General features: G+C 42.4%; 1 protein-coding gene across 1 annotated transcript; it reads left to right on the top strand.

The window, feature by feature from the left end:
- Nucleotides 1-13,842: 13,842 nt before the first annotated feature.
- On the top strand, nt 13,843-66,959 carry LOC134565810 (BPI fold-containing family B member 2-like). Its single transcript, XM_063425466.1, has 16 exons — nt 13,843-13,964; nt 19,030-19,148; nt 24,976-25,066; nt 26,083-26,187; nt 26,987-27,133; nt 42,594-42,639; nt 43,351-43,411; nt 44,239-44,330; nt 56,760-56,945; nt 57,028-57,081; nt 59,633-59,806; nt 59,898-59,968; nt 63,219-63,264; nt 65,717-65,780; nt 65,881-65,957; nt 66,675-66,959. The coding sequence occupies exons 2-16, from the start codon at nt 19,037-19,039 to the stop codon at nt 66,714-66,716; spliced, it is 1,368 nt and encodes a 455-aa protein (XP_063281536.1). The 5' UTR covers nt 13,843-13,964; nt 19,030-19,036; the 3' UTR covers nt 66,717-66,959.
- Nucleotides 66,960-72,089: the final 5,130 nt, after the last annotated feature.

Here is a 72,089-nt window from a genome sequence, read left to right as displayed (position 1 = left end):
TAGGAAAGAATGATTTATGGGTAAAATGGGAAGGGCTTGTATTGAAGCCACTGCGATTGGCTACTGTATAATATATTTTACAGTCTTCCACAAGGTCCCCTAGGGGAGTGTCTACCTTGTGGAGACCTGCATAAATACCGGGCAGGTAGCCCCCATTAAACACATTACTGCTTGACCTTCAAGACGGAGCTTTGTCTCGTTTGTGGAGGGATTTACTATTGGGACAGCGTTTTCGTTTATTTCTAGCTGTGGAAGGATTTCGGATGGATTGCTGATCGGGAGTTGCCGCATTCGTATGCTCCGTTCGGGAGTTTTATGATCGGTCGGACTAAAATTGCATTTCTGGAGAAAGGGGATTGTCGACTAAACGGCGGCTTCATTCACCTGGCGGGGAGTGTTGTAACAATTGGTGGCAGCGGTGGGATGAATCCCACCGCCCTGAAGGCCAGCTACACACCCCAGATTGGAAATGCAATATGAGGAATTAAGGCGTGCTACCCTTAAAGACATTTTGGAGCGCAGAGGACGATCAGCAAGTAATCTCAAGAAAAGGGAGATTATCGCTATATTGTTGGAGATGGATGCAGCACAGGGAATGGAAAGAGCTAATGTGCCTGTCCTGCTGGATTTAACACCCGAGGAGATATCGTTTAACCGGGCAGTCCAGATAAGGCTGGCACACTTTGGCCCCAACCCTGCAGCGGATATTGTGGTGCAAGTACAAGCCGCAGTGACAGCACAACAGGCGCTCCAGAGGAGAGGAGCTGCAGCAGCAGAGGTATCCCATAATAATAATGGAAGGAAAAAGGTACCATTTGCTGCTTTTAGAAATTTTATTGAGACTGAGGGAGAGATAGACGGGTTCCTGGCGGACTTTGAAAGACAGTGTGCGTTACACCAGGTGCCCGCAGAAGAATGGGTTACTATCCTCTCTGGGAAATTATCCGGCCGGGCCAGTGAGGCTTTTCGGGCCATCCCAGAGGAGGAAATCAATAGCTACCGGGCAGTAAAAGATGCCCTTTTGGCCCGATACGCTGTTACTCCTGAGGCGTACCGGAGGCGATTCCGGGACACTAACAAACAGTCTGGTGATTCCTATGTGGAATGGGCATGCAGGGTACACCGCACGGCAGCCCACTGGATGGCAGGGTGTCAAGCGGTAACTGGGGAAGAGGTGCTGCAAGTATTCCTGCTAGAACACTGCTTTGACAGGTTACCTGCAGGAGTTCGAGAGTGGGTCAGGGACCGCAAACCCGCTACCTTTCATGAAGCTGCTCGTCTGGCCGACGAATACACTGATGCACGAAAGCTAGACCAGGCGGCAGCCAAGGTCCCTGCCCGAGTAGAGTACAAACCGGCAGCACCTCCAACCACCAATGTATATCATCCCCCAGCACAACGTACCCCCACTATGCCGCCAGCAACCAACTATGGGCAGTCAGCCCGATTCAACGCCCGGGATTACTCACAACAAATCCGATGCTATGGATGCAAGTAACTGGGGCATAAAAGGCCAGAGTGCCCATTAAACAATGCCAACCAAGCACAGTCCTGGAGAAGACCAGCCGGCGGAGCCCAGCAGCCACCTCAGCCTTCTGCTCACTGCCTCGAGCAGGAGGAGTTTTGGGGTATCCTACATGAGGCAGACCCAGTACAAGCAGCCCAGCAGGACAACCGCCGACAGCACAGACAGACCGTTAAGCTGAATGGTAAAGTGGTCACTGGTCTGAGAGACACCGGAGCTACTATGACCCTGCTCCAAAAGAACCTTGTTTCCGAACAACAGCATACTGGAGACACTGTGGCAGTAAGGGTGGCAGGAGGCGCCGTGTTCCGTCTGCCTGTTGCCCGGGTTCATTTGGACTGGGGAGTGGGATCCGGACATGTGAATGTGGGAGTTATGAAGGATTTGCCTGCTGATGTTTTACTGGGAAATGATTTGGCCCCTTTGGTTTCTGCATATGCTCCCATGGGACCTGCCGAGGCCAACCCAGTGACTACCCGTGCTCAGATCCGTGCTGCTGGAACCAGCCCACCTGCTGCTGAGACCCAGGTAAGAACCGATTCCCCGACTGACACCCCAGGGCAGACGTTAGTTAGCTGGGATTCCCCAGAGGAGTTCGGGAGGGAAACCCAGACAGATCCATCCCTCCAGAGATATAGGGGTAGAGCAGATACTGGAGAGGAAGGAACAGATGGAGAGCGGTATGAGTGGGTGGGGGACAGGTTATACCGGATCCCTAAGCCGTCCCAGAAGAGTGTTGCCCCTCCGCTGAATCGACAGCTGGTAGTGCCCGCAAAATACCGGCAGGAGATTCTGCGGATAGGGCATGATGTTCCGCTAGCCGGACATCTAGGTTCCCGCCACACAGCCCATAGGATTATGCAGAACTTTTTTTGGCCAGGGTTTAACCAGGCTGTGCGGATATATTGTAGCACGTGTGACACATGTCAACCGGTAGGTAAGCGGGGGGACCACCCAAGAGCTAGGCTTATGTCAATGCCTATTATTGGGGAGCCCTTTGCCCGCATAGCTGTTGATATTGTGGGTCCACTGGCCAGGGCGAGTCCATCCGGTAAGAAATACATTCTCACCGTGGTGGACTATGCCACTCGCTATCCAGAGGCATTAGCGCTGTCTAACATAGAGGCAGAGACAGTTGCTGATGCCCTGGTTAGGATTTTTACCAGGGTTGGGTTCCCTAAAGAGATCCTCTCGGACCAGGGAACCCGATTTACCGCTGTGCTCACCCAGCAGCTGTGGAGGGTATGCGGCATTAAACCGATACTTAGTTCCCCATACCATCCACAGACTAACGGTCTCTGCGAGCGATTTAATGGCACCCTCAAACAGATGCTGAGGACCTTTTCTGACACTTGCAGAGACTGGGAGCGATTCCTGCCTCATCTGTTGTTTGCTTACAGAGAGGTGCCCCAGGAATCTACTGGGTTCTCCCCCTTTGAGTTGCTTTATGGGAGAAGGGTCCGCGGACCACTAGATCTCATTCGAGGCCACTGGGAGGGGGAGACAGAGCAGGAAGGGACCCCCATAGTACCGTATGTTCTGGAACTCCGGGACCGCATGGAGAAACTGTCTCTGATGGTAAGAGAACCTCCAGGTGGCCCAGGGGAGACAGAGGGAATGGTACGATCGGGGTGCCCGGCAGCGAGTCTTCCAGGTTGGGCAGAAGGTGTTAGTGCTCAAACCTGTGAAGGCGAACAAGATGCAGGCATCTTGGCAGGGCCCATATAAGGTGTTAGCTCAGGTGTGTGATACTACCTACCTTATAGCCAGCTGTTCAGATGACAGGATCCAGCGATCCTTTCATGTGAACATGCTAAAGGAGTATCAAGAACGACCTGAGGATGTAGCGGCAGTATGTGCCCCCGCTGCAGACGATACCGAAAGTTTACCATTACCCGACTTGTTAGCAAGAGATTCCCAGACTGACATGACTAGCCTCGTACAGCTAGGGGACAGGTTAAGCCCCACAGAGAAAGAACAGGCAAGACAGCTTCTGTGGGAGAAGCAGGCGACGTTCTCCCAAGAGCCCGGCTACACTACCCTAGCTGTACATAAGGTAGAGACTCCTGGACAGAACCCCCTGCGACAGCCCCCTTACTGTATCCCTGAAGCAGTCCGAGAAGGAATGCGGAAGGAGATACAGGAGATGACCCAGCTTGGGGTCATCAAACACTCCGATAGCCCTTGGGCCTCCCCTGTAGTCCTGGTGCCCAAGAAGGATGGGACCACCCGGTTCTGTGTGGACTACAGGAGGCTCAACGAGCGGACCACCACTGACGCTTACCCGATGCCCCGGGTAGACAAATTGTTAGATCGCATTGCCAGGGGACGCTATCTGACCACCATAGACCCGTGTAAAGGCTACTGGCAGATTCCCCTGGCCAAGGACGCTATCCCCAAGTCGGCCTTCATCACCCCATTTGGCTTATACCAATTTAAGGTCATGCCATTTGGGATGAAGAATGCCCCAGCTACCTTCCAACGTATGGTGGACAGGCTCCTTGATGGATTCCAGGAATTTGCTTGTGCATACCTGGATGATATTGCGATCTACAGTGGGTCCTGGGAGGAACACCTGGTGCATGTAGGGGTAGTACTGGATAAAATTCGGGCCGCCGGCCTGACATTGAAACCAGAGAAGTGTCATCTAGGCATGGCTGAAGTGCAATACTTGGGTCACAGAGTAGGGTGTGGGAGCCAGAGATCGGAGCCAGCTAAGATAGAGGCAGTAGCGAACTGGCCCACACCTATCACTAAGACCCAAGTATTAGTCTTCCTAGGGACAGCAGGGTACTACAGACGCTTTGTACCCGACTACAGCTCTATCGCTAAGCCCCTGACTGACCTGACTAAGAAAAACCTCCCTAAGCAGGTCCTGTGGTCTCCAGCTTGTGAAGCTGCGTTTCGAGCACTTAAGCAGGCTCTAGTGAATGCCCCTGTCCTGGCTGCCCCCGTTCCTAACAAACGTTTTCTCGTCCATACAGATGCTTCCATGTATGGACTGGGGGCTGTGCTAAGCCAGGTCAGGGAAGATGGAGGAGAGCACCCTGTCACATATCTCAGTAGAAAGCTGTTACCCCGAGAAGTGAGTTATGCGGCAGTGGAGAAGGAATGCTTGGCCCTGGTCTGGGCATTGAAAAAGTTAAGTCCTTATTTGTATGGACAGGAATTTTCCCTTGTGACGGACCACAATCCCCTTGTCTGGCTTAACCGGGTCTCAGGAGACAATGGTAGACTGCTGCGGTGGAGTTTAGCCTTGCAACCGTATAACTTCACCATCAGCTACCAACCCGGTAAGCAGAATGGGAATGCAGATGGATTGTCGCGGCAAACCGACGTTCTTGCTACCTCCTAGTCCGGTCATCCCCAAGTTGACCCGCTAAAGGGCCAAGCCGGGTCTGCCGGAGTGTCCCACAAGGGGGGAGCCGTGTGACGAACCCTTCTGCATAGACCTGTATTGCTGGTTCGTCTATTTGCCTTGAGTTCGTGGATTTCCTGTCCGTATGCCCCTGTTCGTATGTTTTCCCTAAGTACCGATTGAAACTACCGAACCAACGGCCACCCAGGAGAGGAGTGTGCGGCTTGTTAACACCTTGACCACAATTAGAACGTTGTGGTTAACCGCAAACACCTCTCCATTCCATTCATACGGGTGGTCGTCGTTCGCATGCCGACCACGAGGCGGCGGCCATTTTGGACACGAGGCGAATCAGCGGTGTTCGGTGCAAAACCTATGGATCTAAAAACGGACACTTTATCTACCGAACACCGCTGGAAACGGCCGCCCCCCTTCTATTTCATTGAGGCGTACGAACACCGGTCAGTTCGGGAGTTTTCTACATTTCGTATGGACTTACCCAGATAGCCGTCCCATGGAGTCATTCGTATAACCGAAGGACTTATGAGAGACTTTGACTCCATGGCGATTGGACTGTGTACATCGGACCTGAGCGCTATTCGGTAGGAATATGCCCTCAGATCCAGGCTATCTGGGGATACGTTACACGAACACTATACATTCGGTACTTCTGATTTTATGTATTTTATTGTATTTTTCGTATTGTATTTTAAAATGGCGATGGTCCCTATCCTCGGAGTTAATTAGGTTTCTCCCTAATTATCTCCGGGATAGGAAAGAATGATTTATGGGTAAAATGGGAAGGGCTTGTATTGAAGCCACTGCGATTGGCTACTGTATAATATATTTTACAGTCTTCCACAAGGTCCCCTAGGGGAGTGTCTACCTTGTGGAGACCTGCATAAATACCGGGCAGGTAGCCCCCATTAAACACATTACTGCTCGACCTTCAAGACGGAGCTTTGTCTCGTTTGTGGAGGGATTTACTATTGGGACAGCGTTTTTGTTTATTTCTAGCTGTGGAAGGATTTCGGATGGATTGCTGATTCGTATGCTCCGTTCGGGAGTTTTATGATCGGTCGGACTAAAATTGCATTTCTGGAGAAAGGGGATTGCCGACTAAACGGCGGCTTCATTCACCTGGCGGGGAGTGTCGAAACAACTACTGACAGTGCCAAACTCGAATCAACACAAATTGCACTTGAAAAATAGATAGGAATAAAGCTCGGACTCGTAGTCAACTGCTCAAAACACATTGGGCTAGTCTTTCCGAAGTTTTTAATTTAAATGCATGGGAAGTCCCAGCTTAAATGACCATACAGAGAAAACCCAAATGGTAAAATAAAGTTTACAAAAAATAAGAAAAATAAAAATGTACTGACACATTGGTTACTAAGATAGGATTAATGTTGAGCCAAGTAGCATACAACAGACAGAATGGAAAACATCAGTTCATATCAATACTGACACATAAGCCTCCCATGGAGATTAAAATTGATGAGTCTCCTCTGTATATGCTGTATATTCTAAAAACCTGTGGGAAAAGGTTAATCTGTATAAGTATCACAATAAACAGAGTTATGTTCTGTGTCAATACCCCTTCTGCCTGTCCACAGGTGCATACCACCCCACACCTCTTCTACACTCCTGAAACTATCTCTCACACTCTCATACGCAGTGGTGTATCTTGGTTTTGTGCTGCCCTAGGCAAAACTCAGACACCCCCCCTGTGCGCGCCACCCCCACCAAACCCTTCCCCCCTGCCCCGCCTTCTAAATACACACACACATTCACTGACAGATACGCATACACTAGCTAACAGAAACACGCACTCACTAACACACACACACACACTAACAGACACACACACACACACACTAACAGACACTAACAGACACACACACTAAGAGACACACACATACTCAATAACACACAGTCAGACACACACACACTAACAGAGACACACACTAACAGACACACACACACACACACACACACACTAACAGACACACACTAACAGACACACACACACTAACAGACACACACTAACAGACACACACTAACAGACACACACTAACAGACACACACAGTCACACACACACACTAACAGACACACACTCACTAACACACAGACAGGCACACACACACAGTCAGACACACACACTAACAGACACACACTAACAGACACACACACTAACAGACACTCATTATAGTTGAAGTTCTACTATAGCTAGGTATATTCAACCAATTCAAATAAAGGCAATGGAAGAAACATGCCAAGGAACAAGCCAAGAAGTTTTAAATAGTACTAAGTAAACTGGGCACATTAGGTTGGAGGACACAAGGGCCACATTCGTACTAAGGGTCTGGGTTTTAGTATATAAAGTACAGTAGTAAATTGCACTGTAATTGGACTGTAAATAGACTTTGGTGAATAACTGTGCCTGACTGGAAACCTAGCCAGTTATCCAGACTCTATTACCCCCAGACTCTATTACCCACTCTACTTTATCTCCAATTAAAATACCTATTTCAGTGGCACATATTCAATGTACTCATTGTGCAATTTTTATTCCACAAATTAAAATAAATCAAATGGAAGCATGTGTAAATTAACATGGCATGTGTAAATTAAAGGGACACTATAGTCACCAAAACAACTTTAGCTCAATGAAGCAGTTTTGGTATATAGATCGTGCCTCTGAAGTTTAACTGCTCAAATCACTTTTGTTTCTGTTTATGCAGTTACTGGCACAATCTACATGAAAACAAATTTGTTTCATTTTCAATCAAATGTAACTTAATTTATTTGAGTCCTTCTCTTTAAATTGAACTTTAAATCACACACTGGAGGCTCTGGCAGGGTCTAGAAAGCCACTTTCTACTCGACCATCCCCTGGTCAGCATAAACCAAGACCTGGTGGAGGCCTTACGATTCGTTACCATCTGTAGCGGAATGGATGGATGCTTGCCAGGCAATTTTTATTCCCCTTTTTAGGCTGTCTGTATCCCCTGTAGCAGAACTTCCACCTTTTGTGTGTTTGTCCCTGTTATTTTGTGTGGTTCCTTGATACAAATGGAATCCCTTCGTCCTCTCTTGCAACTGTCATTAGTCTAATACTCTCCTTACCTTTTTGTGTCACTTTACCCTACTCCCTCTAGCATGTAAGCTCATTGAACAGGGCCCTCAACCCCTCTGTTCCTGTGTGTCCTATTTATCTGGTTACAACTACATATTTGTTTGTCCACCCACTGTAAAGCGCTGCAGATTTTGTTGGCACTATATAATTAATCACATAATAAATAATAATAATAATAATAATAATAATAATAATATAATGGATACATATGTATTTATTTATTGTTTTACTTCTCTATCTTTTACGCGTCTATTAGTCACTTCTGAATGGATTCGTGATAAAAATCAACATTTAGTGGCTGTCCACCAGTCATCAGTCATTTGTTTTTTTTTGGTGCCACCGATATAACCCTGAATCATGAAACAAACAAAATGGCTTGTTCTTTTCTCATTATATTTGTTTAATGATTCAGTCACACGGTTATTCAACTAAACGATCGTCCAAACTTAGCTTGATTAAAACTAGACATGTGCAATTAGTTTCGTTCTGAATATCAATTAATTAATTAACCCTTACCTACCCCCCTCTCCCTAAACATAGTGAGGGGGGGACCAACAACTAGGTACCTGTAAAACAATAAATACAACGTACCATTTGATGTCTTCATTTTTCTAAAATCTTTTCCAAAAAAGGCCTAATAAAAATCCATAATAACCGTCCCACTTAAAAAAATTAAATAAAAAAGTAATCCATCTTCACCCATGGAGGGCACCATGCAGACTGAGCTCTGCAGGGCGGGGAAAGGCTTATAAAGCAATTAGGCTCAGAGCACTCTGGTTAGTTGGTTTAAGCCATCCAATCAGAGTGCTCTGACAGGTAAATGAAGAGAATGACAGGTAAGTCTCTACATTTACCTGTCACAGCACTCTGATTGGTTAGCTTGAAATCCAGCCAATCATAGTGTTCTGTGTAATTTAACTCATAACAACACTCTGATTGGCTGATTGAAAGTAACCAATCAGAGAGTTATGAGTCAAATTACACAGTGCAGGAAAAATCCAAATAACTTTCCCACACTGTGTAAAATGACACAGAGCACTCTGATTGGCTGGATTTCAAGCTAACCAATCAGAGTGCTGTGACAGGTAAATGTAGAGACTTACTTGTCAGTCTCTTCATTTACCTGTCAGAGCACTCTGATTGGATAGCTTAAATCAACCAACCAGAGATCTCTTAGCCTAATTAGGGGGGAGGACAATAGGTCCCCCTTATTCTAATGTAGGGCCCCCAACCACTGCTCATGGGTGGGGGCAGAGGGGAGGACAATATTTTACTTTAGGGCCCTCACCCGCCACTCAGGGGTGGGGGCCAGGAGGAGGACAATAGGTGTCCCCCCTTATTCTTCTTTAGGGCCCCCACCTGCCGCTCAGGGGTGGGCAGGGGGGAGGACAATAGATCCCCCTTGAAGTTATTTAGGGCCCCACCCACTGCTCAGGGGTGGGGGTTGGGGGGGAGGACCATAGGTCCCCCTTATTCTTCTTTAGGGCCCCCACCCGCCGCTCAGGGGTGGGGGCTAGGGGGGAGGAAAATAGGTCCCCCCTTGAAGAAATTAAGGGCCCCACCCACCGCTTAGGGGTTGGGGCCGGGTGGGAGGACAATAGGCCCCCCTTATTTTACTTTAGGGCCCCCACCCTCTGCTGAGGAGGACAATAGGTCCCCCTTCAGTTTAAAATCCCCCTCTCACAGGGGTGAGGGCTCGGGAGGGGGAACACGTTTTTCTAGCGAGTAGGGGCAGAATTGACTAATACTAAGTAATTTTGACTTAGTGTTAGTAAATTTGTCTGAAAGACCAATTTAGGTCTTTCAGCCTTTTGGTAGATAGCTCCCTAATACTGTGGGAATAGGGGCTGAAAGAGAAGTCCCGAAGTGTCGAAGTCCCGAAATGTCAAAATTCCAAAGTTCCGAAGTTGCCGAAGTGTCAAAGTACTGAAGTGCCGAACCGAATCAAAGTGCCGAAGTCCCGAATTTCGGAATGCCGAACCGAATATTTTCCCCATGCACATCCCTAATTAAAATTGAATGCACAAGTCTGTTCATTTTCCTTGTCTCTTATCTATCACTAGTTACAAACCAGTTTTACTTTTAGTTGAGATAAGTTTATTATCCTGTATAAAGTAGTATAACATAATGCACATGTGGTTTTTAAAATGTGTTAATTGAAGCAATTAATCTTATATTGATCTTCAGGGAGAAAAATAAACATGTATTCAACCTGTGGTTCTGCCGAGTTGCACAGGATAGAAAAAGTAGAATACTGAAGAATAGATGTTATTAGAGAATTCTCAATTTTCCAGCTGAGTTGGCTCAGAATTCAGCTTTATCATTTCTCAGCAAATATTTGTCTATTTGGGAAACAGATATACACTGATCAGCCACCACATTTAAACCACTGACAATGGCACATGTCAATGTTGGAGTGGCAGCAAGTGAACAGTCAGTTCTTGAATTGAAAAATCTGGTCATTGTTAAGTGTGAACAATGTTAAGATATTCAGCCTGAATTACCCCGTATGGGGCCAGATGGACTAACCTGTAAGTGTTAACAGAAAGGTTATTCCACTTGAAAAAGGCCTACGGTCAAAACGTTGGGGTTTGTGATCTCCACTCTTTTTGTCCATTTGAAGTTAACATGTAGGATCTATTATTGCTGTATGTATATTTTTGGATCATGTAGAGTTAGACTGATGTGTACATGTCTGATGTTTGATTGATATTTCTTGAATTTTGATATCTAGTATTGTATTGCATACATTTCTACATTTATCTATTTTTGTACAAATAAAGATTTTTTTTTTGGCATATATGGAGTGCTATGGTATATTATTGCATCACTACTATAAAAGCCCAGATTTGTATTATGTTACAAATTCCTTGTTGTTGGTAGCTGCACTTCAGATTGGTGAGAACGTTAAAAAACAGAAAATAAAAAATCCAGTTTTGATAAAATATAAAGACACACCTCAAAACAATACCAACTTTAGTCTGCTGGTAGTATTAATTTACAATAATAAAAGCAGGCAAATTATAATAATTATCAACAAATACTGGTAAATCCTAAAAGAAGACTATAATATATATGGGGTGATCAGGTATTCTGCACTTCAGTTCTCATGATACTGACTGCCAGACATGAAAGTGAACCGGCCAGATCATGGGAACAATATATAACACTTTTTTTTACCCTAACTGTAGTGTAATTGGAATGTTCCAACTCTTATTTATACCTATATAAATCATGCAGTTTAAGAACAATAACACAGATACATTAATACTACACACATCTTGGAAATAATCAATTTTGGTAAAGCCCAATTCCACATTTAATATTAAAATTACACTATAGCGAGCAGAACAACTACAGCTTATTGTATGTTTTTTGGTAAGTATAGTCATCCTCTGCATGGAGACACTGAACTTTCCTCATAAAGATGAATTGATTCAATGCATCTCAATGAGGAGATGTTGATTGACCTTGCCGGTGTGTGGTCCCGTCATTACCCCACCTCCTGGTGATCTCTTTTCCCTATGGGAAAGAATTGGATTGGCTGAGATCATCAATTCTGATTAATTCAGTCAAAGAGGCAACTGGGGCGGGGTCCGCACCATCGGACCCACATGGTGCTGGAAAAAAGCTAAGTTTTAACACTTTCTAGGGAGACTAAGCGGGCAAGCCACCTAAATTGTGTTTTTAACACCATAGGGCCAGGAATAAGTTTGTTTTTCTGACCCTATAGTGTTCCTTTAGGCTCCACCATTATGTCGTAACTTACTAAGTTAAAAATTTAGTGCATAACCCTCACAATAAACAATTATAGTTATCTATATATGATAATATACACTTTAAAAAAATACTTTTCAAATAAGGTGTTTAAGAACTTTTTTTATTACATTTTAACATTTTATTGTTTTTATATAGTTATAAATAAAGTTAATTTTTTTACCCTGCTCCTGGCTGTTCATCTGTTTGTGACCATACTCCATGGTAAGTATTATTCCACCTACACCATAATGGTTAAGCAATACCATATTGTACTGTACCACACAGTTTCTACAGTGTGCACTATATTTTTGTTTTACCTTACATGATATCAAGAACACCTGAATATTATCCAGAATTTGGGATTATACCACTTCATGCTGTCTTACTAGAGCCACATGGGGCTCTCTATTGTCAGGGTGGCAGTCCGAAGACTGGGACCCCTGTGTGCCTGATGTAGATGATAGAAGTCTCAGCATGGGTATGGACTAGCAGGGCCTTGTGCAGGGTAACCACACACTCCCTGGTGTTGAGCACCAGCGTTTGTGCAACCACAAACCAGAACCCTGATGCAGCTTAAGCGGATGCCAGGAGCTAGATGATAAGCTGAAATGTATCCAGTACTAGAAACAAGGTAAGATTAGAATAGGCACCAAACAAGAAAACAAGACAAAACTAGAAGAACCCAGAACCGGAGAAGGATAGAAAGCAGAACCCAGAACATGTACACAATACATAAGGGAAACATTAACAGAACATGGGCCAGGACATGGCTGTACATGAACTGGGAAGATAAATTAAAACAAGACAAGAGATACAAGGCAAAACAAGAGGAGACATAACTAAGTACTATATATGTCAAACATTGGAGATTTAGACATACATAAATGGCCAAGATGTATGCAGCCCACCACTGCAGTGGGTCCTAACTGCCTAGATATGCATTACTAAATAAACAACAATAAAACACACACAGCAAAGAAAGGAGCAGAGGAAATAAAACCACCACCTGCATGAACAGACTGAAACAAAAGGATTAATGACAAAGGAATGGGTGTGGCAACATAAAATAAACATTTAAAGGAATCCAGAAGACTGGGAATTCCAGGAACGGAAAAAGGAATGAACCCAGAAAACCCAGCAAATTGAAAACCAGACATAGAATAGAAAACCAGAAAAACCAAGAAAAACTAAACAAGAATTGTAAAAAGAGTACTGGATACCAGAAGCCAAGGTCAGACATCTGAACAGGACAGAACAGGTCCTGACATCTATCATATTGACATCTACTAAGGAAGACATTTATATATCCCAAGGAACTGATCCCCCCCGCCCCCACACACATTTGAATTCCAGAGCTGGCCAGAAGTTCTAGTAAATCATATGTAAGCGGTTTTCCACATTTACTTTATTCTGATTTGATGTTATATTTCACCATTGGATTTCTTCTTTTCTGTTTTTTTACATACTCTCCAATCTGAAGCACAACTACCAACGTATTGTGAGAAACCATCATCATTACAGCCAAGAAGAGGCACTATTATTAGCAGGTTGTTTCCACTATTGAATAACGACTCATTCAACAATTACATCTTGTTTGTTTTCTACATTTATTGTTGTGGTGATACAAAATCTCTCACAGGGTTATTTAATAAAGTGAGAATTCAAAGTAAATTTCAAATTTACGGTCAAAGAAGCTGAACTAGAACTACAGCTATTTCCATTTTGGCTATGTTAGCCTTTAATTTTAAAGTCACATTGAATTTACTTTAAATCCTCACTGTTATTTAAATGTACATATTCCCACCTATATTTTCAAGTTTTTCTTGTGCAAGTACAATGAACCATTAAAAAATAACATTTTAAAATAACATTTCACTAAACAAACAGTTGCGAGAGATCTAAGTCTTTGTCCTTGCAAGGTTCTCAACACTGACTTCAATGCAGCTTAAGAGAAGAATTAGTGTCGATAGAAAGGTAAACTATTAATGGGTGTGATTTATCTTCACTTATATCTTACCACCTCTATTTGCCTTCTGTACTTTATCTAGTCGCTATATAAACAAGTATTGTATTATCAGATGAGTGATATGCGTGTGATAGCAATGGAGAGACAAGAAAGAAATAGGACTGATAAGAGCACCATATAATTATAGCAACAAAATCAAAGGACACATCACCAAAGGTACGGTAGGATCCATCAAATATATTTAATTGCTATCTAGAATACCAGCATTTCCAAATGTCTTGCTATCACAGTCTACCTTACAATATCTATGTTAAAAGTATTAACATATTTTATATATTTAATTATGTTGCCTATAATTCCATGAATTTAGATTATAGATAGAAAACTTGTATGTTTGTTTGTTTGTTTTGTATAATTAATTTGGAACACGTGAACTCAGTTAAAACTCAAGGTTATCCCTGATATGAGATTGTGTTTCTGAAAGGACTTCCCTACCGCACCTTATTTACCGTCTCCGGAGGATAGTATTACATATAGGTTCAGTGTACCTTAAGGGATATATATTATTGATTGGGATATGTTATAAACCACCTAATGTTAATATTGATGAGGAAGAACAGCTGTTAGAGCAAATTGGGAAACCTGCACATCTGGGTAACATGTTGATTACTGGAGATTTTAATTACCCGGACATAAACTGGAATAGAGGGACTAGTAGTTCAGCAAGGGGAATCAGGTTTTTGAACGTGTTGAATTACATTTTCATGTCACAAGTGGTACAAGCACCCACTGGAAAGGAAGCTTGTCTGGATCTGGTTATAACAAACAATGTTTATTTCTGACAAAAAATCAAGTAGGGGAGCACTTGGGAAATAGTTATCACAATATGATATCTTTAGACATAAACTCAAAAAAGCAAAAGGCACATGTGGTATACTAAAACATATAATATGAAAAGACCGGTTTCATTAAGATAAGGGCAGCTTTACAATATATTGACCAGCATAAATTTGTTAGTGAAACAAACAGGATAAATGTAATATCTTCAAACAAATATTAGAAAGGTACATTTCTCAGTATGTACCATTAGGTAATACATATAAAAGAAACAAACTGAAACCAATGTGTCATAGTGGGAAAGTAAACCAGGAGATTACAAATAAACGCATTTAAATTGGACAAATTAGAGGAATCTGTTTTGGGCACCTGTTTCTAAAGAAGGATATTATGACACTAGAAAAAGTGCAGTGGGCTACAAAATTAATAAAAGGAATAGAGCATTTGAGTTATGATGAAAGGTTAACAAATTTAAATCTCTTTAGTTTGGAAAACCAGCACCTCGGATGTGATATGATAGCAATATTCAAATATATTCGTTGCCAATAAAAACAAATACCGGTATCTTGAAATCTATTCAAGATCTATAAATAAGATACAAGGTCACACATCTAGACTGAAAGAAAGGAGATTTAGTCTAAGGCAAAGGAAAGGGTTTCTTTACAGTAATAACAATAAGGAAGTGGAATTCTCTGCCTGAAGAGGTGGTTTTATCAGAGTCTATACCGATGTTTAAACAGCAAATTGATAAATACTTGAAAAAACATAATATAAAAGGATATAATTTTTTTTTTAAATGCTTTATTTTTGCTGTGCAGGTGGGTACAAGGAATCAACAGACGCCACAACAGCGTATTTCAAGTTATACATTGGCATAACAGTGGCATGAGAGTCTGCACAAATATTTATAATTTTAACAAGCGTGGTTAAACAGTTGTGTCGTCGGTGTGAAATTAAATAAAATGCAACAAGATAACTGTCGTTCAACATGGCTAAATCGGCATTTGAGCTAGGTATACGTGAAAAACAAAATAGTGAGCTGGTTTTGACGTTCAGACATAAGTTAAGGTCGTTGTCAATATGCTAGGTAGGTATATATAGGAGTCGCGAGTTTATCAAGCTTAGGTACATAACTAAGACATTGGGGGTAGGTTTAGATGTCAGGCTTATGATGCTCTATGTGGAGGCATGGTTCTCAGAACATGACTAAAAAACATTGCTATATCTTGCCCAAGAGTCTGGATTGCATCCCTGAATAATCTAGACGTAACATGAGTAAATCAGCAAAGAGATAAAACATCAATCGTACCACTATTGCGTAAGTGTGTAATTTTCAGTTGATTACGTGCTGGTGAAGCAGGATTATTGTAATGACCCTCGGGGTCGTGCCTTCTGTAATGCCCATAGGAGGCGTTTAACAAAGTAGAGCACAAAATAAAATGAAGTATTGGCGGATGTTTCACCTGCCCCTCTATTTATAAAGTAAAGTATAATCAGGCTTTTGGAGACAAGTTCGGCATGTGTACATAACCTTCGGGCTCTAGGTTGCACCGCAGGCAGCAGCTGAGGGAAATGACACAAGAACAATTTACCCCCTATATGTCTACAATAGCTGGGCTGGGCTAGTGGCACAGTATATATAGTGGTGCTTATGGAATTACCTGTGCTGTGCGCTTGTCTAGGCAAAGACAAGGCTACAGACATACCGATAAGGTGCGACTTATCTATACGTTAGTTTCAACCTATTTTAACTACATGGCATACGATAAAATAAGAAAAGGGATAAGAAGGGTTAAACATTGTTAGGACAGTTGTGCTAGTCAAAGTCCCTGGTCGGTGGCCTGTCTTGGTCAGCATCCATCTCTCAGAGTCAGCCGATTCCCTGTGTGGGGTTCTGTAGTACATAATTGCATAGTTTATTATGCTTAGGCTTTGCTCTCCGGGTATGTCCCTCAGGCTTTGCCCAGGTGTGAGATAGGGATGATGTACATAAAAATAACACTTTGCGTTTTCCCTAATATTGTATAAAACATTGTGAATCTTAATCCTCACCAAGGGGTGGCTCCCTGGGGAGGCCTGCGTAGTAATATCAAGAGTCTCGCAACCCAGGGTGTTGAGTGCCGTGGTACGGCGGGTATAATAGGGTCTTTATGGGGGTACGGAGAGTCCATATGAAGCCCCCGGCATGCCCTGCTCATTGATAAGAAATAAAAGTATAGAAATAACCATAAAAAAAAAAAAAAACGGGAGAGAGGAGTCTGGTATAGATCAGACCCGTGTTCTGACTTAAATAGCCTTAATTACAAGTCTCTGTTTTGGTACGTCCTGGGGAGGTAGGTTACTGCTGAAATCGCTGGGTCTCTCACTTCAAGTTGGGGTTGCCTCTGCGTTGTGCAGCTGTCTTGGCACGAATGGCGCTGTCCTTGCTGGGTCCCAACGGTGCTTTACGTTGGTCGTGTCCGTCCTGCTTGCAGGTATGAGGGAATTTTCCGGGAGGCTGAGCGTTGGTAGTAGCCTCGCCGCCTCTTGCAGGTCTTTAACCGTGTGGATTTGGCCGTTTATTTGGACCTGTAGGGCCCTTGGGGAGCGCCATCGGTAGGCTATGTCGTGTTGCCTCAGGAGCATCGTGATCGCTTGGAGGGACCTGCGCCATTGCAGGGTGTCCCCGGATAGGTCTGCATAAAAGGTAAGATTGGCGTTTTCAAAGGTGAAGGGAGTCTTTCCCTTAAGAGCAGTGAGGATCGCTGCTTTATTTGCCCCCGAGCGGAACCTCACCACTAGGTCCCTAGAGGCATTTTCTGGGGCCCTCCTTGGCTTGGGAATCCGGAAGATCGCCTCAAAGCTTATGGATTTGGCCTGCTGTGGTTTCAGTAGCGCACCAGTGAGCCTCCTAATTAGGTGTGGGAGCTCTTACGTCGGTATGTCCTCCGGGACGCCTCTAATCTTGAGGTTGTTGCGTCGTCTATGGTCCTCGATAGCAGCAAATCGCTGGTCAGTAGGCTCTTGGTGCTTCTTGAGAGCCTGTATTTCAGAACATAGGTCGGTTATCTCCTGGGCCTGTCCTGCTGTGGAGGCCTCAACCGCCCCTATTCGAGTCACCAAGCCCGTCAGTTCTCCGCGGAGCTGGGACACATCGGCTTGGAGCACCCGCTGCAACTCCCCCAGCATGCTCCTCAGCGTGTCTGTGGTGACCGGCTCAGGCGGTTTTTGAGGTTTAGGTGGAGGTGCCAGCGGGCTGAACATTCCGCCTGTGCATTCATCCAGGCTCAGCTCGTCGGAGTCTGAAAATCTCCATTTTGGCCCCATGTGCGCCTTGCGCCAGGCGGAATAAATCCCCGATATCGGGCCCTGATCTGGGCCTGTCCGGTTTCGGTTTCTTCATCTTCCGTCCCATGACAGTTGTGGATCTGCGGGCTCGGTTTGTGGGTCGTCGTTCAGACAAAAAGCCGTAAGTGAAGAGCTCTGCTTTCATGCGACCGTTTCGGCTGGCTGCTAGGCTCCGCCTTCAAAAGGATATAATTTTTAATTAGTGGGGTAATAGCTTCTTGATCCACGGATAACTCTGACCGCCATTCTGGGGTCAAGAAGGATTTTTTTTCCTAGTTTGGACGTGCTATAAACTGGGGATTTTGCCTTCTACTGGATCAAAAGCAAAAACAAATGTGAGAAAGGCTGAACTTGATAGACACATGTCTCTTTTCAGCTATGTAAATATGTAACTATACAGTGCTGAGGATTTTGTTAGATCTGTTAAAGAGCACAGGTGCTATAGTTCTCCACTTTCAACGAAATTATAGGTTCTATATAACCTATTGGGATCTCAGCATTACTTTCAGTACCCATTTAATCCCTTATGGGGTGATTACTATTACTTGCTTACTGTTATTATCGATGAAACTGTGTTCTATCTAGTGCTTATTGCAATAGTGTGTTATGTGGTTATATATATATATATATATATATATATATATATATATATATATATATATATATATATATATATATATAACTTATATTTGTTACCACTGTGTTTTTTTATACTGTTTTGGATTTTTATATAATAATTGTATTTCTACAGTTACATTGTAACTTGACATGTCTGTGCTACTACCCTGATTTATTTTTGACTTTATCAGTTAAAACTCAGGACAGTGGACAATTGTAATAGTTATAATAACAATAAACTAAAAATGCATATATAATAGTACAATATAAAAGTCATAATATTAAAGTATTTTACTATAATGGTTATATTTAGTTGTTTCTTATTTTACACATTCTTTAGGATATAGATGTAATTGTTAGCTAAGGCAATGATATTTATATTGTGGCAATATGACAAATAAAAAGCAATGTTGATCTCAACAGCAACTGAACAATTAACACTGACCTGTATCAAACAATACGTTTATGACTTTAAATTATTTACATCTCTCTCTTTTAGTGGAAACATGTATAAAGTTATTTGTTCAGCAATTGTCCTTTGCTTGGTGCTACAAACTCACACTACTTTACCACCATGCTCTGGACTGCTGAGATACAGTGAAAAAGCCATGGAACACAGTAAGTAATGGGAAACAAACCTTCTATTGATGTCTAGGCATGTCAATATTATCACTTGTAAATGAATTAAACATGCATCTCGCTATTTAACATGCTCACACTCACATTTTCATGAAAAAGTAATATTAGTTAAAAGTGTTCACCTAAAAATAGTAAAGCTCTTTAATATACTAAATTAACCCCTTAAGGGCACATGATGGAAATATTCCATCATGATTCCCTTTTATTCCAGAAGTTGTGTCCTTAAGGGGTTAAGGGATACTATCACTTTTTAAAAAAAAAAAAAATATCACATATACTGGAAATAATACATTAAAGGAATTATATAGAGTAAGGAAGAAAATGTTGCATTCCCTACACTATAGAGCTTTCTCTCCCTCCCCCTCTTCCCCCTCCCAACCCCTATGCCCTCCTCTGGCTCATAAAGGGCTAAAAAAAATTAACACTTACCCGATTTCAGCTCCGATGACATTCGGCACTGGTTCTGCACTCCGCCTCCTCTATCATCGGATGGATGGGGGCAATGGGTTGCAAGTCCCATTCTCTATATGAAAGCATTGCTTCAATGGTTTCTTATGGGGATTTTACTGATGCTGGATGTCCTCATGCAGAGTTTGAGGACTTTCAGCATCAGTTAGGCAACCAAAAGTTGGTAAGCCACCACTAAGTGCCTCTAGTGGCTGTCTGATTAACAGCCGCTAGACGCAGTCTTAGTCCTCCAATGGAATAATTGCAGTTTCTTAAAAACTGCAATGATTTACATTGCAGTACTAAGTGGAACTGGGACATCAATGAGATGAAGTGGGTTGGGTGACTATAGTGTCCTTATAAAAATCTACATTAATATTAATTACAAAAAAAACATGAGCCCATACTCCAGCAACAAAAACTGCATGCTGTGATTTTGCTTTGAATAAGTGCATTTATGCACATTTAAAGGACCTTTCTAAGCACCAAAACCACTGCAATTTAAAGAGCATGAATGCTGTCACCTTTGGGTACCAATTTAAAAAATAGTCGTTTTTACTTTTCACCTAAAACACATCTCTTGTGACTATCTCATCGCAGTTGGGAAGGTGGAGGGGGCAGGTGTCACTGGCAGGACCAAGGCAGGGGCGGGCTGGGCCGGGGGGCAGGGAGGCAATTGCCCCCCAGGCCGCCGAAATTATTTTAGGACCGGCCGCGGCGGGCCGGCCCTTTAAATGCTGCAGCCGCCGAGCGCTCTGTAGGTGGCCGCCGAGCTGGTCTCCGGTCCGCGGTGCCGGCCGGAGTGATGGGAAGGTGCACACTGAGTGTGCACTTCTTCCAGTCAGTCCGGCCGGGTACAGGAAACAGAAACTCCTGTTCCGCGCGGAACAGGAGTTTCTGTTTCCTGTACCCGGCCGGACTGACAGGAAGGTGCACACTGAGCACCTTCCTATCACTCCGGCCGGGACCGCGGACTGGAGTGCAGCTCGGCCACCTACAGGGGAGGGGGTAAGAAGAAAGGGGGGGGGAGAGTAAGAAGAAGGGAGGGGGGAGAGTAAAAATAGGGGAGGGGGAGAGTAAAAAGAGGGGAGGGGAGAGAGTAAAAAGAGGGGAGGGGGGAGAGAGTAAAAAGAGGGGAGGGGGGAGAGAGTAAAAGAGGGGAGGGGGAGAGAGTAAAAAGAGGGGAGGGGGGGAGAGTAAAAAGAGGGGAGGGGGAGAGTAAGAAGAGGGGAGGGGGGAGAGTAAGAAGAGGGGAGGGGGGAGAGTAAGAAGAGGGGAGGGGGCGGAGAGTAAGAAGAGGGGAGGGGGGGAGTAAAAAGAGGGGGGGAGAGTAAAAAGAGGGGGGGAGAGTAAGAAGAGGGGAGGGGGGAGAGTAAAAAGAGGGGAGGGGGGAGAGTAAGAAGAGCGCTCAGACGGCTGCAGCTGCTTTTCCCTCCCTCCCCTCCCCTGTAGGTGGCCGCCGAGCTGGTCTCCGGTCCGCGGTGCCGGCCGGAGTGATGGGAAGGTGCACACTGAGTGTGCACTTCTTCCTGTCAGTCCGGCCGGGTACAGGAAACAGAAACTCCTGTTCCGCGCGGAACAGGAGTTTCTGTTTCCTGTACCCGGCCGGACTGACAGGAAGGTGCACACTGAGCACCTTCCTATCACTCCGGCTGGGACCGCGGACTGGAGTGCAGCTCGGCCACCTACAGGGGAGGGGGTAAGAAGAAAGGGGGTGGAGAGTAAGATGAAGGGAGGGGGGAGAGTAAAAAGAGGGGAGGGGGAGAGTAAAAAGAGGGGAGGGGAGAGAGTAAAAAGAGGGGAGGGGGGAGAGAGTAAAAAGAGGGGAGGGGGAGAGAGTAAAAAGAGAGGAGGGGGAGAGTAAAAGAGGGGAGGGGAGAGTAAGAAGAGGGGAGGGGGGAGAGTAAGAAGAGGGGAGGGGGGGAGAGTAAGAAGAGGGGAGGGGGGCGGAGAGTAAGAAGAGGGGAGGGGGGAGTAAAAAGAGGGGGGGGAGTAAAAAGAGGGGGGAGAGTAAGAAGAGGGGAGGGGGGAGAGTAAAAAGAGGGGAGGGGGGAGAGTAAGAAGAGGGGAGGGGGAGAGTAAGAAGAGGGGAGGGGGGAGAGTAAGAAGAGGGGAGGGGGAGAGTAAGAAGAGGGGAGGGGGGAGAGTAAGAAGACAGGGGGGAGAGTAAGAAGAGGGGAGGGGGGAGAGTAAGAAGAGGGGAGGGGAGAGTAAGAAGAGGGGAGGGGGGAGAGTAAGAAGAGGGGAGGGGGGAGAGTAAAAAGAGGGGAGGGGGAGAGTAAGAAGAGGGGGGAGAGTAAGAAGAGGGGAGGGGGGAGAGTAAGAAGAGGGGAGGGGGGAGAGTAAGAAGGGGGGGAGAATAAGAAGAGGGGAGGGGGGAGAGTAAGAAGAGGGGAGTGGGGAGAGTAAGAAGAGGGGAGGGGGGAGAGTAAGAAGAGGGGAGGGGGAGAGTAAGAAGAGGGGAGGGGGAGAGTAAGAAGAGGGGAGGGGGGAGAGTAAGAAGAGGGAAGGGGGGAGAGTAAGAAGAGGGGAGGGGGCGAGAGTAAGAAGAGGGGGGAGAGTAAGAAGAAGGGGGGAGTAAGAACAAGAGTGGGGAGTAATTAGAAGAAAGGGGTAAGAAGAAGAGGGGGGTAAGAAGAAGAAGGGAGAGTAAGAAGAAGAGGGGGGAGTAAGAAGAAGAGGGGGAGTAAGAAGAAGAAGGTGGGTAAGAAGAAGGGGGTAAGAAGAAGAAGGGGGGTAAGAAGAAGAATGGGGTAAGAAGAAGAAGGAAGGGGTAAGAAGAAGAAGGAGGGGGTAAGAAGAAGAGGGGGTAAGAAGAAGTAGGAGGGTTAAGAAGAAGAATGGGGGAGTAATAAGAAGAAGGGGGTAAGAAGAACAAGGGGGGGAGTAAGAAGAACACAGGGAGGAGGGGGGTAAGAAGAACACAGGGGGGTGAGAACACACAGAGGGAGGAGTGAGAAGAACACAGGGAGGGTGGAGGGGGGATGATAAAAGCACAGGGAGGGTGGGTGAGTGTGAGAAGAGACCGCTAGGGGAGGGTGGGGGAGAGGAGAGACCACTAAGGGGCAGGGGAGAGCTCTAAGGGACAGAAGGGACAGCTCTATAGGACAGGGGGCAAGACAGGGAGCTCTTTAACACTACGCACACACACACACACACACACACACACACACAATGCATCCCTATACATACACAGAAACACACAATGCACCCCTATACATACACACACAGAAACACACAATGCATCCCTATACATACACAGAAACACACAATGCATCCCTATACATACACAGAAACTGAACATGCTTCCCTTACACACAGAGAAACACACAATGCATCCATTACACACACACACAATGCAACCCTTACACACAAAGACAATGCATAATTTGCACACATACACAGAAACATACAATGCAAACCCTTACACACACATGCAAACACACACACTGTTTTTCTTACATACACACAGAAACACAATGCATCTCTTACTCTCAATGCACACACATACAGACACACACCTTGCATCCCTTATGCATTCAAACACAGATTCACACAATGCATCCCTTACACACAACCAGAAACACATAATACATCCCTTATACACAAATACACACTGCTTCCACTACACACAAACACACTGCATCACCTGCACAAACTGGTATCCCTATACACTACATACCATAAGCACACATATTAGATAACACATAACACATCCCCTACACACTCCACTCCCTGTGAGCGAGCTCATGGGTGGGTGGAACATATAAGTGGACTTATGAGTGGGCCTTATGGGCATACTCACCGTCAGGCACTGGGGCCCAGACCTTGAGCTGTGTAAGAGGCCCCCAAAAATGGAGCTGCTTCCAATTCTCCCAGAACGTTGAATTTTGTGACCACAGTTGCAAACAGCCTCCAGAGGTCCTGTTCTACACCAGACCAGTGGAGCCAAACTGCAGCCCATCATCATCCTCATCTAATTGTAAGTAGGCAATCTAGTATATTATTAGTGACACTAATCTATAATTGACCTCACATTAAAGGGACACTATAGCTTAATGAAGTGGTTCTGGTGTCTATAGCTGGTCCCTGCAGGCTTTTTAATGTAAACACACACTGTGTGCAGCACTGGCGTTAGTTCATATGGCAGATCATATGGGTGGGGCATTGTGATGTCACATGGGGGGGGGCGGCAAATTTATATTTTGTCTAGGGCGGCAAAAATCCTTGCACCGGCTCTGATCCTGGGCAGGTACACCAGTCTACTGGTGACCCACAGGAGGGGAGTGCACTGATTGCACTGCACTCTCCTCCTGCCCAGACCCGTCTTGACCGCAGTGCAAGTGCCCTCTGCCCCTAATTTACAGTGGCTCACACTCACAACAAGCAGTGCCTGGAGCCCTTTGCAGAGACGGAAACAAAGAGGTTCTGCGGCTGCTGGCCGTCCTGCAAGCATTACATTAAACAGCTGTTCCCCATGCAGCCACAGGTGGCGTTGTGCTGGGAGACTGTGATTACTCTTCACTTCCTCCCAGCCTACAGAGCAGCGCATGGGGGAGAGAGGAGGAGGCATGATTTAATCTTGAATAAATCCTCTAAGCAAACCTTTATAAATTTGGGGGGGGATCAGCTCTGTTTCCACAGTTTATTGGTGTTTACTCTCATCTCTGTATTAATATTGAGGGATGTCTAAGTAGTAACATCAGTGTGTGTCAGCAGGGCCAGCCGTTGGGGTGGGCAAGCTGTGCGGTCACGCAGGGTGCCATGACAACAGAGGCGCCCGGCGGCCAACACAGCTCACAAGTTGGGTACACCAGCATATTTAATTTAAACGATTCGCTGGTGGTCCACTGGTGCGCACCAGCAGTAGGAGCAGTCAGATCATATCCTCTCCCTCGTGGTTCCGGCGCTCAGTTAGTGAGTCAGAGCACAGGCTCAGAGATTCTCAGCCTGTGCTCTGACAACATTGAAAGTCAGAGCCGTGAAGGAGCGGGTATGGCAAAGAGCTACTGATTAGCATAACATCAATATCCGTTATAAAACCAGAAAAAGGTGGGCATGGATGGTGAACTGATTTGGTGGCGCAATGGGCCACTTGACTGGTTTTGCCCCCCAGGCCTAAGGCTGCCAGCCCTCCCCTGGACCAAGGTAAGTTGTCAACCTTTTTAAAATAGCTTGACTACTTACTCTGGATGCTTGGTGAGCTCCTCTATCTAAGTTGGTTGCAACCAGTCTCCATTAATTCTGCTCTAAATGTATTGTTTTAGTATACATTCTTTATATATCCAGTGCAATAAGCATAATAGGATTCTGTATTCTAAATAAACAAATAATGATTAAGGCACAATCATGTTTAAAGTATTTCAGGCTCAAATATTTCAGCTTCAAGATTCGTTGAGCAATATTGCTGTCACTGACGTTCTTCCATCTGCTACACTGGATATTAAAGAGTGAGTAAAAACCACCCAAACACGGATTAAATGTTATACTTTTGGGAGTAATGACCACAGATACAGAAACTATAGTAGATGGTTTTCCTCTTTATTGGTATAATCACTCCATACCAGGAGAATGACCAATTGTAAAATGAATGAACTACATCTACTTCAGCTACCACCACTACTGTCAAGATAGCTATGGCAGTTAGAAGATAAAGGTTTTCAAGGGCTTCAAAGTATCGTACAATTTAAAGGACTAACAAAGCTGAACGGTTACATATTTTTATTAGTATATTTATTTATTCCAAAATGATTAAATATGTTATTTGTGAAATCTATAAGAAAAAAACAATTATGGAAATCCACATATCACTTCTGGAACTGGACTCTTCCATCAAGAAGTCACTGGAAACTATAGACAAAGGCATTTGAGCTGTAACGTACCAGAAAAGTATCAATTTGAAGACAAAATAAACATATGAACTTTACCATTCAAAGATGAACAATTTAATATAAACAAAATATTAATATAGAAAAACACTGTTCAATGATTCAATAGTAATGATAAAATATAATACACACACACACACTGAGAAGATAGATAGATAGATAGATAGACAGCTAGACAGACAGACAGACAGACAGATAGATAGATAGATAGATAGATAGATAGATAGATAGATGGATAGATGGATAGATGGATAGATAGATAGATAGATAGATAGATAGATAGATAGATAGATAGATAGATAGATCAATAGATCGATAGATAGATAGATAGATAGATAGATAGATAGATAGATAGATAGATAGATAGATAGATAGATAGGTTTTCTAAACTGATTGAACATTTTTTTGAGTTTGTTTAGTTTGCTGCTATTGGTATTTGCTATTGAAGAAAATGTATTTAATTTATCACTGGCATATATAAAGCGACAACATATTCCGAATCATTGGTAGTAGCATGAGTCTCCATTCTAAAATACAATCTCGGTTTTATGAGTTCTAACAGATTGTCATTTTTCTAGGATTAATATACAGACAGCTGATATTCTACAGATCTCAACACAGCTCATCCCCAGCTTTGGAGTACATGTGTCTGTAAATGCTGACCTGAACCTCACGGCCAAAGTGTGAGATTTTTAATTTTTATCAGCCCATTTGACTGCGAGTGACATAATTGAATGTACTAATATTATTTACTTAACAATCTCTCTTCCCCCGCTACCTCAATGGCCAAGCATCAAAGCTCAAAACGTGTGCTAGATATTGTGCCGTAAGAGGTGTCTTTGTTGACTATTATGGAGCAGTGTATGTTGTTAGCTCTCTAACTGCAACATATTGTCATTAAAACAATCTCCTAGAATCTCGGTCTAACATAGCCAACATAAGCTCAATTGTCAGCGACTAAACCTGACCACAATGTATACAAAGTGACTAATCCAATATTAACTATAAGCTATATCACTTGTACATAACCTGCTATATTACTGCAAAATGCTATGTATACAAACAGATGACCACTGTGCTGTTATTGACCAAGTTTTGAGCCTGCTGATGCTGATGTGGCGGTAAAGGCACTGTTGTATCTAGTTCTTTGCTGAATAAAATAAAACATTAAAAAAAACAAAAAAAACAATCTCCTAAAAGAAGAGAGTAGGGACTTGATGAGTAGGGACATGATGTGCATCATGAAACAGTCAACATTTTAGAGAACTGGGTATTCTGACATGCTGTTAAGTCATTGTGGAGCACCTTTTTTTTATTTGAATGGTATTCATAGATAGATTGATAGATTAATGGATCAATAATATATTGGTCATAGCTAAACAAATTTCCTTTAAATCAGATCATCTGCTCTTCTATCCTCAGTACAAATCAGCTTAATAAAAAATAAGTTAAAAAATATATAATTTACCTTTTTCTTTGCAGAGTTGATGAAGTGGTTGACATGAGAGTTTTGGCAGAAATTATTTCTAAGGTTCAGATATTACAAGATTTCTCTGGCAATCCCAAACTGAGCATCAAATCATGTAATGCACAAATAAAAGAATTACAGGTGACTCCGGAGACAACCAGGTTGGTTACCTCTGATGCTGCTTGTGTGACATTCACTGACATTTTTACATTGCCTTTTGAAGTTGACTGTTCACCATTCATTGTAATCTGTTTAATATTGGAAATCAATATGTCTCCTATGAATGGAAAATATATTTTATGCTACTGTTCAGCTGATCAGAAAATTACACAGATGTTCAGGCATGCCTAGTAGTTTCTTTAAATGGCAGTCTTTTTTCCAGAAGAAAATACATTGACAATATTTTGGCTTTTATGTGAGCTTTTGAGTTTGACTTAAAGGGACACTATAGTCACCAAAACAACTTTAGCTTAATAAGGCAGTTTTGGTGTATATATCATGCCCCTGCATTCTCACTGCTCAATTCTCTGCCATTTAGGAGTTACATCAATTTGTTTATGAATCCTAGTCACACCTCCCTGCATGTGACTTGCATAGCCTTCCTAAAAACGTCCTGTAAAGAGTCATCTACAGTTTATCATTCCTTTATTGCAAGTTCTGTTTAATTTAGATTTTATTATTCTCTGCTATGTTATTAGCTTGCTAGACACTGCAAGAGCCTATTGTATGTGATTAAAGTTCAATTTACAGAGAAAAAGATACAATTGTTTAACCCCTTAAGACCGGAGGGAGTACTATTACGTCCTTTTAAAAGCGGCTCTAAATGCCGCAGGACGTAATAGTACGCCCTCCGGTTTTTAGTAACTTACCCGGTCGCTGGCGATCCCACGCCGGCGATCGCGGTTGGGGGGACTCCCAGGGAGCCCCCCGCGGCACGTCTGCTCTCTTCAGCCCCCACGGGCCATGTGAGAGTGAGGTCCTTGCGAGGACCTCACAATCACATGGCCGGGATAGCTGGCTGCAGCAATGCCAGCAGGGGGACTAACTGTAATGACAGTTAGTCCCCCTGCTGGCTGAAAATCTAAGTAAAATAAATTAAAATAAGTGAAAAAAAATATATATACTTAGATCATATATATATATATATGATCTAAGTATATATATACACATATACACACACACACATACACCGTCTAGGTGTATTTTTATATTAATATATATATAATTATATATATATATATATATATATATATATATATATATTAATATCAAATTACACGTAGACTGATACTGATTAAATATATATATAATTATTGTTATATATATATTTATATATAATATAAAAAAAATGTAAATACGTAAAAAAATAAAATAAAAAAATTATTAAAAATTATTACAAAATAAATAGATGTGTTTTATTTCGTTCTAACTGTATTGTGATATTAATATATATATATATATATATATATATATATATATATATATATATATCAAAATACATGTAGAACGAAATAATATATATATCTATATACATAAATATATACGTATATATCACTATATATATACCTATATATAAATACAAATATTTTAAAAAAATTATATATATATATATATACGTATATAAACACATATGTATATATATACATATATTAATTCTACACATATATTTATGTAATAATTTTACATAATTAGGTATCCTAATTAATTACAATTAGCGGGACCTGCCTGACAACCCATGCCGAAAGTACAGGGAATTTAATTTGCTAGCACTATATTTAACCCTATAACTTTCCAAGACACCATAAAACCTGTACATGGTGGGTACTGTTTTACTCGGGAGACTTCGCTGAACACAAATATTAGTGTTTCAAAACAGTAAAATGTATTACAACGATGATATCGCCAGTAAAAGTGAAGTTTTTTGCATTTTTCACGCACAAACAGCACTTACACGGACAATATTATTGCTGCAATACTTTTTACTGTTTTGAAACACAAATATTTGTGTTCAGCGAAGTCTCCCAAGTACAACAGTACCCCTCATGTACAGGTTTTATGGTGTTTTCAAAAATTACAGCGTCAAATATAAGGCTTGTGTTTCATTTTTTTCACATTAAAATTCGCCAGATTGCTTACGTTGCCTTTATGACCCTATGGTAGCCCAAGAATGAAAATTACCCCTATTATGGCATACTATTTGCAATAGTAGACAACCCAAGGTATTGCAAATGGGGTATGCCCAGTCTTTTTTAGTAGCCACTTAGTCACAAACACTGGACAAAATTGGCGTCTTTTGCATTTTTCACACACAAACAAATACTAACGCTAACTTTGGCCAGTGTTTGTGACCAAATGGCTACTAAAAAAGACTGGACATACCCCATTTGCAATACCTTGGGTCGTTTACTATTGCAAATGGTATGCCATTATGGATGTAAATTTATTTCCTGGGCTACTATACAGTCTCAAAGGCAACGTAACCAATCTGGCGAATTTCAATTTCAAATGTAACATGCTATATTTGACCCTGTAACTTCCCAAAACACCATAAAACCTGTACATAGGGGGTACTGTTTTACATGTAAGACTTTGCTGAATACAAATACGTGTATTTTATTGCAGTAAAAGCAAACAGTATTATGGCATTGACAGGTAAAATTTCATGTAGAACTAAAAAAATAAAACAAAATCTTATTTTCGCCCATTTTTTTCATATTAAATTATGTTTCATAGCTAAATATTTGATATTAAATGAAAGCCCTGTTTCCCCTGAATAAAATGATATATAATAAGGGGGGGTGCATTTAATATGAAAGAGGTGAATTGCAGTTGGACAGACACATAGCGCAAATGCCAGGTTTTGTTTACATTTTGTTTCGTTCACAACTTGTACATTTGGTTGCGGTGTTAAGGGGTTAAGGTAAATTACATCTGTTTGAAAGTGAAACCAGGTTTTTTCATGCAGGCTGTGTCAATCAGAGGCATGGGAGGTGGAACAAGGGCTGCATAAACAGTAACAAAGTGATTTAAGTGATTTTAATTCTTTAAATGACATAGAATTGAGCAGTGAAACATGAGAAGCATGATCTAAAGCTTAAGTTGTTTAGGTGACTATAGTGTTCTTTTAACAAAGGCTCATGTAAGAGCCGAAACGTTGTCACTGTATTTTGTCATTTGAAGAAATCACAAGGTGTGCCTGGCCATCTGTTTCATATTCCATTGGAACCTTGGGGACATCCTCCATCTCTAGAGCACCCTGGTGGGAAAAATCACCTGTAGCGTGTGAATTTTCCACCTTTTGTTACAAACTGTTCTGCTGAACATGAGATCATGAAGTGACATTTTTCAAAATTCTTTGTTCAATCCCTGTTGAAATAATGTTGCTGGCATAGGAAATAGCAAAGAAAACCTTTTGCTTTTGCTTATTGCAAAATGTGTATTGTCCAGTTCAACCTATTTTTATAATAAGGCATACTTCAGTAAAAGAAGTATTTCCAAGATTCTCCTACATATTTTTTTTCTTTACCTTCATCTGCACCTTATAAATATAATGGTTTTCTTTATGCCACTTTCTTTCTTTTATTTCATGTCACTAGCCAATTTTATTTCTTTATTTCTTTTATTTAATGCCACTAGCCAATCTAAATTATTAGTTTTAAGTAGTTCACAATGGGTATTCCAAATTTATACAAATGTATATTTTTGAGACAAAAAAAAATATGAATTTCAAGTAGCGCATTCAACTTATTACACCCATGAAGTCAACGTGTTCAAGGTACACTTGGTGGTGACTCAAGATACACTGTTGTGCCAAGTTCTTGCAATTGAAAACAACTGGTCTAGTCTAATATACAATAGAAAAAATGACTTGGTTGAAAAGTTTGGTCTTAAGAAGCACATAATTAGTATTTAAACATTGGGAAAGGGTGTAAACATGACCAGAAAACCCCTCCTACAAGAATAATTATGACTTTTCATTTATGGCTTTACGGAATACAGAGTTTTATATGTGTTTGGCACAAAATGGCAGAAGGGGTGTACGGGGGATGTAGGGGCTATGCAACAACTAATTAAATATGTATGTTGGGGTGTGAACAAAGGAGATGAATTAAGTGACTGACTGCCATCGCCAACTTCCTTAATATACAGGCACACCAGGACACAGATAGTAATATTTTAATATTTCTTAATGTTGTTTTTTTATTTTTAAAACAAAACTATGGTACCAAAGTAGGGTGCTTAACTTGGGCCTACCAACATTCACACAGCACCTCTACACTATTCACATACACACTATTAATACAAGGAAAAAAGAAAACAAACACACGCACTCACAAAAACAACAGAGAGCCAAATCGATCTGAGTTAAACTCTTTTCTTGAATTTTTGTCTGGCATCAATACTCAGCCCATGGGTGTTCTCTTTTTTTGTAGTATTACAATCTGGAATTAAAATAGATATTATTGGAATGTCTGCCATTTGATTTACCAACATACCATTAATGTGGCAAAGAATGTTTGATATGAGTAAACAGTTAATAAAAAAAAACTTACATTTTCATAGTGACCTCCTTTACTATGAGACTTTGCTAATAATTTGGCAAAAGTAGGACAACACCCTTGGACATTTAGTGTCATAACCAGTGCCCCTTTAAGAATAAATAAACAACTCAACAACTACATTGTATATGGGCACTAAGTTATGTTGAGAAGTCCAGGATATTTATAAATGAAAGGATTACTCCAAGCACCACTTCAGTGATTTTAAGTGGTCATGGTGTCTGGAGTCTGTATGTGCAGCATTTCGTAATGATACGCTGCACATACAGGGATAAACCCCTTTGGGATGTACACTTCTGGCAATGTCATCAGGGCGTTATTAGCTAGGCCAGAAAAAGAGTTCTTTTAGAACCTTGCAAAATTAGCGTATGAAGTCAGCACGCACAGCATGCTGATGCCAGACAGACAATAGCGGCATACCACCCCCTCCCATGCTGCCCATGTCCTATCTCCCCCGCCAGCAAGGGAGAAGGACACCAGCTATGGAGGATTGGACTTCAGAGAGAACTTTTCCTTAGTGTGGGAACAGAGCTAAATTTTAGATTTTATTTTTTTAATTTGGGGGGTGGGGTGGGGGCACGAACCATGCCAACAAGGGTTACTCTAACAAAAAACAGTATTTTTTTGGTTGGAGTTGACCTTTTAAAATATGAAGCTATAAGGAGTAAATTTGTCACATAACAACACCAACTTACAAAAGAAAACCACACATTTTGGGTTGTACAAAACCCCAATCATGGTTGAAACTTTTTAGTCTACATTTTGAAGTGTGATGGAATTCTAGTAAAATAGAAGTTTAGTAGGCCAAGATTGCCATGCGGCATATGTAGGTACATGTATTTGTAGTATCAGTTAGTTACACGTAGCTAAGATACTGTCATCAATGTAATGAGCATGTGCAGGAATGTAGGAACTGAAATTACACTCCTTTCTCCTTTGTTTCGGATGAGCCATGTGGTCTGACTGGATGAGCAAGTCCAGACTTTATTCATTGATTGGTTAAGGGTATGTGTGGGTGTAGCTATTTATGGGAGGAGCTATATTGCTATATAAGGAATGTACTCCATGTGTTCTGGGCTCAGATCTGTTTTGGAACGTTAGTCCATCTGAGACCTGATCGGTACGTGAATAAAGGCTTCTTACTTCCTGAATACCTGTGTCCATCTCTCTGTGTTTGGCTTCTGCACGTTTCCACGGTTACATCTCTGGTGCATTGGCCAGGAAACGCATTGTCAAGGTAGCTGAGACAAAGACGTGAGACGGAAGATCTTTACCAATGTTCTCCACGGCAGCACCCCTGAACTTCTGCGTGGACCTCCTTTTATCTCGGGACCACTGGCCTGTTGTCCAGGAGATCATCTGCCTTTACGTAGTAAGTACCGGGGTGCCCCGTCGATGAGTGTGAAGCCTAGGTCCCGGACCGAAGAGGTAAGATTAGTACCGTTAGAGCGGTAGGCCCACAAGGGGTTTGTATTTGGAATTGGTTTAGCTGCATGGAATCTGCCCCTTCCTTCTGGAGGGAAGAAGTGAAGGCGCACCGCTTATGTTGACATTAGACGCTCTGTAGTCAGCCCATCTAATACAAGTGGTTTGGGTCAGGCTGAATCCTGGTGTAAATAGTTCATGCCGGACACCGGTGTCCTGTCTTGACTAGCGTATCTAGGTGTAAATTTTGGTCGCTAGGTCAGGGGGACCGGGAGACTGTGCAGAACTCTGGTGTACATTCCGTCTGTTAGATCTCAACCTATCTTGGCTAAGTGGGAGGCATGTAAATTCATCCACTAGACTATTGATAGAGTAAATAGACTAAATGAGTCCTGTTGTAAATTCCGCTCATTAGTTCGCTATATGTGGTACTTGGGCACTAGACTATTGATAGAGTAAATAGACTAAATGAGTCCTGTTGTAAATTCCGCTCATTAGTTCACTATATGGGGTGCTTGGGCAGCGTAGACTAACCGAATCCTGGTGTAAATAGTTCGATAGTTCTCAAGGTGCTGGCCAATTAGAATAGTTGGGATTATTGTAAATATTGTTAGATGTACTGTAGTTGGTGAATTGGTTATGTGGTTAAATTGTATGTCCTGCTAGAAAGCTTGATCTCTGCTGTCTAGTGGGAGTGTAAATTGTGTGTAAACTGTATAATAGTGCACGGTACCATAACCACTAACGTATTATAATTACTGACATTGTGTATTGTATATAACTATTAAAAAACTGTTGTTTTAGGTTATATGTGTAACACCATAACTGTTACTAATTGACCTGTGATTTTAAAACTGTACCATAACAACTTGCTAACCGTACCATAACTACTGATTGTAAAGACGATGTTACTGGAGTGTGTTATAGTCGGGCAATTGAAAGTTGATTTACTGCGTGGATGATTGCAGGGTTTGATCTATAGTTACAGAGATAAGTATCTAGTGTTTGGTAAATCTTTGTGTGTGAAGACGTCGTGTTATCACTGTGTGTGTAGGAGAATTCTCTGTGTGTTTTTGTGTGTGTTTGGCCTAGTAACTGTGCCGCGTGGTGCTGTTGCCAGGGAAACAGGTGTGACTGTTGGGAGTGTGTTTGTTGTGTTTCTTTTTTACGCTCCGTTGCTAAGTATGGGTACATCTGATTCAAAGATCATTGATCCCTTGTCATGTATGCTAAACAATTTTGCAAAGGGATACAATGTTTGTGATTTTGGGGTAAAATTATCCCCCAAAGCGTTTGACTACATTGTGTAGCAGAGAATGGCCTCCACGTGGTAGTCTTGATCCAAATCTAGTGCAGCGTGTACACATGGCTGTATCTAGTAGGCCTGAATTTTACATTCAGTTTCTGTACATTGATTGTAGGAAACAGGTTGTTGAAGGATTGCCCAAATGGATTAAAGTATGCCACGAGGAGCAATGTCACCTCATGGTGGCCAGGACTCGCCTGTTCATCAGGGCCGCAACTCCGCCCATTTTAGATACGCCCTCTGAGTCTGAGCTTCCTCTACCACCCCCTTACTCCTCCTCCAAGGCTAGAGGAGGTGCTCCCAGGGTTGCCACTCCCCCTACCCTAGTGTCTCCTCCCACTCATTCATCCAGCGCAGAGCCCAGCCCACTTGCCTTAAGCCCTCCCCTACTAGTACCTACCTCCATTAGTCTTGCATATCCAGATCTAACATCATTTCTGGTTCCTGGTCAGGCTCCTCCCAGCCCGGCCCGTAATATCCTGTTAACTGACCTTTCGTTTAGTAAAAATCAGTTGTCCCCATCTCCTTGTCTCACTACCCCTAGACCGGAACTCAATACTAAACAACCTCACCAAAGCCCTGTATTAACCCGACAGATGACTGGTACCCTCCATCCCAAACATTACCAAATGCCTCTCGGACTTGCACCAGGCCCAACACACTTTGACGATAATGGTCAATTGCAACATGCAGACCTTGTATTTGTCTATGTTCCCTTCACTACGACTGACTTATTTATTTGGAAGACCCATAGCTCTTCATATACCAATAAGCCTCAAGCAATGACAGATTTGGTTTCCTCAATCATAAAAACCCACAATCCTACTTGGGCTGATTGCCAGCAATTACTATTGACTTTATCTAACAATGAGGAAAGGACTCGGATTAATCAAGCGGCTATTAAAGCGCTTGAGGAAGCGGCCCGTGTCCAGAACCAGGCCAATCCGGCTGCATGGGCTGCAGCCCATTACCGAATGTGGATCCGAACTGGAATATTAATGGCACTGATATGCCCCATTTAAGAGCTTATAGGGAAGCTATTATTGCTGGCATGAAGGCAGGAGGGAAAAAGGCAATCAATATGTCAAAGATGGCTGAGGTGTTGCAGAAAGCTGATGAGTCACCTAGTGCCTTTTATGAAAGATTAATGGAGGCATACAGATTGTATACTGCTTTTAATCCAGAGGCTCCTGAGAATTCCCGAATGGTTAACTCAGCCTTTGTCAGCCAGGCCCAAGGTGATATTAAAAGAAAATTACAGAAGTAAGAGGAATTTGTAGGGATGTCTATATCACAGTTGATGGAGATTGCGAATAAAGTATACATGAATAGAGAAACAGAGACAAAGAGGGAAGAAGAACGTAAAATGAGGAAGAAGGCAGATATGCTAGCGGTAGCTATTACAAGCGTAGATAGACAGGGAAGGGAGGTGAATAGAGGAGTTGAAAATAGGTTGAGTAGGGGACCACTAAGCAGGAATCAGTGTGCATACTGTAGAGAGGAAGGACATTGGAGGAATGAATGCCCGCAGAGAGAGCATTATGAAAATGGCCGAAAAGAAGAGAGAAGAGTGCAGGGAGGTTATGGTGGCAACTATAGAGGCAGAGGAAGAAGAAGTTTTGGAGGAAATAGTGGGAATAATAGAGGAAGTGTTCAAGGGGACAGATATTATCCACCCACGCAGAGACCTAGAGAAAGAGAGGATAGAGATTTTGTGGGTCTGGCTGACACTGTTATGGAGGACTATTGATACCGACCGGGCTCCATCCCCCTTGGTCGAGCGGAGCCTATGGTCGATGTAGCAATAGGGGGAAAGAGAAGTCCTTTCATGATTGATACTGGGGCTGAACATTCCGTAGTGACCAATTTAGTGGCTCCTCCTTCAGGAAAAACCATAACAGTAATAGGAGCAACTGGGAAGAGTGCTGCTAGACCGGTTCTTAAGAGTCGCACTTGCATTCTGGGAGGCCATTTGGTGAAGCACCAATTCCTATATATGCTTGAGTGTCCAATCCAACTTCTAGGACGAGATTTATAATCAAAGCTTCAAGCCCAGATAACCTTTTTACCCAATGGATTGACATCCCTGAAGTTTAATGGATCATCGGGCATAATGGCGATATCGGTGCCAAGGGAAGAAGAATGGGGCTTCTACACGATAATGACAAGTGTAAAACCTAAGAGTGATGAATCTCTATTTGACATTCCAGGAGCATGGGCAGAAAATAATCCACCAGCGCTTGGCCGTAATATTCCACCTATACATATTGAGTTGAAGCTTGGGGCCTATCCCGTGAGCCTACGACAGTACCACATACCTCAAAAGGCAAAGAGAAACATACAGACCTACTTGGATAAGTTTGTGGTATCCTAAAATGCTGTACTTCCCCCTGGAATACTCCATTGTTACCTGTTCAGAAGCCAGGATCAGATGAGTATTGTCCTGTACAAGATTTAAGAGCAGTTAATGATGCGGTAGTTAATATACACCCAGTTGTACCCAACCCTTATAATCTGTTTGAATTGGTGGGGCAACTTACTTTACAGTCCTAGACCTCAAGGATGCGTTCTTTTGTCTTCGAATTGCTGCTGAGAGCCAGTGTATCTTTGCCTTCCAATGGAAAGATGCTGTTACGGGTTCAAAGCGTCAGATGACTTGGACTAGACTACCTCAAGAATTCAATAATTCACCCACCCTATTTGGATCTCCACTAAGCCAGGACCTGCAAGATTTCAAGTCCATCCCAGGAGAATGTGTATTACTTCAGTATGTGGATGATTTGTTGATAGCGGCAATTAGTAAATAGATATGCCAACAAGCAATTTATGATCTACTTCAAATTCTCTGGAAGGCAGGATACAAAGTATCTAGGAAGAAAGCGCAATTGTGCCAGTCAACTGTCAAGTATTTATGATTCCATATCTCTTGGTCAAAGGATAATGGGACCCGCAAGGAAAGAAGCGGTATGTCAGATACCGATACCTAAGAATAGAAGACAGGTGCGAGAATTCTTAGGAGCAGCAGGATTCTGCAGGATATGGATTCCTAATTACGCGATATTGGCAAAACCCTTATATGGAACTATAAAGGGCACAGAACATGACCCCTTCATATGGACCACTGAACAGCAGAAGGCATTTCGAGGATATCAAGAAAGCACTAATGAGTGCCCCAGCCCTATGTGTACCAGATCATACACGTCCATTCTATCTGTATGTACACGAGCAAAGAAGAATGGCTGTGGGAGTACTAATTCAGTATTTGGGATCATGGCAACGACCTGTCGCGTACATGTCCAAACAGTTGGATTCAGTGGCCAGTAATCTTCTGCCTTGTCTGCGAGCAGTGGCCGCCGCTGCCCTGTTGGTAGCAGAAGCTTACATTGGGTCAGGAACTCTAGTACTTCATGCAGTACAGACTCTACTGGATTACAAAGGTAATCATTGGTTCTACAATAGCCGAATGACTAAATATCAAGCCATGCTATGCGAAAATCCAAGAGTACACCTTGAGACTGTTAATACCCTGAATCCAGCTACACTTTTGCCACAACCTACTGAAAGTCAACATGATTGTTTGGAGATAATGGATGAAGTGTTTTCAAGTGTTTTCAAGCCGACCGGACCTTCATGACTTTCCCATCCAGAACCCGGATGTACAGTATTATACGGATGGTAGCAGCTATGTGAAAGAAGGAATTCGCTATGCAGGATATGCGGTAACAACTATAGACAAGGTGATAGAGGCACGGCCACTGTCAAAAGGGACAGAAGGCAGAATTGATTGCACTGACATGAGCCTTGCAATTGGCTGAAGGGTTGAAGGTGAACATATATACTGATTCAAAATATGCATTTTTTAACCACTCATGCCCATGAAGCCTTGTATAAAGAAAGAGGGTTGTTGAATTCGGAAGGGAAAGAAATCAAGTATGCAGCTGAAATACTTCAACTATTGGAAGCAATATGGGAGCCAAAGGAGGTCGGTATTATACATTGCAGAGCACATCTGGGAGGCGATAGTGATGTGGTAAAAGGAAATCGCATGGCAGATAGTGCGGCTAAGCGTGCTGCTGAATATGAACAGGAGGAATATGTGGGGTACGTTGCTGCCCTTGTGTCTGCCCCTCTGTCTCAATAGACCCCGATTTATACAACTCAACAGATGGAGTGGTTGAAGACTGAAGCGGGAAAATATTTGGAGAACAATTGGTATCAGTTAGAAGATGGAAGAATAGTCATTCCAACATCTCTGGCTATAGAGATTGTTCAGAACTTCCACAATGGCACACATACAGGAAGAGATAGTATGGAAGAATCTCTCAGGAAACATTTCTATATACCAAGATTATCCAATCTTACTCAAGCCATTGTTTGAAGATGTGTTCTGTGTGCAAAGAACAACACAAGACAAGGCTGTTAAACCTCCAGGGGTCCAATATATGGGAGGACTCCTGATGTCAGATCTGCAAATAGACTATACAGTAATGCCTAAATCTGGAGGATATCGTTACCTGTTGGTAGCTGTGTGTACCTACTCAGGTTGGGTACAAGCTTGTCCAACCCGTACGGAAAAAGCAGGAGAAGTTGTACGATTCCTGTTGCGAGAAGTCATACCCAGATATGGACTCCCGTGCTCTATAGGATCAGATAATGGCCCAGCCTTTATTCATCAGTGCCTACAACAACTGACTCATATGCTTGGTATTAAGTGGAAACTTCATACAGCATATAGACCTCAGAGTTCTGGGAAGGTGGAAAGGATGAACAGAACTATAAAGACCCAGTTGGCAAAAATGTGTCAAGAGACCCAGCTTAAGTGGAATGTTCTTTTGCCAAAAGCTCTGTTGCGCATACGCAATACTCCTACCAGGAGAATGGGTCTGTCTTCTTTTGAAATTATTTATGGACGTCCACCTCCTATACTCAGTAATCTAAGGGGGAATTTGAGTCAGTTGGGTGAAGGAATTACTCGGCAGCAGGTTGTAGAGTTGGGTAGAACTATGGAGGAAGTACAGAAATGGGTACAAGATAGGTTACCTGTGAACCTATATCCACCTGTTCATTCTTACCATCCAGGAGATCAAGTGTGGATAAAAGAATGGAATAGTGTTCCATTAGGTCCGAAATGAAGAGGTCCTTATGTTGTTCTTTTGTCCACTCCAACAGCTGTAAAGGTGGCAGAAGTGACTCCGTGGATTCATCACTCTAGGGTTAAACCAGCGGCAGACTCTTGGCAAGCTACTCCAGACACTTAAAATCCTTGCAAGGATGACTCAGGCGGAGTGAGTGCGAAGTATTGGGACATCGTGGTTGAAAGTACTATTTCGAGACCAGCAAGTAGGTGTTTTGACGGCCATAATAAAGCCTGACCACCTTTCTACGTGTCATAAGCCAGAGTGTCTTGAAGAGATCTCTGTGAAGGAAAGTGAGGATCAGAAGAACGCCAATGCTTGCAGCCCTCACAGTCGGGAAGTTGAGGTGCCGTCGCACGGTTGAAGAGATAAGAATGAGGATTTCAGGAGTAATGAATTTATTGTGTGTTTATGTATTGTTATAAATTTTCAGGAAGGTAAGAGTACAGCCATACAGAATTGTATTAAGACTAGAAAAACAGGTAATCAAATATCCCAAACTCTTATTTGGCACTCACAATATGAATGTAAGGGATCTTTATCTAAATGTAGATATTACAGTGTGTGTCACCCAGCAGTAGGAGAGCCTAAATGTTTTGATCCCCAATTCCAACCCAGTACAATTTGGTTGGTAATTCAGAATAGTAATTCCCAGGGGACCTTGATAAATAGGACGGTGATAAATACCTTACATTCTACGGGTATTCTACTATTTGATGCCTGTAAGGCGATCTCGGGTAGTGGAAAACCTTGGAATGTATGTGATAATCTAAAATGGGAACGAACTTATGGGTTCAATGACAAATATTTATGTCCCAGTAAAAGATCTACTGATCCTGATTGCGCAAATAGAGATTTTAATTTCTGTCCATATTGGTCTTGTGTGGGGTGGGCAACCTGGGGTAAAACAATAGACCAAGATATGATTATCCAAAGGTTGCCTACCACACCACATTGTAAATCTATGGAGTGTAATCCGGTCCATATGACCATTTCTATTCCACAACACTTCATAGACAAGTTCGGAAATCTATTTGGGTTCCAAATATACGGAAAAGGGTTGGATCCTAGGGCTAATATATATGTAGGCATTGAAATGGAGACAGTAGCAACCCAGACTCATCAGATTTCTCATTCCCTCTGTGAGGAGATGAGTATTGAGGATAAAATTCCCCATAATGTTAAGAACCTATTTGTAGATTTAGCTGAGAGTATTGCGGGTAGTCTTAATGTAACTAACTGTTTTGTATGTGGAGGTACTAATATGGGAGACCAGTGGCCATGGGAAGCAAAGGAAGCATGGTACCCTGGTTCTGAGACAGATGAACAACAGATAATTTCTCAGTCTGATCATCATGTACTAGAGGTAAATCAGGATGGAGGTTAAAAACCTCTATTATAGGTCATGTTTGTGTAGCTAGGAAAGGGACAATGTATAACAAGTCTGTAGCTGAGTTAACATGTTTGGGACAATAGGCTTATAATAATAATACAAAAGATACTACTTGGTGGTCAGCTTCAAATGTCTCGGAACCTACCTATCCATTTGCCAATTACACTAATTTGAAAGAGGTATGGTTTGCCTTATCTGCTACATCCAATTGGAAAGCCCCAGCAAATCTATACTGGATCTGTGGTAAGAAGGCATATTCAGAGTTACCACAAGACTGGGAAGGGGCATGTGTACTAGGTATGCTCAAACCATCCTTCTTCTTGTTGCCAATCAAAACAGGAGAGACCTTTTTATGATATAATCATAAAAAGAAGCGAGCATCTTTGAATATAGGTAGCTGGGAAGATGATGAGTTGCCTCCCCAACGTATTATTAATTATTATGGACCAGCTACTTGGGCAGAAGATGGCACTTATGGATATAGAACCCCAATATATATGCTCAACCATATTATAAGACTACAGGCGGTGGTTGAGATTATCACCAATGAGACAGCACAAACACTCAATCTCCTAGCTAAACACAATACTCGAATGAGATCAGCCATCTATCAAAATAGATTAGCTCTGGACTACTTATTAGCCGTAGAGGGAGGTGTATGCGGGAAGTTTAATCTAAGTAACTGTTGTCTGCACATAGATGATGAAGGGCAGGCAGTAGCTGAACTTACCAGTCACATGGTTAAACTTGCACATGTACCTACTCAGGTCTGGAATGGGTATAACCCAAGTAGTTGGTTTGGAAGTTGGTATGAGCAGCTTGGAGGGATTAAGGCATTAGTAGGAGGAGTTGTATTTATTATATTCCTATGTTTCTTTCTGCCCTGCTTAATTCCATTAGTGGTTAGGTCCATGCAAAGTATTATAGACAGCACTATTGAGAGGAAGACAGCTGCCCATGTAATGGCTGTCTGTAGATATGAACCTCTAGCCCAAAGAGAGCATATTCAGGATGGGGAATGCTGAAAGAATATGCTAAAGATGCTTACGAGGTCTGTTCTGGTTCATGGCTACTTGAGAGGTGTTGGCAAACTATCATTGATGATGCATCTGGAATTATTTTATATCAGAAGCATCAAAAGGGGGAATGTGATGGAATTCAAGTAAAATAGAAGATTAGTAGGCCAAGATTGCCATATGGTATATGTAGGTACATGTGTTTGTAGTATCAGTTAGTTAGTTACACGTAGCTAAGATACTGTCATCAATGTACTGAGCATGTGCAGGAATGTAGGAACTGAAATCACACTCCTTTCTCCTTTGGATGAGCCATGTGGTCTGACCAGATGAGCAAGTCCAGACTTTGTTCATTGATTGGTTAAGGGTATGTGTGGGTGTAGCTATTTATGGGAGGAGTTATATTGCTATATAAGGAATGTACTCCACGTGTTCTGGGCTCAGATCTGTTTTGGAACGTTAGTCCATCTGAGACCCGATCGGTACGTGACTAAAGGCCTCTTACTTCCTGAATACCTGTGTCCATCTCTCTGTGTTTGGCTTCTGCACGTTTCCACGGTTACAGAAGGTTAGTCGTTGTCTCATTAAAACTCTCTTTTCAGTAGCTAAATCCAATGTTTTATTTCAGAAAATGTTACTGTAGATTTGATACTGATGTTAGACATTGCATATGATAGTCAACAACTCATGGTATCATACCAATTACCAAATTACATTTTCTAAAAAAAAAAAAAAGAAGAAATTCTTGACTGACCATATAACATTTTCCTCTTGCCCTTTTATTTAGACTGGAAGCGCTAAAGACACAAATAGCCATCATCTTAAATCAAAAGGTAGGTTGAGTTGTTTTAATGTCATAAAGAGACTTTTGTATCTTCTTGAAAGGAAATATATATAGGTAAATGTGGCAGGTGATATATTATTGTTTCCGAAACATTTTTTAAGGTCTCTTCAGGTTAATTTTGGAGTTTTTCACTCTAGGGAAATATGACTCCAAATTCAGCCATAATCCCTTGCAATTCAGGAATTCACTAATGAATAGACTTCAGTACGAGATTAGCTATGAATGTGCAAAAATTGCATAGCTCAGCATACATGCTATTGTACAAAATATGGTTCTAGCTTCTTCATGTTTTCTGTATCTCAGACTTTACATGCAATTTACACCTGCTATTAGATTACTCGTGTAACTTACATGCAGTTTATGTATGTATTACATGTTTTTTTGCTTTGATAATTTTGAGGCTTTTGCTTACAATGTTCATGAACTTTGCTTGAGAAATGCATGGATTTTGCTCACTTTGGAAAAATATCATATAGAGCAACATCAATGAAAAGTCCCAGTGGAATCACGAAAGATACAATTTGAGGTATTAACTAGCCATTCCATGGACATTTAGTTTTTTTTAGAATTGCTCCCCTATAATGGGTCAGATTGCCCCAAAAATGTCAAAGCAGAAATAGAAAATCCTCACGCGTATTTTTCTTGGTATAACATGCATCCGAAGTGTTTCTACTAAATTTAAATCTTACCATGCACACAGCTCTGCCTGATTTCCTCAGATGTGCTACTGGGACTCAATGTCCATCTTGGCGAATTTAATGGTAAGTTATGAAACAGACTCCTCTCTGTGCCTACTTTTTAAAACTTTGAGGATGCTTGCCTTAATGTTACTCCAAAATCTCAATAATAGAAAGAGCAGTAAATGACCATTATCTATTTACAAACATGCTAAAAATGTGAAAACTAAACGAGCTAGATTTAAGGAAGATTTATATAAAATTAAAATGAAAACATCAATAAGCATGTTTGAGTAGATTAAGCTTAAAATTACAATGTCTAACTTAAGTTTTTTAAATGCTAGAACAAAACTTTTATTTTTATTTTACAAAAAGGCAGATTTCTATAGTAATTAACTTTGTTACACCCCCTGGCTGACAATCAGATGGTAGATCCTGTTACGTTCTGGTTGTTTAGCTCAGTAAAGCTAAACTCAAGAGACAGGAAAGTGCCCCGAGCACCAGCCTTGCAAAGACTTCTCATTGAGCTGCATTGGGAAGTCTGTGATTAGACAGCCACAGAAACTTTGGGCAAGGTTAGAAGAGGGTGCTTGCAAAGGCTTTGCTGCCTTTACAAGCTGTTTTTAGATATATCCCAATGAAAAAAAAAAACTTAATAAAATGCATGCATGTTTTCAAGGGGTATTTCTACTGAACAGTGATTTTTTAATTTTTTTTACATTTGGCAGTGGAATGTCCCTTTAATATTGTGCGAGCCAAATGGCTAGGAAATGTGTATATCTGCAGATATAATAATATTAAAATACATCACAAGAGGTCTCAGATGTTAAAAGATAATCATTATAAATAAATACAATGTCTTGTCTTCAAGTATTCATTTTGATGTATTTCATTATATTTACATTTTTAAGGTTTTGTCAATATGGGAGCCCTGATCCAAATTAAATACTTTCTCTCCAGTTCCCCCACGGTCACATCTCATCAGATTGAGTTTGGATTTAATGTAAGTAGTGATGTCGCAAACATAACATTTTCGGTTCGCGAACAGCGAACGCAAACTTCCTCAAATGTTTGCGAACGGGCGAACCGGGCGAACCGCCATAGACTTCAATAGGCGAATTTTAAAACCCACAGGGACTCTTTCTGGCCACAATAGTGATGGAAAAGTTGTTTCAAGGGGACTAACACCTGGACTGTGGCATGCCGGAGGGGGATCCATGGCAAAACTCCCATGGAAAGTTACATAGTTGATGCAGAGTCTGGTTTTAATTCATGAAGGGCATAAATCACCTAACATTCCTAAATTGTTTGGAATAACATGCTTTAAAACATCAGGTATGATGTTGTATCGATCAGGTAGTGTAAGGGTTACGCCCGCTTTACAGTGACAGACCAAACTCAACGTTTAACGCACCACAAACAACCACAAACAGTCCATTTGCACAACCGCAAACTCCCCATTTGCACAAGGTTGTCCTGTTCCTTGTCCTCACTGATGTCATTGAAGGTCTCTCTTCCTCCATCCAGCCACGTACAACACCAAGGGTCCCCGAAAGGTGACAACAAGCCCCCTGGGACGCCTGCTGTGTTTGGTCTTCCACCTCCTCAAAGCCACTGTAACGGAGCTCCGTGTACTCCGACCGAGTACCCTCCGTTGATGGATGCTCCTAGCGCTCTCAGAGGACTCCAAGCACTGCAGACGACACCACAACCACCGCAGGCTCCACAACCGCTGTAGCTTAACTGGAGCCGCGCCGTCATACATGGTACCACCCCCACGTCTCCTCCACTCAGATAAACATATAACATAATTATAGCATACAGTAAAAATACAGTTTTCACACATACACTGTAGCTTTAAAACTATACATTCAATCTCCATAAAAATTACATATTTGAACTCAGCATACATCAAACATAAACACTTCCAAAAATCAGCCAAATCCCTCCAGTGGATCAAAAGTTAGGCGGAGGTCCCTTTATGACCGACCGCAAGCACAATTTCCTGCCCAAAACAGTTCCATAGATTTGGGCTGTGCGGTCGGTCAATTTCATGCGGAAAAACGACCAAGTCCCATTTCGAACGGGACTTAGTCTCTGGAGCTGCAAGTTCAGTATGGAAGAAGGTAAGGGTCAGCGGTGTTCGGTAAAATGTGTAGCCGATTTCAGTTCCACAGAATCTTTGGCATACACCGCTGACCGCGTTCGACTGAACAAAGATGGCCGCCGCCACGTGCAATTAACCTGCAGTAACCTCACAGCCTGGGAGGTAAATTGCCTGCATACTTTAACTTCTGGGTGGTCCGCCTGTGTGGTACTTGGTTCAGTAAGCCCTATATACTGAACCAAGTGGGAGAAAGCCAGGTACAAGTTATTTTACGGGTCTGGGGACATAGTCTTAAAGGGGTATTGTTCAGCAAAGTCACAATATGTCCCCAGACGGTTCTTAAAGGGCCACACACACCCAATCAAAGTTAATAAGTTTTCAGGGGCACAATCTTCCAGGGGCCATAGTCATGAGGAAGGAGGCTGGCAAATAGGCTTCTCCACAATCCAGGAAAGCAGGGCAATTTTCCATTTAAAGGGCCAGTTACAAATAGCGATTTGTAACAGCCACCTTCCTCCTCTGACTCCTCTTCTTCAGACTGCTCTCTCTGCATTGCCTCTCTCTGTGTTATTATAAGGTGTGTTAAGTAGTACTATTCCTATCAGTTTAATCCCTGTTATGTCCCCTGTCAGGGGACGTGTATATAAGGCATCGATTTTAGGAACCGGGAGATGGAGCCTGCACACCCAGTAGTCAAGGGTTCATCGCTCCTCAGAGTGTCGATATCTGCAGTTAAGGCGAGATAGTCTGCTACAGTCAGGATCGGGACAGGGATCCAACACGCAGAGTACAAACAGTAGCCAGATACGTATACCGGACCTTAGAATGGCCGGACTAACGTGAGTAGTACCGTATAGAATGGTCAAAGACAAGCCGAGGTCGAGGGTAACAGAAGACAGGTAAGCGAGAGACAAGCCGAATCAAGGGTAACAGAGATAAGCAGAGTAAGGTAAACAAGCCGGGTCAAAACCAAAAGGGATAATAGAATACAGAAGCACTGAGTGACTAGAACAAGCTAGAACCATGACAGGGCAATGAGCTAATGAAGGAAGCTCTGTTAAATACCCTGTTCAGAGCAGTAACCACACCTCCGAGATGTCCTGATTGGTCCTGCAGCAATTGACTGACAGGTCGATCCGGGGGAGTGTCCTGATGATGACTTCCTGCCTAGATGGTGTAAAAGGCAGTCACTCCCTCGCGGCCGGCCTTGCATGACCGGATAGACCGCGGGGAAGGGAGTCATCAGACCGTCTGAATTGTGGAACAGCTAAGTCTCTACCTCTTTTGGAGGTAGAGACCACAGGTACCCTGACAGTACCCCCCCTCTCAGATACGCCCACGGAATGAACCGGGACGAGATGGGAAGCGAGAGTGATACGCCCTGCGGAGACGGGGAGCATGAACATCCTCCTGAGGTACCCAACTCCTCTCCTCAGGACCATATCCCTTCCAATCAACCAGATATTGTACTCTCCCCCGGGAGATTCGAGAATCAATAATAGAGTTGACCTCATACTCCTCCTGACCCTCCACCTGAACGGAGCGAGGAGGGGCTATTGTGGAGGAAAATCTGTTACATATGAGTGGTTTCAGCAATGAAACGTGAAACGAGTTCGGAATGCGTAAGGTATTAGGAAGAGCTAAACGATACGCAACCGGATTGATACGGGTCAGCACCCTGTAGGGTCCAATATACCGAGGAGCGAACTTCATGGAGGGCACTTTTAAACGGATGTTCCTCGTGCTCAGCCATACCCTATCACCTGGAACAAAGACCGGAGCCGCCCTTCTACGTTTATCAGCGTGTTTCTTGACCAACATAGAGTTGTGCACAAGGATTTGTCGAGTTTGATCCCACAACTTCCTCAAATTGGCAACATGAACATCAACTGACGGCACCCCCTGGGAAGGAGAATCCGAAGGAAGAATAGACGGATGAAAACCATAATTCATGAAGAAGGGGCTTGAATGAGTAGAATCGCAAACGAGATTGTTGTGTGCAAACTCCGCCCAAGGAATCAAACCGACCCAATCATCCTGGTGTTCAGAAACAAAGCATCGTAAATATTGTTCAATTTTCTGGTTGGTACGTTCAGCAGCTCCGTTAGACTGAGGATGATAGGCAGAAGAAAAGTTTAATTTAATACCAAGTTGAGAGCAGAAGGACCTCCAAAAGCGGGAAACAAATTGGGAGCCTCTGTCCGATACAATTTGAGAGGGTATCCCATGTAGGCGAAAAATCTCCTTGGCGAATATCTCTGCCAATTCGGGAGAAGACGGAAGTTTAGGCAGGGGAATGAAGTGTGCCATCCTAGTAAACCTGTCAACCACGGTGAGGATAACAGTCTGTCTTTTAGAGATAGGTAGATCGACAATAAAGTCCATGGCCAAACAGGACCATGGTTTCTCTGGAACCTCCAAGGGTTGTAGGAGTCCACATGGAAGCGTATGGGGTTGTTTGGTTTTATTACAAACTTCACATGCAGCGATGAACTCCTCAACATCCCTCCGTAAAGTAGACCACCAGAAGTCCTTAGAGATCAAGGCGTAAGTTTTGCGAATACCAGGATGTCCCGCCATCTTGCTATTATGTAAACACTGTAAAAGTTCCAGTTGAAAAGCAGGAGGAACAAAATGACGACCCGCAGGGGTCTGTTTAGGTGCGAGATGTTGCAACTTAGTGATCTCGGCCAGTAATGGAGAATGAATCCTGAGATTCGTATTAGCAATGATATTGCACTTCGGAACTATAGAAGAAAGAACTGGTTCAGGTACAGTAGAAGGTTCATATTGGCGAGATAATGCATCGGCTTTAGAGTTTTTAGAACCAGGTCTGTAAGTCAGTACATAATTGAAGTGAGTCAGGAATAAGGACCAACGAGCTTGTCTAGAGGATAAGCGCTTAGCCTCCCCAATATATGACAAGTTTTTGTGGTCTGTCAAAATCGTAATAGGGTCCCCTCCAACAAATGTCTTTACTCCTTTAAGGCTTTAATGACTGCTAAAAGTTCCCTGTCTCCGATGTCATATCTGCTCTCTGCCCCAGAAAGTTTCCTGGAAAAAAAACCACACGGGTGTAATGGTTTATCTACCGCTAATCTTTGTGACAGAACCGCACCTACTCCTGTCTCAGAGGCATCGACCTCGAGTAGAAACGGCAAAGTCATATCAGGATGGACTAATATTGGAGCAGAAGCAAAAAGTTCTTTGAGCCTCTTGAAAGCAGCGAGAGCTTCAGGAGACCACGTCTTAGTTTCTGCCCCCTGTTTGGTCATATTGGTAATGGGCGCAATAATAGACGAGTAACCCTTAATGAAGCGCCTATAATAATTGGAGAAAACAATAAACCTCTGAATAGCCTTAAGTCCCTTAGGTAATGGCCAATCTAAAATAGACTGGAGTTTGTCAGGGTCCATCTTAAAACCTTCCCCAGAAATCACGTAACCAAGAAAATCTATCTGAGACTGATCAAAGCTGCATTTTTCCAATTTACAGTATAGACCATGTTGCAGAAGTTTCTGTAATACCGCTCTGACCTGTCTATGGTGAGTTTCAATCTCCCTAGAGTGTATCAGTATGTCGTCTAGGTAGACAATGACACAATCATGTTGAAACTCCCTAAGTACCTCATTAATCAGATCCTGAAATACTGCAGGAGCATTGCAAAGTCCAAACGGCATAACTGTGTATTCATAGTGACCGTACCGAGTATTGAACGCCGTCATCCACTCGTGTCCCTGCTGGACTCTCACCAAATTATATGCCCCTCTGAGATCTAACTTGGTGAAGATTTTGGAGCCCTTAAGACGATCAAATAACTCGGTAATAAGTGGAATAGGATAGGCATTTCTGACAGTTATTTTATTCAAGCCTCGGTAATCGATACAAGGTCTCAGCGTGCCATCCTTTTTCTTAACGAAAAAGAACCCAGCCCCGGCCGGGGAAGAAGACCTCCTAATGATTCCTTTTTCTAAGTTCTCCCGAATATACTCCTCTAGAACCAAGTTTTCCTGAACAGACAAAGGATATACATGGCCCCTCGGAGGCATAGTCCCAGGTAGGAGCTTAATTTTACAATCAAATGGCCTGTGTGGCGGCAAAGAATCGGCATTCTTCTTGTCAAATACTGCCTTTAAGTCTAGGTAAAGGTCTGGTATCTGTCTTTCTGTGGACTGAATAGGAGTCTCAGGTATGTTAACATTAGCTAATGGAGAAACCTTGCATAAACACCTATCCTGGCAACCCTGGCCCCACGAGAGTATCTCCCCTAACTCCCAATCGATAATAGGGTTATGTTTCTTCAACCATGGGTACCCCAGAACTATGGGAACGGAAGGGGATGAAATGAGCAAAAGAGATAAATTCTCCACGTGTAGGATACCAACATTTAAACTAATGGGTATGGTTTCACGAAAGATAACAGGGTCTAGTAGTGGTCTACCATCTATGGCCTCAACGGCCAAGGGTTTCTCCCTTAGCTGGGATGGGAAATTGTTCTTAATAGCAAAGGCTTGGTCGATAAAATTCTCAGCAGCACCGTAATCTATCAATGCCATAGCCCTTACTACCTCCTTCTCCCAAGTTAAGGAAACTGGTAGCAGAAGCCTGTGATCTTTATAATTAGGAGTAGAGGACAAAATAGAAACACCCAAGGCTTGTCCTCTAGAGAGACTTAGGTGCGAGCGTTTCCCGGACGGTTAGGACAGTTCGAGAGTAAATGACCCTTGGCTCCACAATACATACACAAACCCTCTCTTCTCCTGTACTGTCTTTCCTCCTCAGAGAGGCGGGTATAACCTATCTGCATAGGTTCAGGAAGCAAAGATACCGTGGAGTCAGGACTTGGAAAAGCGGGGGCTAACCTAAAAGAAGGTCTCCGGTTCCTCTCTCGAGTGTTCTGTCTCTCTCTTAAACGTTCATCTATACAAGAGATGAATGAAATTAAATCTTCTAAATTCTCAGGGAGTTCTCTGGTAGCAACCTCATCAAGGATTACTTCAGATAGGCCATTCAAAAATACATCCATATACGCCTGCTCATTCCACTTGACTTCTGACGCCAGAGGCCTGAACTCTAGTGCATAATCCACCAGTGTTCGGTTCTCCTGTCTCAGGCGCAACAGTAATCTGGCTGCATTAACCTTTCTACCTGGAGGATCAAATGTTCTTCTAAAAGCAGCTACAAATGCGTTATAGTTATACACTAATGGGTTATCGTTCTCCCATAGTGGGTTGGCCCATCTCAGAGCTTTCTCAATAAGTAGGGTGATAATAAATCCTACCTTTGCCCTATCTGTAGGATAAGAGCGGGGTTGCAATTCAAAGTGGATACTAATTTGGTTTAAAAAAACCACGACACTTCTCAGGAGCCCCACCATAGCGTACTGGGGGGGTAATGCGAGAAGAAGCACCCACTGTGGCTACCTCTAGACCTAAACTGACAGGAGAAACAGGGGTATTACGTATCTCCTCTGGTGGGTTATTGGCATGAGATAATAGAGCCTGTAGCGCAAGCGCCATCTGATCCATTCTGTGATCCATGGCTTCAAACCTAGGATCAGGAGAAGCCAGCTGACTGTTTGTACTTGCAGGATCCATTGGCCCTGTCGTAATGTCAGGATCGGGACAGGGATCCAACACGCAGAGTACAAACAGTAGCCAGATACGTATACCGGACCTTAGAATGGCCGGACTAACGTGAGTAGTACCGTATAGAATGGTCAAAGACAAGCCGAGGTCGAGGGTAACAGAAGACAGGTAAGCGAGAGACAAGCCGAATCAAGGGTAACAGAGATAAGCAGAGTAAGGTAAACAAGCCGGGTCAAAACCAAAAGGGATAATAGAATACAGAAGCACTGAGTGACTAGAACAAGCTAGAACCACGACAGGGCAATGAGCTAATGAAGGAAGCTCTGTTAAATACCCTGTTCAGAGCAGTAACCACACCTCCGAGATGTCCTGATTGGTCCTGCAGCAATTGACTGACAGGTCGATCCGGGGGAGTGTCCTGATGATGACTTCCTGCCTAGATGGTGTAAAAGGCAGTCACTCCCTCGCGGCCGGCCTTGCATGACCGGATAGACCGCAGGGAAGGGAGTCATCAGACCGTCTGAATGGTGGAACAGCTAAGTCTCTACCTCTTTTGGAGGTAGAGACCACAGGTACCCTGACAGCTACCTGTCGTCGAGTCGTTCTCTGAGGGTGGACCCCGAAGGGCTGTGGCGATGCGTAGGACTTAAAAAGCTCTGCATGTCCTCCATCAACAACACGTCTGTAAAGTGTACTGTCCTTGCCGGCGTGGTCGTGGGAGGAGGAGGATGACTTTCGACTCTTCCCCTGTTAGATTCCCGTTGTGCTGTGACATCACCCTTATACGCTGTGTAAAGCATACTTTTGAATTTATTTAGCAAATGCTGCATCCTTTCCGAATTGTAATTCGGTAACATTTCCACCACTGTCTGCTAATACCGGGGGTCTAGTAGCGTGGACACCCAGTACAGGTCGTTCTCCTTCAGCCTTTTTATAAGAGGGTCCCTCAACAGGCACAATAGCATGAAAGAACCCATTTGCACAAGGTTGGATGCCGAGCTACTCATTTTCCGTTCCTCCTCCTCAGTGATCTCAATGAAGGTATGTTCTTCCCCCCAGCCACGTACAACACCACGGGTACCAGATAGGTGACAACGAGCACCCTGGGATGCCTGTTTTGGTTGGTCTTCCTCCTCCTCCTCAAAGCCACATTCCTCCTCTGACTCCTCTTCCTCACAATCCTCTTCCAGCGTTGCCACAGAACCAGCAAGCGATGCTGATAAGGCTGTTTCTGGTGGTGATGGTGACCACAACTCTTCCTCTTCACACTCATCTACGGCCTGATCCAGCACTCTTTGCAGGGCACGCTCCAGGAAGAAAACAAATGGTATGATGTCGCTGATGGTGCCTTCGGTGCGACTGACTAGGTTTGTCACCTCCTCAAAAGGATGCATGAGCCTACAGGCATTGCTCATGAGCGTCCAGTAACGTGGCAAAAAAATTCCCAGCTCCGCAGAGGCTGTCCTAGCACCCCAGTCATACAAATACTCGTTAACGGCTTTTTCTTGTTGGAGCAGGTGGTCGAACATTAGGAGTGTTGAATTCCAACGTGTCGGGCTGTCGCAAATCAAGCGCCTCACTGACATAATGTTTCGCCACTGGATATCGGAAAAGTGCGCCATGGCCGTGTAGGAATGCCTGAAATGGCCACACACCTTCCTGGCCTGCTTAAGGACATCCTGTAAGCCTGGGTACTTATGCACAAAGCATTGTACGATCAGATTACACACATGTGCCATGCACTGCACATGTGTCAACTTGCCCAAATGCAATGCCGCCAACAAATTTCTTCCGTTGTCAAAAACCACTTTGCCGATCTCCAGTTGGTGCGGAGTCAGCCACTGATCCACCTGTGCGTTCAGGGTGGACAGGAGTGCTGGTCCGGTGTGACTCTCTGCTTTCAGGCAAGCCAACCCCAAGACGGCAGTACCTGGGGTGCTGGGTGGGGTGCCGTTAATGTGGAGCAAGACTCAGCAGCAGAAGAGGACTCAGCTGAGGAGGTTATGGAAGAGGATGGAGTAGGAGGAGTAGAGGATTTGGCAGCAGGCCTGCCTGCAAGTCATGGCAGTGTCACCAACTCCTCTGCAGAGCCACGCATTCCATGCTTGGCAGCCGTCAGCAGGTTTACCCAATGCGCAGTGTAGGTGATATACCTGCCCTGACCATGCTTTGCAGACCAGGTATCAGTGGTCAGATGGACCCTTGCCCCAACACTGTGTGCCAGACATGCCATTACTTCCTTTTGCACAATCGAGTACAGGTTGGGGATTGCCTTTTGTGCAAATAAATTTCGGACGGGTACCTTCCACTGCGGTGTCTCAATAGCTACAAATTTTTTGAATGCCTCAGACTCCACCAGCTTGTATGGTAAAAGCTGGCGGGCTAAGAGTTCAGTCAAGCCAGCTGTCAGACGCCGGGCAAGGCGGTGACTTTGTGACATTGGCTTCTTACGCTCAAACATGTCCTTGACAGACACCTGACTGTGGGCAGATGAGCAGGAACTGCTCAAGGCGAGAGACGGAGGAGCGGATGGTTGAGAGGGGGCAAGGAGGACAGCAGTGGTTAACGTGGCTGAAGATGCTGGACCAGGAGGAGGATGTCGGCTTTGAGTTTGTGTGCTGCTTGTACTCATGTGTTGATCCCATATGCGTTTGTGATGTGCGATCATGTGCCTTCGCAAAGCAGTTGTACCTAGGTGGGTGTTGGACTTCCCACGACTCAGTTTCTTTTGGCACAGGTTGCAAATGGCATCGCTGTTGTCAGAGGCAGACACACAAAAAAAATGTCACACTGCTGAGCTCTGCAATGATGGCATTCTGGTATTGGCAACAGCATGCGTTGATTGGCGTGCTGTCTGGCTGACCCCGGGTGCCGATGCATGCTGTCTGACTGTGCCACGACCTCCCCCTGCTTCCAACTCGTCTCCTCCTCCTCCTCTCTGTCTCCCCATCTGAACTTTCCCCCTGTTCTTCTTCTCTTCTAGCGGGCACCCACGTGACATCCACGGACGCATCGTCATCATCAACCGCTTCACTTGTATCTGACAACTCAGCAAAGGAAGCAGCAGCGGGTACAACATCATCATCATCACACCGTACGTGTGTAATCCTGCCTGACTGAGACATATCCCTGTTATCTACATCCTCTGGCAATAATGGTTGTGCATCACTCATTTCTTCCAACTGATGTGTAAATAACTCCTCTGAGAGATCAAGTGAAGCGGCTGTGGTGCTAGTGTTGGTGGTGGCGGCAGGCGGGCGAGTGGTAACTTGAGAGGTGCCCAAAGCTAAGCTGGAGGAGGATGGTGCGTCAAGGTTCCGAGCGGAGGCTGCAGAAGATTGGGTGTCCTGTGTTAGCCAGTCAACTATGTCCTCAGAACTTTTCAAGTTCAGGGTACGTGGCCTCTGAACACTGGGCATTATTCTAGGGCCAAAGAGAATCACAGCACCACGACCACGACGGCCCCTGCGGGGTGGCCTACCTCTGCCTGTCATTTTTTTTTCGATTAGTGGTACTATGCGTGCAAGCTACTGTGACAAACGATATGAGTGGCACTGGTGTGACACTGTGCCCTGGCAGGCCCTGAAAAGCACACTCGTGAAGGAAACTGACTGCTATTATATTACAGTCCAAAAAGTTTAATTTTTTTTTAAACGCAAGCTATTGGGACACCAGTGAGTGAGTGGTGGCACTGGGCAGGCCCTGAAACGCACACGCGTGAAGGAAACTGACTGCTATTATATTACAGTCAAAAAGTTTTGTTTTTTTTAAACGCAAGCTATTGGGACACCAGTGAGTGAGTGGTGGCACTGGGCAGGCCCTGAAACGCACACTCGTGAAGGAAACTGACTGCTATTATATTACAGTCAAAAAAGTTTTTTGTTTTTTTTTAAACGCAAGCTATTGGGACACCAGTGAGTGAGTGGTGGCACTGGGCAGGCCCTGAAACGCACACGCGTGAAGGAAACTGACTGCTATTATATTACAGTCAAGAAAGTTTTGTTTTTTTAAATGCAAGCTATTGGGACACCAGTGAGTGAGTGGTGGCACTGTGCAGGCCCTGAAACGCACACTCATGAAGGAAACTGACTGCTATTATATTACAGTCAAATTGTTTTTGTTTTTTTTTAAATGCAAGCTATTGTGACACCAGTGAGTGAGTGGTGGCACTGGGCAGGCCCTGAAACGCACACTCGTGAAGGAAACTGACTGCTATTATATTACAGTCAAAAAAGTTTAGTTTTTTTTAAAGGCAAGCTATTGGGACACCAGATATGAGTTAGTGGTGGCACTGGGCAGGCCCTGAAACGCACACTCATGAAGGAAACAGACTGCTATTATATTACAGTCCAAAACGTTCTTTTTTTGCTATGAGCCTCACACACAGGCTGGCAGGCAGGCAACTGCAATTACATTACACAGAAAAAAAAAAGCAGACTGATGTTCTAGCCCTAAAAAGGGCTTTTTGGGGTGCTGTCCTTACAGCAGAGATCAGATGAGTCCTTCAGGACTGTAGTGGACACTGAATACACTAGCCTAGCTATCAATTTCCCTATCAAATCAGCAGCAGCTACACTGTCTCTCCTCTCACTAAGAATGCAGCTTCACAATGAATGTAACATGGATGCTGTCCAGGAGGTGGGAGGGACTGGGAGGGAGGGTCTGCTGCTGATTGACTGGAATGTGTCTGCTGACTGTAAGGTACAGGGTCAAAGTTTACTCAATGATGACGAATAGGTGGCGAACGCGAACAAGTGATGTTCGCCAGGAACTATTCGCCAGCGAACAGTTCGGGACATCACTAAATGTAAGTCATTCTCACTTTGCTTTTACCATTTTTCTATAATGTATTATGTCTGTTAAACAAAAATGCATCTGGTTGCACCAAGGTTCCATTCCCTTGACCAATATTAGTATTAGCTGAGAGGTAGCGTAGGAATTGAAACTATTGCATAATAAATGTAAACATTAAACCCCTAGGATACTATCTCAAATTGGTAATTTTTTCTAGGTGTAACAGATCGGATTTATTCTAAAATGCTGCATATATCAGTCATGAATGGATAGCCTTTCACAGATAAAATATGTGGTGTCTAGAGATGCAGTTTAGGTTTTTATTAAAATAAGTACATTTCATTTTACCTGATTCATTCGTTGTCCTGGTGAAGACCTCTTAAATAGCTACAAGACATGATCAATCAAAGCAAAACAATATTAAATATAATTTAAGACTTTTCTGACACTTGAAAGAATAACTAATAATTATCTAAATTAAGTGTCTTGGCATTGTCGGGGCCTACGAAATACTTACGTCTACATTTCCACATTCACAGATACATACTTAACACCAATACCTACAGAGGCAGTCACATACACAAACAGCCACAAAGAGATAGACACACATATTCATATATTTAATATGACTACAGGCATTTGATGGGGGTGGATATTCATTCAGCTCCTACTGTCAGCCAGACATAATTGCCCCTTGACATGTCAGGAGTGCATTTGACTTATTGCTGCCCTACGGTTCTGCCTTTTAAAGACCTTTCACTCTCCATCATGCCTTAAAATATGGACTATTACTGATATTAATTGATTGTATCTTTGTAGGAATAGTGAGAGAAGAGGGTATCTGATCTATTTTGTTAAGCTATAGAGTCCTAATGCTATCTCAAGGCTGAGTTGTAATTTAATTTTCAATCCTCATTGCTCACAGTCTCTGTTACCCAAATAGGTGGACTTTTATTTGTTAGGAAAACCCCTTGATATCTCTGCCCGAAGAAAGTGTGTGCCACTTCCCACACTGACCAGTACTGGTATCTCTGAGTATAGCTTGCTGCTTCCCGAGGACCTATTTAATGCTATGTTTTCCGCCATGGAATGGGCGGGAGCTTTCAACTTGGACATTTCTGGACATCAGGTAAACCTTTGACACATAAGTTTACCAGTGCACAATTTAATGTCCTCACCAAAACTCACAACAATTTTCTTTTTTTCTGCAGGGAGAAGGCACAAACAAACTAACAACGGGAACACTGAGATCAGTGAATCCAGAGGTAAGTATGAATATGTTAGCTTACTATACAGTTCGAGTCTTGTTTTCTGAAAAGAAAGCAGATTATTCACTAGTATACTGAAACAGCCTAAATAAACAGGAACAGTTCTCAAAGCCAGTTGAAAAATGAACATTCTAAGAGAAATCTAACAAAAGCACATAGCTTTCACCTTTCACAATTTCCAGACTCTAATCTAGAATGTTTGAACAAATGGAAACAGTGGCAGAACTAAAGAAGAGAGGGTGCAAAAAATGTTTTGGGCCCCTCCTGTAGCAAGATTGGCTAAAAGGTAGATCCACATCTGTCATAAAACTCCCATAATGCATTGCCAGCTGGGGATCTGCTATTTGCCCATCCTTGCAGGGTTGTATTTAGCACTGAGGAGTGTTTGTGTGTTTGATTGTGTGTGTGTGTGTGTGTGTGTATGTGTTGTGTGTGTGTGTTGTGTTGCCAGGATAACAAACATGCAGATACACAGGTACACATATGATGCTTTGAGTGTTCTTTATTTTTGGCTTTCCTTGCCCTTTTTTAATATTGTTTTTAATATTGATTTTAAACAATAAAAACATTTGTATTTAACTGATTGATTGCCTGCTGTGTTAGATATCCAAACATACGAGGGGGCACTTTCACGAAAGCACCCTACTCCAAGCATGTGCACGACTTAGTACTGGTGGTGAAAAGGTTAAATTCACTGTTTGTCTGCACAAGACCAGAAAAAATTATACAGATTTCACACTTAATTATATTAATATAAATAATATCATAATGCTGTCACCATAAAGACAATTTATAAATGCCTTAGTCCTCCAAGCAAATTAGAAAAAAACAGACAATAAAATTTAGCACAATATCTCTGTTATTTCAAATTACCAATACATTTTTATAATCAAATACCTTCAGCCTTTACCAACAATAGCAGAACTTGAAGGGACATTATAGTCACCAAAACAAATTTAGTGTAATGAAACAGTTTTGGTGCATAGATCATGCCCCAGCTGCTGCACTGCTTAATTCTGTGCCATTTGTTTATGCAGCCCTAGTCGCTCCTCCCTGCATGTAACCTCCTAAACACTTCCTTTAAAGAGTCAGCTAATGTTTACATTGACTTTATTCCAACTTCTATTTAATTTAGAATTTCTTATCTCCTGCTGTGTTAATAGCTTGCTAGACCCTGTCCGAGCTTCCTATATGTATTTAAAGTTTTATTTGCGGAGCAGGAGATACAAATTTTTAAGTAAAGTAGTATATCTGATTAAAAACCATTTTGTTTTCATGCAAGCTGTGTCAGTCACAGCCAAGGAAGATGTGGCTGCATAAACCAAAACAAAAGTGACTTAACTCCTAAATGGCAGAAAATTGAGCACTGTGAGTCTTCAGAGGCATGATCTATGCACAAACATTGCTTCATTAAGCTAAAGTTGTGTTGGTGACTATGATGTCCCTTTAAAAACAAAGGAATATTTATTATGGTACAAACAATTCATTTCAAGATTCCAAGACAGCCCAGAGATAGCATAGGCAGAGGGGAGGCGTACCTATATGAACAATAAGTGGCCTCCGCCTTGTGTTTCAGACCAACACCGATCCAAATAGAAATTGCTTTAATTTTTTTCTTCTTGTGCTTGCCACATCTATTCATTTTTTCAGATTCATCAATTTCATAGATATGTCACATTTCCTACTCATGACTCAATACCACTGACTTCACAACTCCTTTCCAGCAGCTTAAGTTGTGCTAGCCATATTTATATTCCATTTGTCTGGTGTAGAGGAGGCATGGCTACTAGTCTATGGTTTATTATTATTGTTTCTTCTGGATATGACACTGGAAGACTATAGTTTCCTGACTGCTAATGGTCACTTATATAAAAATAATCCACTATCTATAAGGGGATACAGGAACATGGTAGATTAGTCATTTAGTTTGCATGGAAGTTAGACTTAGAGACAACTCATGTGTAATTTTCCAGCTCTGGTTGGAGTCACTATTTTAAAAGAGAAATTCACGTTGTAAACCTTCTGACATTAATCACATTTCTATGAAATCAAATTAACCCCTTGTGCCAAAAAATGTCCCAAACCGCCTTTACAATGTAGCCAATTTAATTATGCACTAGACAAGTCACATCTAATAACGAAATTCTATAGTAGGACAATGAATTATGTGCCCTGGCTTGACAGGCAGCCTGAATCATTTTCTATAGAGCCTGATCAAGGCTCTAGTACATGTGAGCGGTTCTATCCATTAAACTGTACAGTATTAAATATATAGAATTGAAGTATTATGCTATATATTTTTTATTTTTGTTCTGTTATTTACATAGACTTTTATATACTTCTTATCATGAGTATCAGACAATTGTGTATGCTTTGTATGCTTTATGTTTACACAAAAATATTGTAGAAAGCATTGCCTTAGTTTACAATACTTACCTAAATATTGACACAGGAGCCCCCTCTAATCATTATCATTTTAGGTTATAACTGTTTAAAAAGATAATTTACACAGATCCATAGTTAACAGATTATAAATATTTTGTTACAGATTCCAGAGATTTATCCTGAGAATCTTCCAATAATTCTGAAAGTAGGGATGAACAGGACCCCACGTGTCACTTTGCATAAGGACATGTTTATGCTGTACCTGCAGCCTTCAGTGGAGTTGATGGTGATGATGCCACAAGATAAGCCCTATGAGTCTCTGTTAGTCGTGAGCATGGTACATATCATATACAGCAAGACAGGAGGATATTATTTAGTCATACTTCACTGACATTCCTACTGTTCACTGTTTTCTGTCATCTCCACAGGATGCACAGATGAAGATCAGTGTTAAAATCAAAGAGAGTAAACTAGCAACAGAATATGTGCTGCTTAATCGGTGAGCTGTCATCATTGCTTGAATAAGTACACATTTTACACAGAAGTGCATTATTTTATTACAAATACATTAAAATAAAGAATTAACAAAAAGTGGAGTGTAAAATCTCTCAGATAAATAGAACAAAAAATGAATGATTCCACACCTGAAATATCATTAAAAAAAAACGCTAAAAAAGATCATCTATGTCTAGGACCCTTCTTTAGTTAAGTAATGGAAACATTCGATCCTAGAGTTGGCGTTAGGTCTAGGGTAAGTATTAGAGAATATAATAAGGCTTAATAAGGCTACCTTTGGAAGACTAGTGTTGAGATAGAAATAGAGAAACCTAGGGTTAAATGTCTGATCCTATTTCACCCACCCCATTTTAAACTCTTTCTAGTTTTATCAAGTCTCTAATTTTAAAAAGTTTTATTTTCATGTCCAAATACCTTTTACTTGGGTTTCCATGCACAGGCAGCAGCTTCTCTGTTGTTATCATGTTGCTTCTACTTCATCTCTCTTGTAGAGGAGCTCTTATACCCCGGCTGAGTAGATCCGCTGGTATATACCTTGAGCTGGAATAAAGCTCTGAATTGTGTTATAGTGATTATTCCCCCCACACCTCAGACGACACTTGGTGTTGGGACAATGGCAACCTTTATTAGGGACAATGCGTCCTTTTATACACTGACCCCTTTTTCCATTGACAAGATAGGCAGTCCCTCCCTGGTGTATCTGTGTCTAGGAGATAATTTAATTATCTAGCACTTAAACTATTTCTATCCCAAAATATAATAACCCCGAAACCATAAGGAAAGCAGTCCTAAACCCCCACATGTGATACATCCATGGAAAGGCCTGATCTGAGCACCCATTCTGGCAGAAAAGCACTCAGTTCCATAAAGAATTGAGGAAATGTCACAGGGATAAACTTTTGACTAGCTCATTTACAGGAGCTCCTGCGTGGTGAAATAAAGGGGCTTCCCCTAGCTTTCAGGGAGCGATTGTTCAGCAGGGTCTGTAGTACATTCCCTCCGATTAGTGTTCTCTTAGACTGAGGAGAAGTGAGGGAAACCAAGGATGGAACTTGACCAGGATGTATTGCCTCATCACGGCCAAGCCGGCGTTCCAGACAATTACAGCCAGGTCCCGCTGAAGACCTGACAGCTTACTTCGGCTCCCTGGAACGGTTAACAGGCACAGTGGGGGGAGAGTGATTGGACGTAGTACAGGGAGAGAAAGTAGAGAAAGCCAGTGTTAGTGATATAGTCTTTTTGAGAATACTTTAGGGACATAAGGCAGGCACTGCTACATCTCTATTATCTCATCTAATGGTAGTGCCAGCAACGACTTACACAATCGTCTCCCATTCCCGGAATGTTATTGTCTACTTGACCACTGTTTTATCATGTGTTATTTTTCTTTATAAATACTATTTTCTAAGTACCCACTTTATTTGTACCATCAGTCAGTCCAGCTCAGCTAACACAGCTCCACTGCCTTTTGACTATGGTATACATGTATACATGCAATGAGTATGGCATCTCCCCACACTAATCTCCATCGTATGACTCACTGACTGCTCAGTGCTCATTGTCTGTAAGGAGGTCAATGAATCCTGTGATGGATATGAGTGCTGGGAGGTTCTATAATCAGCATAGCATGATGAGAGTCAGAGGGAGGAGAATAAGAATAAGCATAGCAAAGAAGAGAGGCAGCACAGAAATATGATGGCAATGTGAGGCAGTTTCAAGCTTGTGAGCTTGTTTTAAAGGTCAAAATATCCCAACTAAAAACACTTGCTAAAAAAAACTCTGGTAACTATAGTAAGTAAACCTATAATTACGTCTAAGCCTACAGGGGGTAGGTACCCACATGTACTTTGAAATATGACTTTATAATGACTTTGTTATGTCAGTCATCTTGTCAGTGATATTTTCAGCTACTAAAGTGTGAATTCTCAAGGATTCAAAGTGAAGTTACATTTTGTGAGCTAATTAGCCAAACTGAAAATGTAACATGACTGACTTTAGTGAATAACCCTTTAAATAATCACAATGCATGTTTCCTTTTCTTTTTACTTGCCACACCTTAAAGGACCACTCTAGTGCCAGGAAAACATACTCGTTTTCCTGGCACTAGAGTTCCCTGAGGGTGCCCCCACCCTCTGGGACCCCCTCCCGCCCGGCTCTGGAAAGGGGAAAGGGGTAAAAACTTACCTTTTTCCAGCGGTGGGCGGAGAGCTCTCCTCCTCCGATCCTCCTCTTCTCCTCCCCGTCGGCTGAATGCGCACGCGCGGCAAGAGCTGCGCGCGCATTCAGCGGGTCACATAGGAAAGCATTCATAATGCTTTCCTATGGACGCTTGCGTGCTCTCACTGTGATTTTCACAGTGAGAATCATGCAAGCGCCTCTAGTGGCTGTCAGTGAGACAGCCACTAGAGGAAATAGGGGAAGGCTTAACCCATTCACAAACATAGCAGTTTCTCTGAAACTGCTATGTTTATGAAAAAATGGGTTAACCCTAGAAGGACCTGGCACCCAGACCACTTCATTAAGCTGAAGTGGTCTGGGTGCCTAGAGTGGTTCTTTAATAGCTTACTCTGTAGTGCATGATGGGACTTTACATTATCTCAAAAAGCCTTTAGACTACAAAGGAGATATTGCCAGATTTTTTACAAATGTTTCTAAATGGGAATGCACTGTGGGTTACAAGGTGCCTATGGAAAAATACATTTTACAACTATACGGAAAATGGTTTGGGGATATGTATGTTATGTCTATGGAATCATTCAAACATAAAAGGGAATGATTGACAGGTTATTCACTAAATTCTAAATTATTGTACATGGAATACAAATGGAAAAAAAACTGAGGCAAAAAATCTAATCTAGAAAAAAATCTACAACACAGTCATAGTCACAATTTGGCTATTCTTGCCTAATTTTTTCGTTCAGGTTTAATTAGTAAAAATTAGGGTACTTTTTGATTTTTTTTTAGCGAATAACACTGTGAGAGATGATTCTTATGGAACGAGGACAGGTAGGGACAATTAACAGTTAAGAGTTAAAAAGTAGCAGCAACATGAAACATTTTGCCATCAAGAATAGAGATATATTATTTATTTAAGATAAAATGAATTACCACTGTACCCTGTAGATGACCTATGTGTATGAACTAGTCAGAATTTTAATCATAATTGTTGTTATTATTATAATTACTATTATTGCATTAGGTATTCACCAAGTCATTAATGTATACTTCTGCAGGGAAGTGAAACTATCATTAGAAACATCTGCATTTGGCTCAATCAACGTAAGTCGTAGCTGCATTTTAACCTCATATTTTATATCTATGTTTACCTTTATCATCCTTGTTGCACAATCATCACTGCACGTACAAGCATCAAAATGTGTTTAGACTGAACGTGTGTGTGTCCTAGAAAATAGACTAAACCAATGCAGGATCATGTGTTGTGGCTTTCCACATTTTATTTTATTTTATTTTTCATGCTTCACAAATACATGTTTTATACATATTGGGTTAATTCAAAAATACTTTTCAGATTTTTATAATGTCTGTGGGTCATACAATTAATTCGCTGGAGTATTCTATTCATTCTGAGTCTGTTATAGTTGATGCAGAAATTCTATAAGCAGATACAGGGCCCGTGCTACCATAAGGCAGCATAGGTGGGCACAATATCCCGGCTTCGGGTGACTGGAAGGAGAAGAGAGCACAGTGCTTCCCCACCTGACGTTCACTTCATGTAGCATGTCCGAGTAGGCTGTGCCAAAGTAGAGGATCTTTATCCTCTACCCAGTTTGACAGGAAGTGCTCATGGAGAGCACCGAACAGCTTAATTTCAGTCTGGGTATAGGAAACAGAAGCTCCTCTAACTCGGTTCATTTAATCATGCTACATACAGGGAGGAAAGAAGACGTGCAAGAGGGGAAGAGAGAAGGGCACACAAAAGGGCTCGGGGAAGGGGACAATGACCCACAGAAGGTCTGGGGAAGGGGACAATTATACATAGAAGGGCTGGGGAAGTAGACAATTACACACAGAAGGGCTGAGAAAGGGAATAATGACACAGAGAGAGGGGCTGGGAAAGGGGACAGTGACACACAGAAGGGCAGGTGAAGGGGGCAAGTACACACAGAAGGGCTGGGGAAGTGGACAATTACACACAGAAGGGCTGGGAAAGGGAATAATGACAGAGAGAGGGGCTGGGGAAGAGGACAATGACACACAGAAGGGCTGGAAAAGGGGACAATGATACACAGAAGGGTTGAGAAGGGGACAATGGCACATAGAGGGGCTTGGGATAGTAAATCACAGAGGGGGTGGGGATGGGGGCAATGAAACAAAGAGGGTCTGAGAAGAATATAATACACACAGACAAGGGGTGAAGAAAGGGACATTGACACACAGAGGGGCTGCAGAAGGACACAATGACACACATAGAGGGGCTGAGAAGTGGACATTGACACACAGAGGGGCTGGAGAAAGACACAATGACACACATTGAGGATCTGGAGAAGGACACAATGACACAGGCAGAGGAGGTGGAACAGGGACAATGACACCGAGAGAGGCTGGGTAAGGGGACAAGACACAGAGAGTGGCTGAGAAGGATACATTGACACACACACAGGGGCTGAGGAAGGGGACAATGACACACACCGAGGTCTGGAGAAGAGAACAATAACAAACACTCAAACACTGAGGGGCTGGGGAAGGTGACAATGACACACACAGAGGGGCTAGAGAAGGGATCAATGATACACAGAAGGGGCTGGAAAAGGGAACAATGACACATAGAGAGGCTGGGGAAGGGGACAGTAACTCACAGAGGGGCTAGGTATGGAGACACACTATAAGGCTGGAGGGACGTAAGGGACACACAAAGGGGCTGGGGGGAAACAAGACACACAAAGGGGGGAAGTAAGAGACACATAAGAGGGTTGTAAGATACAAAGGGGAACATTGGCTGTTAAGATACACTAAAGGGAAATTTAAGACACAAAAGGAGGGTAAGGTACACAAAAAGGGGTAAGGCATTCAAACACTGGGATAAGAAATACAAAAAGAGGTAAAATAATTCAAAAGGAGGGTTAGGAGACATACAGGTGAAGATACATTTGTTTTTGGGGGGTAGGAGCAGAAAAATGCATCTTCGTCTGAGTATATCAAAAATGCTTGCACTTGAACCCATCTCCATGGCCATATAACAGTCCGTAAATCAAATACTAACAAATTTAATTAAGAAACCTGCAGGCTTAATATAAATATGAAAGTATTACATTGATTTAGAATATTTGTTGTATCAAGACAGTGTGTGATATTCTTAAAAATTGATTTTAATAAATTACCAACACTATGTAGTAGTTCAAACATTGTTCTTTATTTTGGAAGGATCGTATTGGAAGCACCATAAAGTCCTGTTGAATATTGTATACATATTCAATGGCAAAACTACCAGGATGGCAATGATTATGATTGTGAATGGGCCCTGTAGTTCTGCCTGTCATCGGAGCAAAGGCGTGGTAGTTACCCCTATTGAAAAACTGCCTGTTTTACATTAGGTGATGCAAAAAGGGTTAGCAGAAAACAGAAGCCTGCTACCCCTCAACCAAGGGCTTATGAACACATAAAAGGCTTCATTCCCCAATTCCTCCCCTTCAGCAATGCATCTGAGGAGGAGGGTTGTCTTAAAATGGATATATGCATTATTTTGTTATTAATTAATTTCTTATTTTTGCAGCTTGAGGAACTGGAAAAAATAATTGTTCCTCTCCTTAAAGATGCCTTGGCTTTCCATTATAAAAGTAAGAATTGATATTATATAATATATCTGCCGGGTAATATAAAACCCTTGGAGTTATTAACTGTTATTAATGTTCTTGTAATTTTATTTGACAATTGCAGATGCTCTGGGGGTTGGATGGACTATGCCCAACTTGTTCTCTCTAAAAATATTAAATCCTTTTCTGAGCATAAATGAGGTAAGATTTTAAAATTATAGTGATGCTGACAAAAATGCATTGCAATAACTAGTGCTACTCTTTAAGGGTAATAATAGAGGCAGCTAGATTTCTGCAGTATTCCAAAAATGATTTTCACCTTGCAGAGATATTTGAGCAATATTTGAGTTGCTTGTACTCATATCACATACGCCAACCTCCTTAAGTGATTAACTTCCGAAAGCTTGTAATTCCAAAAAAATATTATATCAACTACACCTCACTGACGAGGCCCCAAGAAGGCTGAAATGATTGTCTGGGGATGCTGTATCTCTCGTGCAGAGGGAACTTGCTGGCATTTCAGACCTGGACTGCCCGTACGGGTGAGACCAGTCTGATATGCTTCAGATATGTTCTCTCTGTAATGGCACAAGTGAGCAAAAATTATTTTGAGACCTGTGCGGGGGCAAAGGGCAAACTACTGAGTTTCTGTAAGCTTTTGTCCATTCTCACAGTTCTCATGTTCTTTGTTTTTGCACAAATATATTAGTTGATTAGAAAAAAGAGATATTTACAAAGATAACTCAATAATGTATTTTATACATTTACAAAGATACAAAGATAATTCAATCATTTATTTTTCACATCTGTGACAAATATTCGTCCTAAATGAGAAACATATTATGAAGTGTACAGATAGAAAAATAAAACAACTGCTTTATTTCCCTAAACAGACTTTATTCTATCTCTTTTCTTTAGGGGTATGCTGTGGTTTCTGGAAATCTTCTGATCCCTGTTTAACTAATTTCATTGGAATTCAGTTTGACTAAAAAATTATATTGGTGCAATAAATAAAAACATTTATTTCTGATCCGACCTGCACTTCTTTAAATGCAAACCAAGAGCAATATGTCATTGTTTAAGAACAGCAGATTTACGTAGTGGCTATATCTGTCCTAAAGGCACTGTAGAATTTTAATGCATGGGTGTTCATTAAAATTCTCAGTATTGATGTGCCAAATACAAAATCTAAAAATGTTTTGTTTGGCCTCCACAGTTTCTTAGATTTATTTAAAGGAGCACTATAGGGTCAGGAACACAAACATGTATGTAAAACCACCATCTAGCCACCCTGGTCCCCTCATGCCTCCCTAAATATAGTAAAATCTTACTTGTATTCAAGCCTGAAGCTGCTGACTTTTTCCCTGTTTCCTTTTGACCTGCCCACTGTCTACTGACATCAGCAGAAGTGGTAGCCTGATCCAATCACAGTGCTTTGCCGTAGGATTGGCTGAGACTGACAAAGAGGCAGATCAGGGGCAGAGCCAGCACAATTCAAACACAGCCCTGGCCAATCAGCATCTCCTCATTGAGATGCATTGAATCAATGAATGTCTATGAGGAAAGTTCAGTGTCTGCATGCAGAGGGAGGAGATACTGAATGTTTGGATGAATTTTAGGCAGCTATGACCTAGGAAGGACCTCTAACAGCTATCTGAGGAGTGACCAGTGAAGTTATCACTAGGCTGTAATTTAAACACTGCATTTTCTCAGAAAAGACAGTGTTTAAAGCAAAAAATCCTGAAGGTAGTGATTCTACTCACCAGAACAAATTAAATCAGCTGTAGTTGTTCTGGTGACTATAGTTTCCCTTTAAAGTGTCATATATTAGTAGGTTGCATACAAGTATTTAACTTTGTACCCTCAGATGACAAATAGTAATGAGAGCAATACATACTACCAACATAACAGTATCTTAAATATTTCTCCAAGTGCAAAAGTCTAAAATAAAGTAATAAATCTTTGTATTATTATTATTATTATTATTATTATTATTACTATTATACAATAAAGCAAGAAAAGAAAATGAAATCTATACAGAGAAAAGTATGTAACCAAATGAAATAAACATATATATAGACCCCAAAATAATGTTAGTCAATAAACAGTGTTAAATCATTTGTAGGGACCCAATAAAACCTGTTGGCACCCCAGTGTTTCAATCACTTGGTCTTCTCAAGACATAACTTGAGAAATGAATTGAGAATGCAACTAAACATTTCAATATAAATTCTGCTGACATTTATGCTGTGGTTTCCTCATGACCTCAATATTAGTACTTCTGGTCTTGCTTTAGTTTCCTGGTATTTGACTTACCTGGTTCTTAATTATTCTGTTCTCCTTAACCCGGCTTAGCAATATCATTTCTAAGACTTCAATACACCATTGACCTTGGCCTGTTTCCTTTGAATGCTTTCTATGTAATTTTGCTTAATTTAGACACTGCATTAAACTTGGCCATTCTAAGGATGCCTCTATTTCTATATAATAGGTTAGTACTTAAATGCAAGACCTGTGCATCGGATCATCCCAACCCTTACTTTTTTCATGCACTCGGAAGGACACTAGTATTCTTCAAATCTTGCTAAAAAAAACAAAAAACAAGCCCCCCAAAAAGTGTATTTTAAATTCTTTTAGTGCAAATATAATGCACCAGTCAAGACAGTCAAGAATGTATACATACAATGTTACAATCGTCAGGATATAATAATCTCCTTCAGATTAATTGGAAAGACATCTACAGTCTAAACTGGAGACTACACTTTGTTAAACTGGCCACTAGATGGGGATAAACCCTATCAATCATTTATTGGATGTTGCTACACTTTTTGTAAAATTTATTAACTACTGTTTTTTTTTTTTTTTTTTAAAGCACCAACATATTCAGCAGCACTGTATAATTAGGCAAAAACATACAACATATGTTTTTGCCTAATTAGGTCATAAGAATGCCAATAGGTCATAAGAATGTACAGTATGAAACAAGATAGCAATGGGTCAATAAGTCACAGAACCATATGGATTGAGCCAACGGCATATTAACTATCCGAAGCCACACTAAGTCCTCATTCTTATAAGACACTATAATTCACACTTAAAACACATAGCAAATTTACTAACTATCGGTTTCCATATTTGGATCATAGTAAACCTGCCAACGATTAGTTGTGAATAAAGTTTATCTTTAACCTTTTTAATCTTGAATCTTTTTAAGTAAGAGACTGATGATTTATTAAAATAAAAGTATAACACTGGGTTAAAATATCACTGTTAAGATCATGATGACTAAATTTTGACTATTGCCTGGTTGGAAAGAGTGGACTGTTCTAACAATGAGGCAACCAAACCTGAAACCACTCAAACTACAATCATATGTCACCACGTGATTGGCTGCTGGTCTTGAACGATACGTGGGGCTAACAGCTTAAAAGTTGATACAGAGTCAGAACACACTTCACTGACGAAGGCAGGGCTGGCGCGTCCTATAGGAGACTTAGGCAGTCGTCTAGGGTGCACTGGCCCGGGGGGCTCTAGATTTAGGTGATCGGCAGGAGGGAAGCGCACAGCGCTCCCTCCTGTCGATCACTCAATGTAGCGGGGCCGATCACTCAATGTAGCTTTTGTCCTACCTATGTAGCATGTAGCGTGGCGCGGGATAGGAACTTCTGTTTCCTGTACCCGGTCGCGGGCGGACTGACAGGAAGTGCTCACTTAGTGAGCACTTCCTGTCAATCTGCTGGCGGCCGGGTACAGGAATCAGATGTTCCTGTCCCGCGGTCTGCGCCACGCTACAAGCTACATAGGTAGGACAAAAGGGGGAAAGGACCACTGAGGGGGTGGGGGGGAGAAGAGGGAAAGGATCACTAAGGAGGTGAGGGGGAGAAGGAGGAAAGGACCATTAAGGAGGTGGGGGGTAGGAAGGGGAAAGGACCACTAAAGGGCTGGGGGGAAGAGGGGGAAAGTACCACTAAATCGGTGGGGGGAAATGACCACTGAGTGGGGGAAGAGGGGAAGGACAACTAAGGGGCGGAGGGGAAGGACCACTAACGGGTTTGGGAGGATGGGGGAGATGGAGGACCACTGAGGGGGTGGGGGGGGAGGTAGGGAAAGGACCACTAGGGAAGTGGGGTGGGAGGATGAGGGAGAAAGAAAGGACCACTAGGGAGGTGGGGGAGGTAGGGGGAAGAGGGGGAAAGGACCACCAAGCAAGTGGGAGGAAGAGGGGGGAAAGGACCAGTAACGAGGTGGGGGAGCAGAGGGAAAGGACCACTATGGCGGTGGGGGGGAGGGAGAAAGGACCACTAAGGAGGTGGAGGGAGGAGGGGGAAAGGACCACTAAGGAGGTGGGGGGGAGGAGTGGGAAAGGACCACTAAAGGGTTGGGGTGAATGGACCACTAAGGGGGGGAAAAGGGTAAGGACCACTGAGGGGGGGAAAGAAGGGAAGCATCACTGGGGGGGAGGAGGGGAAGGACCACTAAGGTGGGGGGGAGGGGAAGAACCACATAGGGGTTTGGGAGAGTGGTGGACATGGAGGACCACTAAGGGGGTGCGGGGAGAGGATGACCACTAAGGGAGGGAAGAGGGAGGACCATTAAGGAGGGGGGAAGGGTGAAGTGAGAAGACGACCAAGGGGGGACTGCAGAGCGACAGGGGGCCAAGGGATAGCACTAAGGGACAGAAGGGGATATCACTAATTGACAGGAGGGGAGAGCATTATAAAAAAAATAAAGAGCTGCTCTTCTCTCAGTCCCTATCCTACCCCACAAACCCTCTCTTTTACACTACACACATATACAATGCATCCCTACTCACACACAGACACACCGAAACACACAATGAATCCCTTACACGCACACACACACTGGTTCTCTTAAACAAACAGAAACAAAATGTATCTCTTACACACACTCAATGCACGCCTTACAAACACACACTGCATTAAATTACATACACAGAAACACAGCTTGCATCCCTTACACACACCCATCCAGAAACATACAATGCATTCCTTACACACAAACACACACTACATCCCTTACACACACACTCAATGCACTCCTTACAGACACACACTGCATTAAATTACATACACAGTGGGGCAAAAGTGACCTCGCCACTGGCTTTTGGAGGGGCATGTTTGCCAGACTCCTACCCTGTGACTATGGCTCCTGTGTTAAAACACCAGTTGTGCCTCTTGGACTTATAACAGGCTCTGTTCATTCAATTGGGGCTATATGGATTGTTTACTGAACAGCTGCACTAAAGTCTAAGTCTGTTGGATGAAAAATACGCCAAATATCTAATAACGAGTGATCTTGGATTAACTGTCTGAATTTTTCAGAACGTTTATATCAGAATCTGATGGGTTTTTTTTTTGTCTAATAGTGGCTCAAATACTAAATTAAAATCCCCTAGAATCACCAGGATTCCTTGTTTAACCATGTCCATTCTTTTTAGGACTTTAGTTATAAATGTTAATGAAGAATGGTTTGGTTTGGTGCATAAAGATTAGCTATTTATATATGATGCTATCAATCTCAAAAACTACTATAATATATCTTCCCTCGATATCTAGTTCTGTATATATATTCCTGAAATTCAGATTTCTGGATATCAATATAGCAACCCCTTGTTTTTTATTGTGTTCAAGAGATGCAGAAAGGAATGTTGTGTAGATTTTAGATCTTAAGTTATTATTATCCTTTTTTCTCCAATGCGTTTCCTGTACACCACAGATATCAATTTTCTGTTTCTTCAAATATTCTAGTAATATTGATCTTTTCTGGAGAATTAAGTCCCTGGGTATTTATCATCAAACCCCCTTCCCCCGTCTCAAGCCCACACAACAAAGTTCCAGTTCCATCACACACCGGGCAAACACATTCACACATAACATAAAACCCCATAAATATTATGGTACCAAAGTGTCTTTTGGTCTGGTGAAATGGCTATATCACTTCATCACTGTATTCTCCAGTGAGAGGAAACTTTTAATGGAGGTATTCAGCCAGAGTACTGAAACTCTATTACAACAGCTAACAAAGAATACATTATAGAGGAAACTCTTAAAAGCTGTTATTTTCATATTTTTTATTATGTATTGTTTGTTCAGCAAAAAAGTGTCACTGAATACTGCTATACATCTATTATTTTAAAAATGTTAATCTGTTGAAATATTTTTCGACTATTTTTCTCACAACTAATAATAAACATATATAGTCTAATTTAATATTAAAAATGTTACATAAATATTCAATTTAGACTTGAGTGTTTTATAATGTATCTATGGTCCCTATGGTTTTCTGTTTATTCATCTGTGACGGACCGTCCGC

This window comes from Pelobates fuscus, chromosome 6 (assembly GCF_036172605.1).
Source record: "Pelobates fuscus isolate aPelFus1 chromosome 6, aPelFus1.pri, whole genome shotgun sequence".
NCBI lineage: Eukaryota > Metazoa > Chordata > Amphibia > Anura > Pelobatidae > Pelobates > Pelobates fuscus.
Note: the sequence above shows the minus strand (reverse complement) of the source record. Positions and strands in the feature narration are given on the sequence as shown.

Coding starts and splice junctions, on each gene's coding strand:
- LOC134565810 (XM_063425466.1), top strand. CDS start 19,037: ATGTATAAAGTTATTTGTTCAGCAATTGTCCTTTGCTTGGTGCTACAA. Junction 44,331..56,759: donor AGATTGAGTTTGGATTTAAT/GTAAGTAGTGAT, acceptor TTACCCAAATAG/GTGGACTTTTATTTGTTAGG. Junction 56,946..57,027: donor TGGACATTTCTGGACATCAG/GTAAACCTTTGA, acceptor TTTTTTCTGCAG/GGAGAAGGCACAAACAAACT.